The sequence below is a fragment of the Pollicipes pollicipes genome, unplaced genomic scaffold, assembly GCF_011947565.3.
Source record: "Pollicipes pollicipes isolate AB1234 unplaced genomic scaffold, Ppol_2.1 Scaffold_3087;HRSCAF=3621_pilon_pilon_pilon, whole genome shotgun sequence".
Classification (NCBI taxonomy): Eukaryota; Metazoa; Arthropoda; class Thecostraca; order Pollicipedomorpha; family Pollicipedidae; genus Pollicipes; species Pollicipes pollicipes.
The window spans coordinates 46,729,942-46,799,311 of record NW_023596225.1 but is presented as its reverse complement, the minus strand read 5'-3'; the positions used below and the strand labels follow the sequence as shown (position 1 = coordinate 46,799,311).

Sequence of the window (69,370 nt, the reverse complement as noted above, 5' to 3'; positions counted from 1 at the left end):
ATGTTCTCATCAGTTGGGATGCGGGTGCGTGGGAAAGAGGGTCGGTTTAGTTATTTCTTTCCGGTCATCACCGATAGAGGGACGATGGTAAAGTTTCAGAAAGTTCGGAGGGAGGCTCTGTTTCCCCGCTTCCCTGGTTCCCGAGCACCTGGATTGGTGGGTGCAATTAGTTATCTCTTAAAAAAGCGGTATGATTATTAGGCTGACAACGATTCATGCCCATTTCTAACTATTTTGTTACCAAAACAAGTTGTGGTTGGCAAAGCTTATGCAGAACTCCACGGAAAACAGGTATCACGTCCTTGATTTCTCAAAACTCCGTTGCCGCACGACAACCTCAGTACAACAAAGAGCAATTAAACTTAGCTCGTTTCTGGATTAACTTCATGACCGTTCCAGGCAGAGACGTGTGAGACTGGGAAAACTCTCCCAGCACTTGCCTCAACCGCGGTTGTATGGGTTGCCTGGGCCGCCACTGCACGTCACACACGTCACGGGACGCACAGCCAATGAGTCAAGTCACTGCATGCAAAGTCAACCCCAGTTTGTGGTAACAGAAAACTCGCGCGGAAAATACGCCGGGGTAGATGAGACCGGCAAAGGAGCTTCGGGACGCCAATCGTCACCGTCTAGACATCAGGTCACCGGCAGAAATCTACACCACGTGAAATGTGCTGAGAGCTATTACAAGGAATACACATGAGATCTTTTTGTGTCTATCAAATATACCTGGCAGGCGTTATGCAGCCATCGGGCTACGTGCAACAGCCCATGGCTGGGGCGCATAGCGTTATTGTGCCTGACGCATGGAACCTATCGCGACGGTAGTGGTCCAAACCTGGCCGTCCAACGCGCCCAGAGGTAGGACCAGGCACTGTGTTAGGTTCGTAAGTTGTGGTGCTGGCGGCCACTGCTGTAGGGCCGGCAATGCCGCCTCAGGACCAGCGCAGTAACGATAGTAACATTACAAGCACCGCTGATTGGGAAGCAGTTGTGCTTAAAAGCAGGATGGCAAGCATTATAATGATAAGTGCCATAATGGCGAGCTGCACTGTACAAAGGCCATGATATGACAAAATTCATAAAACTTCTTTGATAGATCTTGAAGAGCTTAAACGCCTGACAGACCTATGGCCGAAGTAACCATGCTCCCTAAACCCATTTGCATGAAGGGTTTTTGGCATAAGGTGACTACAAACATTTTATCATTGGCTGCACTGAATACATGAACCTGAAAAATCTTGCTCTCACGTCACAAAACCTGCAAAATGAATATTTGGAACTTCAGTATGACATAATTTGTTCTATTCCTGATCAAGCCTTGTAACTTATGACTTTAACTTTCATCCATTGATCTCAGAGAAGGAAAGGTATACCTAAGCAGCTGAAGTGAAATGGGCCGCTTAGACAAATTTAGAAGGTTCATCAGTATCTGAAACATATGCAGCCTTGGCTCAAGGCAATACAAAGTATCAATGGTCCTTAGATAAATAGATGAAATAGATGTAAATAGATGAACTAGTAAATAGATGAACTGGAATCAATAGACCCTGAGCTATGCCCCAGTTATGCACATTTTTATATAAATACAGCATGCTGCCCTTTTCTAAACAGTGCTGCAGATAACTCCTTTGGTGAAATGTCATATCAGGCATGTGCGCAACATTGCATCACACCAAACATTTGTGTTACATTGTAGTGCCTTTCCGTCTCAAAAACGCACGTAATGCAATCACACAGCTGTGCTGAACTGACATAATTACTGGTTGTCCCATTTCATGGGTGGTAATGCCACTGGACGAAGGTTATCAATGCTTATGTGGAATATTCAAATGTCAATCAGACAACAATCTCAATTATCATGTATTAAAAAGTAACAAGACCCTTAGCTCTGACATAAATATACCTGGGCACGCCCTGGCCAATCACTTCGCATACAGCATTCCACAAGCATTCAACAGCCGGTAGCCTAAGCCACAACATTCATAACTGGCAAGTTGTGCAGTGATGAAGCATTTACATTAAGGTTCGCATTACTTTACGTGGCTGCACTTCCGTCTCGTCGCGAGTTTGTGCAGCGCAACGTTGCAGTGCGAATTGCAGGACAAAATTGCAAAATGTCAAGTTGTATATGACTGGGTGCTGTAATTCATTGCCTCTGGCCGATTACGCCATCTCGCACCAAAATATCGACAACGATGGGTCGCGGAGACACGGGAATGGCACAAAAAGGTATACCGAGCGAAATGGTACGGTCACATGTACCACGTGCCACGAGTTCACAGATGGATTTTGCTCTCTCCACGCGTTTTGTGCCACATTTCGGCACCTGGGGTTGGCGCGCTTCGATGATGACTTGAAGGACCGAGATGATAATATGGGTGACACGTGCGACGTGTGATGGCGCCCACGTGTTCAACTATGGTTCTACGCATTTTGCTCTTTTGAGGGCTTCAAGTTTTTATTATATCTCAGAAACCAGGGAAGCATGTACTTCGGGACGGGCATGCTTCGATAGCCGATCTAACGGCCAATTAGTCAAACGTGTACGATGTCGTGCTGCATGTGTCATGTGACACGTGCACCTTAGCTGTGAAGATGCATTTTGCCGATTTCGTCCATGTGCGCGCTATACGCGGCATTGTCGCTCGTGTGGCACGTAGAAGCACGAAACTGCCATACTGCGGTACGCCATTTAACAGGAAATCCTTTGGCGTCACATGTGCGGGGTAGCATGTTGCGCGTGTCGGGCACACACGAGCCAGGAAAATGTGTTTTGCTCTTTTCCACGGGTTTACACCCTTTGTGTGTAAATATCGGCACCCAGAGCACGGAGGGACTGGGAGTGGCATGCATAACAAATCTTACAGACAAGGACGTGGCATGAATTGTAATGTCGAACGTGCCGCGTGTAACGCGTGCACGAGCCAGCAAGATAAATTTGGCCGTTTCCCGCCGTTTTTCATTCTTTGATACAATGCAATGCTGCTTAATACAACAGAAGTGCGTGCTACCATCATTCAGAAGGCTGGCAGTTGATGGAAGGGGCAAAAATCACCACCCGCACCCCACGACCATTCACTCATCCCATGGAGTATCTCATCCCATGTCACTCATCCATGTCACTCATCCCATGTCATGTCAATCACTCATCCCATGGCTGTGTTGCAGAGAACTCGGCGAAATGCGCTGCTCCTGCCGGCGGTCGTCAGAGACAGCCGGTAACGCGCGCGGCCTTCGACCGAGTCTTTTTCGCACTACGCGATATTTTGGTAACCAGGGCACCTAGAACCAGTGTACTACAATTGCCGACTTTGTGTGTAAGCAATACCTTATGAGGAGGAATTTTTCACTCCTTTTCCCCATATTTTACGTGAATTTTCACTCCTCCTTGACATTGTAATTGCGTGGTAATTCCATCTTTCACTTTCTGAGGTCTTCAGACGTCATCCAAAACCGAGCTCACTTGAAACCACCAAGCATAAACAAGACTCCACTGAACCTGGACACCTATGGCTATACCCCGCCTCACCTACATCTGAATCATGTCTATGTGTGCACAGAGCAAGGGCGCCAGGTACCTCCAGACTCAGGAACCCCAGCGACTCCAGCCGCTTGCACGCATTAAGTTTGGCTTGTTTACAAAATGCATCATAATCGGCAGCTGTGTGCCAAATGCAAGGTTTTCACGTATCCCCAAGTTTTCGGTCTCACCACCACACCGCGAAAGCAGACACCAGCAAACGTGCAAACACCAGCAAGGCTTGGTAGGAAATTTTACTCCACGTATTTCTTTTTTCCCGAGGAAACTTGACCACTAAGTTGCATCATTAGAAATGCAAGAGCGAAAAATTCAAGAAATGTCCTCTGAATTAAATTTACAAGATTAATATCACCATTTGAGCACTCACGTTAACAGTTTTTAAGTCAAATCAGCTGATTAAACATTTTGCCGAAAAGTATCAGTCTTTATAGTTATTCAACGACTTCTGTTTTTTTTAGTATCAAACAAGTGTGATGCCACTTTACTCTTCCTTCCCGATTGCCCTTATAGGCACCGTCCGTTGCTTAAAATGTTGATCACTTCCCTGCAAGATGCTCCAACTGCAAACTTGCACGTATTTCATGCATAAGTTGGATTAATACCCCAGCCGCCCAAACATGCTTGATATGCACCCAAGAGTGAATAATTCACAGCGAATGAATGGCAAACAATTTGAAGGACGGGACTTATTTTTACCATCATTTTTGCCCCTGTGAAACCCTCGGTTAACCGTTTTGTTGGTTCGTGGCGGTGCTCGATAATGATAAGTCTAAGCCGTTCAGGTGCCTAAATCACCAGGCTACCTGACAAGGCCATCCTAATGCTGTCATGCAGAGCTTTGGGACAAACCTGACGCAGCTAATACAGAAGTGTTTGATGGCGAAATTCTATCATTTGGAGATGGTTATCATGCACACCTGTTACTTGTTTCACGTTTTAATCTCGTAGGCTGGTTGGTGGCCATGTTTAATATTTATGTTTAGGGGTGAGTGGGATGACATCTGACATCTGACATCGCATGGTCTGCTGGCAGACCATGCGAAAGGTACTGACTTGTTTTGGAGGAGCAGGAAGAATTGCTGTCTTGGGTAGAACTTTATAATATTTTTATCATGAGCCTTGTGTGCACTACTGGCAGCCTCATGACTTCCTTGCATTTTGTCCATCTAAACATAACTACATGCAATTGTCATGTTTCCAGCCTTGTGCAAGGTCAGCATGTTTGCAGCGTCATTTCACCACATGTAAAATTTTCGTGTTATTTTTTTATTAAAGCAGCCTGATGGCTGCAGCATGCTGCATACTGCGGAAGTGGAAAATGTGTTTGCGTCTTTCTCACCGACGTTTTGCGGATTCCCAAAACAGGCTGAGCAAGTCATGTCACTTATTAGTTGGGTGCTTTGGTGAAAGTGATATGTATATTGCATGATGCATTTTTGGTCAGTCATATGCCAGACGCGGAGTTGATGCAAGATTGCATGCTGGACTCATCTTCTCTTGATGGAATGTATTATCATAGCAGCAGGGATTGCAATACAAAAACCAAATCATTGCTCATTATGCTATGCCACATTACAGCACTGAGGAAGTGTCACAGCTGTTTACCTACGCCATTACACGATGTACCACATTGGTTGCCTACTCTGTCAAGCCTATGAGACAGCAGTTTATAATTTATGAATGACTGGTAACTGATTACCAATGCCAAAGGACTATCAACAGCAAGAATGTCATTGCGCCAGAATGGTTATAGCAGTGTAAACTATTAATTGCATAATTAATTCCGAGCAAAAAAAAAACAACTTGGCAGCCCAACCTTACCATTTTTACCATAGCAATAGCAATGCTTTGGCAATAAATTCACAACAACGTTTCTAATTTATTTATTTTTCGCATGTCACCGCATTTCCGGGTACAAGCAATAATGAAAGTAACTACCGTGCACATCATATGGTATGAATGTCAGGACTATAGCACTGGAGGCAACGATGGGCCGACAATAAAGTATTGACAAAGTCATCAAGAGCACAGCAGCAATAGCAGCAGCACAGCATATCGCGCTTTGATGATAATAATCTGTGATAAAAGCTGGCGATCGCTACGTTGCGTATGTCAAACCCAACAAAATTTTCTTACGGTCCAGCACCAGGACAAAAAGTCCACAAACAAACCGCCCGCTAATCCGCCACTCGAAACAGTCCCGCGACGAGAATGGCCAGTCGGCGTCAGCTTTTGTGTGTTTCGAGGTATTCTTTAGGTCTGGCTGCCAGACTCTGCCAGGTATTGCTGTCGTCACAGAAGAATTATATGATGCCATCAAACAATAACGTAATGGAGTGCATTTTACAAACTTTGGTATTTTCTTCCTGAGTCGTTTTGGAACCTTGAAAGCTTACCAATAGTAATACCAAGTAAGCTTTTCTCATCGTGCCTGATACCTACCTCAAGATCTTCAAATGTGGAACATTCCCTTCAACAGTTCTTATGAACGCCCTGCCCGTCGCAGGACTTGCACGCACAGCACATACCTTCTCGATTCAGAGCGCATATGTGCAAGGCGGTGCGAACCTAACTTTTGCGGAAGTTTAGCGTTGGCCCTCTAGGCTTTGACCGGAAACAAACAACCAGAAATAGATGTCGACCCTCTAAGATTGGTCAAATGTCCGTTGTTCTGTGTGGGTATGCAAGTGAGAGGTATTTACGCACTGAGTGGTTGTGTGTGGTTGTGTTTTTATTGTTATATTTTTTGGCGGAGCGTGGCATTTGTTTACCTCAAATTTTCCTCATTAAAACCTCTGTGTGAGATTCAAGCACATCTAAAAAAACTTGTTATGCAACCATACAGGCACACGAGCTCCATGGCACCACCAGGGTGGGAGAAAGTATGGGAGACAAAGTTATGAAAATAGTTAAAGTGGACGTCTATTTCTTAACTGGAAAGGCAAAACGACTGACCGGTGTCAAGCATTGGTCACGTAAGATCGTTAATATACTTAATATATACTTAATACCTCTGTACTAAGCAAGTGCAGACCAGAACACCACCGCACAATCCTGTGTCATATTTCTTCTGTCAAAATCAAAATCTCCATGAAATAGGACAATAATAGGCTCCTTGCAAACAAATATCAGGACAGACTTCATCGAGGTGACATACACGTCAAATGTATCGAAATGTACTATCGATGCAGCAGCAGACAGCTGTCCTGTCCTTGGTCCATCCTGTCTTGGGTTTTCTCAGTGGGGGCCGGTCTGTTGCGACCCACTGCGCAAATGGGAGGCACTCTGGGCTCTGCGGGCAGTAAAACCGTCCCTGCTTGTCACGTCTGTGCCCCAGCGTCGCGGTGCGCGGCCTCTGGCAGACGGCACAGGGCACCAACACGGCCTGGCGCCTGTACGATTGCTCTTGCCGCTGTCCAGGCTGCCGGTCGTAGCCGGCCCCGGTGACCACCGGGCCGGTGGTGTTTTTAGGTAAGATGAACACCATCGTCGGTTGGGACGTCCCCGGCAGAATAATCAGAAGCGGAAGGGCTCCTGCTAGGGGCTTGGGAGACGGCGGTCTCCTGGGTGGTAGCACGACCTGCATCAGGACAATGGCAGCTTCGCACCGCTTCTCACGATCATTGTACCTGGAAGCAATGCAGCAAAACGCCCTTCAGAATTCCGATACGGGCTTATTTCTTTTGCAAACGGCATGAAAAACGCACATCGCGAATAACTTGCCTAACGCTGCAAGTGGAATTGATGCCTTTTTCTGCTTTTACGACGTCGGCAACAATTTCAAGAAAATACTGATCAATATCAATATCACCGATTAAAACCAATGATTTTTACCTTGAAGCATTCTCGCCAAATGATGTTTTTACGTTACTTGGGGTTAGCGGTGAATTTTTCAGTCAATTATTACCACAGTAAATCACAAGGCAGATGCTACAGAACGGATACAAGCTACTGCATTTATCAGCCACGATAGCAACCGTAAACGAGGTGAGAAACTTGCGCTTCAGCGCATACTTGACCACGTGGTAAAGACATCGATTATGATCTCCCAAAAACATACCAGGTGAGGAGCGTCTTATGACTGATGTCAGGCAGCGCCAGGTCGCTTCCCTCAATGAGCCGGTTGTCGAGCAGGCGCTGCCTGCAGTATCCGTTCTCTCGCATGATCGTCGCCCACCGAGATACAGACAACTGGCCGGGTCTTCGCACGCGTCCTCGGTGTGTGCTGGCCAGTTTTATTCAAGTGGTTTCGACCAGCCGGCTGCAGTCCGGCTTCTGGGCGGCACCTCCGGTGTGTCCAACAAACGACCTGTATCGTACAACACTTGTCAGCCGCGTGCATAACAGATTTCGCTCGAATGGAGCTGGACCGCATTCCGGAAAAAGCGAATACTGAGTTATCACTGCATGCAAATTAAAAATGACGTTATCTGTTACTTATGCATAGGCCATATACATCGCAATAAAAATGTCCACGTACAGCGGAGGAAGTCGTGCGCTTAGAGCACTTCCATCACACAGTGTGACCCAACATCTACGTGACTATATACACCATCTACTGAATAGTTCTGCATCATTACAGGGCATTTGTCACATCACCGCAGCCACATGCATCACTCCTTGTGAGGCGTTGGTAAGCTACAGTACTAGATGTGTCTACATTTTCTGATAGTGCATTTCTCGACATCGAGAGAATATGGAATCGCTTATCCAACCCCACATATTTTACTACACTGCAGTTTTTGGTGGCGTACCATTACACACAGACGGCGCATCCAGGTCATCAACCACTGTGCCCACATCGCGTTCTGCACCCGCAGGTCTGAGTGTCGCTCACGTTCCGGAAGCTTGTAACGGTCCGATTGCGACAAGCGAATATGTTAGCGTGACATATTTCACCGATGTTTACTGCACCTGTATGCGCCTAAACACCTGAGGATATATTTTGTTCGCTGCAGCAATGTGTCCGACCGGGACACCCGGGCCAACGCTGCCGATCTCCTGCAGCTGCCCCGCGCGTGCGAGCAGCATTGGCCGAAGGTTTTTTGGCTTCCATGCTATGACTGTATTGCACGAGACTCCCTATGTTATTAGTGGGACCAGGAGCATTACTAGCTGCAGGAGGCAACCGCATGTCCTACGTATTGCGAGTAAAACACTGTTTTTTTTAATGACTCGGGGCCAACAAAGTCTCAAAGTGGCAGTTAGATGAAATAGCGTGTATGAACAGATTCTCTTCTTATTGCATGGCATACGTGTAATACTGTTAGCCAGTTAACACGCGCTCAGGAGGGGTCTTGACCCCTTCCCGAAGGTTTTTCCACAATGGTTTGCGAACGGCGCGGAGTAGCTGTACCAAAATTTGTTTATCTGTAGAGATTTAATAGCGGATCGTTTGGTATCAAAAATTTAGGTGAGCCTTGTAAGGTCGCTGACCTATGGCGGGTCAAACCAAACTTTCGACGGCAGGTCAGATAGTCAGATCATGTTTTCAGTGAACGCGATTACTGGGGAATCGTTCAATCTGATGCAACACTGGGGTGTTTGACGAAGCCACACATCTCTGAGATACTTTCTTAGGCAACACAACTATTGAATAAGAAATTTACGTTCGCCTAAGGTCAGGTATGAAGGTCACACCAAGGCCAAAACCAAGCTCTTTTATTACTCAAGGGCTTCCTGTATGGGATAGCTCATTTCGAATTTATTGATAGCAGGAACCGCATTATATATCTTTCATTGACCTCTTAGATGCCAGAGTAGGTCATTGACTTAAAATAAGTGAGTTCCTAAGTGGACCTAAGTGAGTTCACGCACAGGTCAACACATTCTGTAAATTCCGTACCTCTAGCTTCTTAGTTCCCGGGATTTCAGGGGGTCAAATTGACCCCCATCCGAGCGAAGGGTATCTAGCCGGCCACCCGGTCGCCGTGTTGACATTAGAAATGCCGGGAGAATCATGCGCACCTCCGAGAGCTTTCAGCGCCAGGGACAACAGTGGAGCGAGGTGCCTTGAGGCACCCTCGTGTAAGACGAGCCTCAATACGTGGCACCATCTGAAGTCGCTGTATGTCGATTTCTGAGAGCTGATGTCACATTTCTCGAATGGTGGCGGCCTCTACATTACTGATATCGTGCTGGCGTGGATCTCGAAGGCACAGAGGGCGTTCGATAAATCGGTCCACGGCGCCCTGGTCGGCTATATTCCCCGGGCCGACAGTCTCCTGAAAACGTGACACAGATGCGAAATACTGCAACACAAACGCAATCCTATCAGGTATGAGTCAATCACGCCTAGCCAATTGCTTTTTGACACCATCTGAAATGAGGGCAATTTCCACAGGGTCCTAAACCATCAACTCGGAGTTTTTTGCTGAAATGAAATAAGTTCGAAGGTTTTTGTGGGAGTGGGGGAAGTCTGTCGTTCATTTTAGATCAAAATTAAAGCCAACGTCAATAGCATGATCAAATCACATTATATTGCGGCCAGTTTATTTTTCTGCTTGCAGTTCCATGCGATGTGGTTCATCCACTGTACAACGCATGGTCACTCGGCCAATTCCGCCTGCTATGCTTGATTTCACCACCGGTGCTGTGGGTGGTGGCATCACTGGGGCCGAGGTCTCAGAGGCGGCGGCCAGGACTGGCACCCCGCCTGCCATCGTCGGCTCTTTGCTATCGTCTCCGATGGTGCTTGTAGCCTGTGAAACATAGCGATCTGACTGCATTAAGAAGCGTGCCGCCGCGTTTATTGGTCTCTGGTTTAGTCATCTCTTAGACCCCTCGAAAATACCCGAGGATACAACTTTAGGGCTACCCTACCACTTAAACTACAGCGTTGTGTTCGCAGATGGTGAAGAAACCTGCACAGCTGTTGTTGCGCAGCGCAGCGAAAGCGCAAAACCACGCGCCGTTGTTGCACAGCACAGTCTGCACAGCACAGCAAAAGTGCAAGCCACGCACCGGTCTCGCGTGCGCTGTGGCTGGCACCGGTATGGGACGGCGGAGAATCTACGCCGTGGATCGTCACGAAATTTGAAACGCCGTATGTGTAAAGTTAACGGCAATTCATGCAGCAATCTTGCGATGCGCATCTGGTTCAGAAACACCCGACCTTTATGGTTGACCGGCAAGAAAATCCCAAAAGTGCCTGAGGCCTTGCTACCTCATCCAGCATGGAAGTGGTCCGAATGCTCCTGTGCAAATCCATTATAAAAGCGGTCGTCACTTAAACAACCATTACACTCCAGCGATGTCATCATAATCATGATATGATTGTCATCATCCTTGGGAACGTGCACCTATGTTGCCGCAGCCGTGTCACCGAATTTCGCACAATGGAAACGTCATAGCTTCTTGAGCTAAAATCTTATCGTCTGATCAGTATATTTTGTTTTGATAAAACAGATCAGCGCACGGGAAGTTTCAAAACACAATATTCAGTGGTTTAAACTTGCGGCTCGTTCTCAGCGTCTGACTAGCTTGCCGGACGCTTGTGTCCAAAGATTGGATGGCCTGTAAACGGGAATGAATTTAGGCCTTCAAACCGAGATATGCTTATTATTTTAAAAGCAAGAGGTTGCTGAAAGTAACAATATTTGTTCTAACAAACATAAATTTCTGTAAGACATAGAAATGAGGCGGCTCTCACTAACTAAATAATGAACCGGCGTTTTTCTGATAAAAACGCCCTGAGCTCATTTATGAAAAAAGATCTGTAACTTGTTCTATGCACCTCACTTTTCTACAATGTAGCTGGCGCATTTAGCGCAGACACAATTCGATGCAGCAAACATACTCCCCACGTTTCCCACCTCATCGCACCACCAAAGGCGTCACGACTGGGTTAAGTTCGAATTACATCACAATTTTTTGCCGCTTAAAGTTGTCACCCACGTCATTCACCCTGCCGTTAAATCCTACTCAATCGGTTCGCTGGTCACAGACGACTGTCACCAACTAGCTGATTATGATCCAAGCTTGTAAAGCCCATGATTGCATTCGACACAAAATTATGTGTTACTGGCTCGCTGGTCACATGCACATTCCGATGGCGGCTTGTTCACTATCTGTGCGAATATTTCTGGTTTCTGTTTGCCCCTCAGCATTATGTCCGGACTCCAGTGGCCCGACGTGCACTAATGTCGTGGCACCAGTGACGTCACGCTAGCTATTTTATGAGCCAATACAAGGCCGCTGTTTTCTTCCCTCGGGGGACATGGAGTGATTTAAGCACAGATGAAGTGAGAATCACCGGACTGTTCTGCTCCGCTTATACCGCCTTCGATCCGGTGTAAATATCTTAAAAAGTGCCTACATTCATTCATAATTTGTTCCCGCCCATTGCAGCGCAGGTGTTTCCATAAACACCCTTCTAAGACGTGTCCTAACCAGATTTCGTGGCCCACCTCACCAGCTATCAAACGCAGGTCATAACAGCAGTTGGTGATACCAGTTCTCAAGTACTGGGCCTTTGACATTACAATTCTACACATCCCCTATTCTGAACGAATTTTCATCCATCTATTCCAATTCCATCTATACGAAACGGTCGAAATTTGCTGACAATTTTTTCATGATGATGCGTCTATTGTGCTAAAACATTCAAGTGGCATTTTGGTTTGATTTGCGGGTTAGTCGTGGTACATGTGAAGTTCAGATTTCTCTCCGTGACCTGATGCGGTGACGGTAAACGGTGACGATTGGTGCCGCACAAATCCTTTCCCTCTCTGTTCTAGTCCGGTGTATCTTCCGCACGCGCTTTCGGTCAACTCAGACAGGGTTCGGCTTTGCACCATGAGTTTCTCAAGCTCATTGGCTGTGCGTCCCCGTGACGTGTGTGACGTACGCAGTGGCGGTCCAGACAAATCAGACAATCGCGGTGAGGCTGAGTGCTGGGAGAATTGTGTCAGTCTCACACCTTTCTGCCCGGGACGGTCTTGCCGTTATTCTAGAAACGAGCAAAGGAATCGCTCTTCATTCCAATCAGGTTGTCGCTTTGCAAAGGAGTTTCAAAAATCAAGCACTTGAAACCCGTTTTCGGAAAAATTCGGCATAGGCTTTACCAAACTTGATTTGCTTGGGTAAGAAAATAGTTATATTGGGTACGAATCCCTTGTCAGGTTAACAATCATGGCGATTTTTCTTACACATAATGAAAAGATGAATCATTGCACTTACTATTTCAGATGCTCTGAAACCAGGGGGAGCCGGAAACTGAGCCGCTCTCCCAACATTCTGAAAATTTAGCATGGTCCCCCTTCCGGTGGTGATCGAAAAGAACTAACCAAAATGGCTCTCTTTCCCACCCACCCACGCCCCAACTTAGGATGACACTGTCTGGGACTGAATCCATATGCTATGAAAAAACGAATTTTTCAACACAGCCCCATCAATGAAATTATTGCAATGGAAAACGCTTGACCCCTTCAATCGAGACCACTTGGTCTATCGTTCATAGTTTGTTAATGCAGACCGTAGTCCCTTGTATTGAAATACAACTGGTCAGAAATCATCACGACACAACATTCACGCATTTAAATAGGTCATCCTCAGTGGTTGACTAATATGCCGCGGCCTTGTACGCCGGGGTGGGGGAGCTGTAAGCAGGCTTGTAGACAGGGACAGAAGCCTTGTAGGCAGGGGCAGAAGCCTTGTAGGTAGGGGCGGGATGGTACTCGGGTACTGGGCCTCTCCCTCGTAGGTGACCTCAGCGTTGTAGCCGCCGTAGTTATCGGCGACGTACTTGACGTGCTGGACACGGCCGTCGGGCAGAGCCACCGAGTAATATCCCTGGGTGTTGTGGCCATCGCTCTTCTCGTTCTTAGCGAAGTTAGTGCCGGTGTAGTGGTCGTTAACGGCGTAGTCGTAAGCGAACGGCTTGGCCTCTTCCCTGTACTGGGGCTCCGGGTGGTAAGAGGCTGGCTTGTGGGAGGGGGCCGGAGTGGCCTTGTAGCCCGGCGTCTCCGGTGCCGGGGCGGCGGCGGCCACGGCCAGCACGGCGGCAATGAGGAGAACCTGCAATGCAGGGAGGGCATGATTGGCGAATGAAGGAGCAAGTTCAGCAGAGCTATTTTGCTACGATATATAGGCATAAACATATATGTGTATGTATACACATACCTATATGTATACACCCCAGAGTGTACTTGGCTTGAAATAAACTCTCTAGTAGCCAACAGGACACCATGTCAATGACACTATTTCAGCACATACCTGCATGGTGCGTTCCGGTGGCTGGGTATGCAGTACAAGTGGTGTCTGCTCCCTTGGTGCTTTCGCTTTTATAAGTCGGCCGCTAACCACTGATAGACGGTCACGGTCAGATTCCAGTGAACGGACGCCTCCAACGGTGTCACCGGCTGCGCTGTCGAATTCGCACGGAATTCCTGGTACACGCCCACCTCCTAGAAGTAGACCATGGTGTAACCCATGAAGCTGCACATGGACTCAGCATTAGATTTGTACGGGTGAGTCGGAAGACAAATGGCCTGGAACATATAGCTTATGACGCAGCAGGTTCGAATCGATCTTTTTTTGGCCTTACCCTGAACCCAGGATGGTCATGGCAACGATTTGGAAATTTTACCTTTACTGAAGAAATTTATGCTTCCCTCCCATCCCCATCTGGCAGCATTTTTGGTCTTTTCCTTTCCTCGCTTTTGCCTCATCACATCGCGTTCAGTTAGTTACAGTTTTGGCCGTAATTCATCCGAAAGTAATGATAACGTGGGTCGATAGGCGACGAGCGCTGACCTCCGTTGACAGCACCCCTGGCGGCAGACTTTGCCCCTATTTTTGTGTGTTCGGGGTGTTAATTTTTATTCTTTGGTTGAACAACAGCGTTGTCGTGCACGAAGAACTGTGAAAATACCTTGTACATGTCTCCATCAAATGCAGTACGGAAAATATATTTTTCATGCATACTTTGCTTTACGTTGCCGACATATATCGTCAACTTATTCCGCAAACTAGGTGTTGCGTCTTTTTGTTGCCTGTAAGGTGCTAGATTGATTGGAATTGCAAAGTGTCTACCCTGTGCAGTTAAGATAACATACGGGAGAAGATTTTCCTTCAACCAGAATGGAATTAAGAGCAAAGCTCGGTTCGGCCTCAGATTATTAGAAATTGTACACACATCTTCCTAATGAGGCAAACCGTCAATTTTTTTTACTTTTATCACAAAATGCAGTAGATGAGAGAGTTTGTCTATCTTGGGCCAAATGCCTTGATTCGTTGTAAATGTAGGAGTACACTTAACGCATTTGCTTTCAAGAAATTCGGTTTCGCCTACTTTACGTAAGAAGTGCCTGGTCCTGGCAAGCGGACGAACATCATCGAGGAACCCTCTCATTTATTTTGTCCTGTAGCCTTACGCACTTAAGCCACCCAACTCCGCTCTGTCCTTGAACTTTGACCATATTACAGCTTTACAGGGAAAGCTTTGGAACATTGTGATCCTTGACTACAGCTCATTGCAACATATGTATTATTAATATTCGATCGTCATGAGAAAAATATGCCCATCTTTCTACGGAGCATGGCGATAAAGCAACATTGTGCAGCACTGTCAAGTTCTGACTAGCCTTAAAGTTGCCCATTCGACCCCTTGCGTGAAAATTCCGACCCCTGTAGGAGGGGTCGCCACCCCAGATCGGACAATGCAGCCCATGCATTAAAGTGTCGACCTCATGTCGCGCTTAGGAGAGACATGTTTGCGTCGAGGAGGAGCGTAAAAGATCAATTTAATATGTTGCGACAAAGAAATAGATTATCTGACGCATTTTGATAAAACGGTAGATACTGACCTGACGGCAGGTCACCTTCTACGTCACCTTTTATTTCGGCTAATTTGTACTTATTTTTTTCCCTATTGTGTCTTAGGTTTTTCTATAAGCATGGCCAATGGCCCATCTGGAAATCTCACCCTAAAGGGAGATGACAACAAAAAGCATGCTTGACCCTGGTTAGATCATGCCCCCCAGAAACAGTCGATAATAGGTAATGTATGACGTGTAACCGGCAGGTGCCAACGACCGCGGGGTTCGACCAATTCGTGCCGACGGCGACGGGCGCGACTGACTCATGCCAGCGGTGGCGCGCAACTAGCTGATGCCGACGGTGGCGCACAACCGGCTGGTGCCGACGGCGGCGGACGCAACCGGCTGGTGTCGACGGCGGCTGGACGCAACCGGCTGGTGCCGACGGCGGCGGGACGCAACCGGCTGGTGTCGACGGCGGCGGGGCGCAACCGGCTGGTGCCGACGGCAGTGGGACGCAAACCGGCTGGTGCCGAAGGTGGCGGGGTGCAACCGACCGGTGCCGGCGGTGGCGCGCGGCCGGCCGGTGCCCTCGGCGGCGGAGCATGGCCGAATGATACCGGCGGTGGCGCGCGGTCAGTGCCATCAAACCGCATCAAACTTAAGCGGAGCAGCAATCGTGATCAAAACGTCGTGCACAAACGAATGACGCCGCTCTGGATTTAACAACTGGCAATTGTTGATGGCATATGATGGTTGATGGCATGATGGCTTATGATGCGTTGATATGAGGGGTGCGACAAAATGTCAGAAACGCTGAGTGTATGCTTGAATTTGTGCGTTTTGAACAGTCGAATGAAGCATAATATTTTTCATGCGTGCTTACCTGAAAATTGCCACAAACCACACTTTATACTTACTCATAAAGAATAATAGATCATTGATGAGACTGCATCATATCAAAAATGATCACGAACCAACACGGATATACACTGCAAGGTAGTTATACGCCAAAATTGTTGCTAGAAAAAAGAGTTAGGATATAAAGATAATCTGGTTTATAAGTTAACCATTTTGGTAAAAGCCAATAAATAAATCAAAAAAGCCGCAATGATATGCATGTGACTGAATAATAATCAAGCCAGGTAAGAAGTTAACAGTAATTTGTCAACAACAAGAAAACATCTTAGAAAACTTCACAACAAACTATACGTGATATACATCATCACAGATCACCATGTAAGCTATGGAGAATGACAAAATGATGTGGGCACACATACTGGGGCCCAAATTAAAGACTAAGTTGCATTATTTGCTCCATTTGAGATAGCTTGAACATACTTGTCTCGCATATTGCTAAAACATGAATCTGAACTCAATGGGCACAACGGTTTCGTATTACATCAAAGGATAATCTTAGGCCAGTTAAGGACCACAATCAAACAGACAACCACGGCACTGATCAAACCACAGATGCATCATATCGCGTCTTGATATTCATTGCTGATGGATACAGCAAAACTATCGAAAACAACACCAATCAATCCCACAATATTTGCTAAAATCTGTTATTTCACACAGCAAACCACATCCATAACTTTCATTTCAATGCAGAGTCGTACACGACAATTGCGCAACACAAAAATATGGTCGAAAACCTATCTTTAAATAATATGTTTTAATTTATTTAAATGGTTGTTTTTGTTATGCTCCAGTGCCAACGTGCTCCAATTGTATTCCATGAGTTTGAAGAAGACAGACACTCCACACTAGAAAAGTCATTGTCAGTTTTGTTATCTTCTTCTCTCAACGCTTTTCCATGGGTTACATTGCTGCTTGATAATATTCAACAATGATATAATGCATATAAAAAACATTTATAATTTGTGTGCATGAAACAATTAGACATAATGAAGGCTAGATAAGATTTCCAAACAAGTAATCATCATCACCTTCCCATCCATAACGAACCAAAATCTCATTTGACATGATAAACTAGCACTGAACTTGATGCATGAGAAGAAGACCCATCACGTATCTCCTTAGCATATCATGCTCCTGAGAACTATGCTCAGAAGAACAAGGAACCGTCTGCGTGAGTGTTTAACTTGTAGTGTTAACGTGAGTGTTAACTCACGTAACACCGTCTGCGTGAGTGTTAACTTCACCTCAACGTAGCATTGAATGGTGAAAAGTTCCAATTTTCATATGTTGCATGGCCATAGACTTGGACAGCAAAAGAAGCAGAACTTGATACGTCAAGAAAATGCAGAAATGGGGATGTCCGGCTGCCAATGACGCTCGTTCCCTGACAACAGGTCACTGACGTAAAGTTATTCATGTCAACATTTGGTTTTTAGGAACATACCACCTCGCGTAATTTTTGACACGTTTTCAAATACAAAACGCAAAGCAGTTTTGTGTGACTTTGATTGCCATGACCTGCAAAGTGTCAGATAGTTCACTGACCTCAAATGAGCACCAGTGAAATTCTATTGACAACAGGCATCTAGGATCTGGGGCTTTTGAACACTAATGTAGATTTTAACCTTGTGTAACGTTATTTGCCCCGAAGGCCATGAGCTGGGAACCTCAGATTTTGTCAAAAGTGAGTTTACCCCCCGGCTAAGAAACCCCACTGAATTTGATACTTCCAGCTCTCGTAGTTAATGAGATCTTAGAGAACAAAATAGATCCCGCCCACCTGAGCAAATGGTATTCAGCCGGTCACCCGGGCGCTTGTTAATCCTTGTAGGTTAATGGCGGTTCGGCATTGTAGCATGGCGAGCTTTTTCGGGCTGGATCACTATCTACACGGAGTGGGCTGGGCTGCCGACTGATATTTGGAGAAAGCTGCGTCTCTAGTCCATGTCTTTTCCAGAGGAGGTGGTATTCCACAGCAATGACATCCCGGCGCCAGAACCTGAACTCAGCTGGGTTCAGTATGCCTCCGTTGGTTTAACACAGTCGTGCAGGTGTTTGAATGAAGGGGACAAGGTCTGATTGACATTGGGAGTCGTACAGCGGCGTTTCGTCAGCATATTTGTACATCATCTCAGCGCCAGCAGTGACGTCACCACGCTCGGTAGCGGAACTCTGCCTGACCGTATGGCACATGTGAGGTTTATATTTCTGTCGGTGACCTGATGGCTAAACGGTGACGACTTGGGCCTCAAAAGTCCTTTCCCACTCTCTTCTAGTCCGGTGTATATATCTAGTCCGGTGCACGCGTTTTCTGTCAACTCAAACTGGGGTCGGCTTTGCGCTATAAGCGACTGGAGCTCATTGGCTGTGCATCCCCGTAACGTCTGTGATGTACGCAGTCACGGCCCAGACAAGCCAGACAATTGCTGTGAGGCTGAGTGCTGGGAGATTTGTGCCAGTCTCACGCGTTCTGTCTGGAACGGTCTTGGAGTCACTCCATAAATAAGCAGAGGAATTGCTCTTCATTGTTATCCGGTTGTCGGGTGGTAGAAATGCTTTAGAAACTCAGCACTCGATTCCGTTTTCCTGTGAATGCCGGCATCAGTTTTACACAACTTGTTTTGGAAAGACAATAGTTATCAGTGGGTGCGAACCGCTTGTCAGTCTAACAGTCATAAGATGACTCGCACACTCGACAAGTCGGCACCCGCATGAGCTCGAAGTGCATTGGTAAATGCTTACCGCGTAAGGCTGTCACTTCAGCAAAGTTGTCGTTAACTTATACGCTATCGGCTGCTGATCACATACGCCTGCCACTAAACTTATACGGTAGGAGCCCGAAGTAGCTCGTTGTTTCTGCCGCCCTTTTTCGGATAGGACTTGTGTATGAGTATTCACTTCCCGTGACAATGCATAGTAAATGATTACAGCCTAGGTTTGTAAGCCCATCATTGTATTCGCCACAAAATTATACGTTACTGGCTCGCTGGTCTCATGCACATCCCTTTAACGGCGTGTTCACTATCTGCACGAATATTTCTGGTTTCTGTTTGCCCCTCAGCATTATGTTCGGACTTCAGCGGTACGACGTGCATTGAAGTCTTGGCACCAGTGACGTCACGCTAGCTTTTTATCAGCCAATACAGGGTCGATACGACAGAGTCGTATCTGTAAAAGTCTGCTGATAGTTTATTACCTTAAAAATATCTTGAAACAACGAATACGCATGCATGCATCTGCCTGGCCGTCCAGTGTCTGTTTCCGCCCATTTATTTCTAAAGAATGCCGTGTGTGTGTGTGTGTGTGTGTGTGTGTGTGTGTGTGTGTGTGTGTGTGTGTGTGTGTGTGTGTGTGTGGTGTGTGTGTGTGTGTGTGTGTGTGTGTGTGTGTGTGTGTGTGTGTGTGTGTGGTGTGTGTGTATGTGTGTGTGTGTGTGTGTGTGTGTGTGTGTGTGTAGGGGAGGGGGGCGGGAGGATATCCTCATGACAAAAGCGATCTCAAACATTCAGCCCCATACCTCCATACCATACCTATTTCTGTTTCATACCATACCTGTACCTATTTCTGCTTCCATATTCCGGTTTCTCCTCGCACTTAATCCACGTTGGCATTACTTTCGGGTGAAATACGGCCAAAACTGTAGCGAACTGAATGCGATATGATGGGGTCAAACGAGGCAAGGAAAAGACCAGAACTGCTATCAGCTGGAGATGACAGGGAAGTATAAATTGCTCCAATAAATGATCCCAAATCGTTGGCATGATCATCTTGGGGTTCAGGGCGTGGCCAAAAAAGATCGATACGAACATGCTGTGTCATAAGCTCTCTGTGCTTGGCAATTTATGTTCCGACTCACCTGCACAAATGTAATGGCATGTGCATGTGCAACTTCATGGGTCGCATCATGGTCTACTTCTAGGAGGTGGGCGTATACCAGGAATTCCGTGCGAATTCGACAGCGCAGCCGGCGACACCGTTAGGGCCGTCCATTCACTGGAACTCTGACCGTGACCGGCGATAAGTGGTTAGCGGCCGACCTATAAAAGCGAAAGCACCAAGGGAGCGGACACCACTTTTACTGCACACCCAGCCATCAGAGCATACCATGCAGGTATGTATTGTAAGAATACTATTGATATGATACCCTGTTGGCCACTAGGGAGTTCATTTCAAGCCAAAAGCACTGGGTTTATCGACGTGACATGCATTGCACGGATAATGGTGTTAATGGATAATGGATAATGGGATATATATATATATATATATATATATATATATATATATATATATACAAATACATATATACCTATATACCCATATATCGTAGCAAAACAGCTCTGTTGAACTGGCTGCTTCATCCGTCAATCATCCTTTCACTGCATTGCAGGGTCTCGTCATTGCCGCCGTGCTGGCTGTGGCCGCCGCCGCCCCGGCACCGGAGACGCCGGGCTACAAGCCCTCTCCGGCCTCCTACCACCCGGCCACCTCCTACAAGCCGGCCTCTTACCACCCGGAGCCCCAGTACAAGGAGGAGGCCAAGCCGTTCGCTTACGACTACGCCGTCAACGACCACTACACCGGAACCAACTTCGCCAAGAAGGAGGAGAGCGATGGCCATAACACCCAGGGGTATTACTCGGTGGCTCTGCCCGACGGCCGTGTCCAGCACGTCAAGTACGTCGCCGACAACTACGGCGGCTACAACGCTGAGGTCACCTACGAGGGAGAGGCCCAGTACCCCGAGTACCATCCCGCCCCTGCCTACAAGGCCGCTGCCCATGCTTACAAGGCTGCCGCCCCTGCCCACAATGCTGCCGCCCCGGCCTACAGGGCTGCCGCTCCGGCCTACAAGGCTTCTGCCCCTGCCTACAAGGCTGTCGTTCCTGCCTATAGGGCTGCCGGCCCAGCCTACAAGGCTGCCGCTCCGGCCTACAAGGCTGCCGGCCCTGCCTACAAGGCTGCCGGCCCTGCCTACAAGGCTGCCGCTCCGGCCTACAAGGCTGCCGGCCCTGCCTACAGGGCTGCCGGCCCTGCCTACAAGGCTGCCGGCCCTGCCTACAGGGCTTCCGGCCCTGCCTACAAGGCTGCCGGCCCTGCCTACAAGGCTGCCGCTCCGGCCTACAAGGCTGCTGGCCCTGCCTACAGGGCCGCCGGCCCTGTCTACAAGGCTGTCGCCCCTGCCTACAAGGCTGCCGCCCCTGCCTACAAGGCTGCCGGCCCTGTCTACAAGGCTGCCGCTCCAGCCTACAAGGCTGCTGCCCCAGTCAACAAGTCCGTCTACAAGCCTGCTTACAGCTCTCCTACCCCGGCATACAAGCCTGCGTCATACTGGTAAACCACTGAGGATGACCTATTTAAATGCATGAATGCTGTGTTGTGATGGTTTCTGACCTGCGGTATTTCAATACAAGGATCTACGGTCTGAACTAACGACCTATGAAATATGGACCATGTGGTCTTGATTGTGGGTGTCATGTATTTTCCAGTGGGATAGTTTCATTGATGCGGCTGTGTTAGGGAAGTAAGATTTTATGACGTATTGATGCAGTCCCTGGGGATATCCTGCTAAGTTGGCGCGTGGGTGCATTGGAGAAAGTCAGTTGTTTCTGGTCATCACCGATTGAGGGACGACGCTAAATTGTCATATATTTGGGGAGGGGCTCTGTTTCCCGTTCTTCTGGTCTCCGGCCACCTGGTTTGGTGGGTGCGAGATCCATCTTTTCATCGTTTGTAAGAAAAAATCGTCATGACTGTTAGGGTGACCAGTGATTCACACCCAGTTATAAATTTTTTCTCGCTGTAGCAAGTTGTGTGTGGTAAAGCTTATGGCGAAATTCCCTGGCAAACGGATAAGAGGTGCTTGATTTTTTTAAGCTCCTCTGCCACGCGACAACCTCATTAGAATGAAGAGCCATTCCTTTGCTAGTCTCTGTAATAAATCCATGACCGTTCCAGGCAGAAATTGGTGAGACTGACACAACTCTTTCAGCACTCAGCCTCACCACAAAAAATTGTCTGGGTTGTCTGGGCCGCGACTCTGCCCGTCACGCACGTCACGGCGATGCACAGCCAACGCGTTAGCTCGACAAACTCATGGTGCAAAGCCGACTCCTGTTTGAAGTGACAGAAAATGCGTACGGAAAATACACCGGATTAAAAGAGGGTGGGAAAGGACTTTTAGGGCACCAATCGGCACCGTTTAAGCATCAGGTCACCGACAGAAATATAAACGTCACGTGTACCATAAGGTCAGGCAGAGTTGCGAAAAGCGTGATAACGTCACTGCTGGCGCTGAGATGATGTACAAATATGCCGACGAAACGCTGCTGTACGACTTAATATCAAGCAGGCCTTCTCCCTTTCATTCGAAAACCTGCACGCCTGTGTGAAACCAACGGAGTCACGCTGACCCCAGCTGAGTTCTGCCGCCGGAAAGTCAAGGTTGTGGATACCACCTCTCTGAGAAAGATGCAGATTATAGACGGAAGTTTCTCCAATTTGTCAACCCGCAGCCCAGCCCGCCCTGCCTATCTATTGATCCAGCTCGAAAAAGGTTGCCATGCTACAATGCTGAACAGCCATTAACCTGCGAGCATTAACAAGCGCCAGGGTGAACGTTTGAATACCACTTGTTTAGGTGGGTGGGGCCAATTTTATTCTCTAAGATCTCAGACACTAAGACATCTATTTTTACCAAATTCAAAGGCTTTCTTAGACTGTTAGTTAACTGACTTTTGACAAAATCTGAGGTTCCTAGCTCATGACCTTCGGATCAAATAACGTTACGCAAGGCTAAAATCCAGATTGGTGTCCAAAGTGCACCAGAACGTAGATACCTCTAGTGAGCAGAATTTCACTGGTGCTCATTTAAGGCCACTGAACTTATTGGACCCTTTGCGGGTCATGGCGACCGAAGTCACACAAAACTGCTTTGCGTTTTGTACTTGAATAAGCGTCAAAAATTACGCGAGGTACTATGTTTCTAAAAATAAAATGTTGACTTGGATCCCTTGATGTCAATGACCTGTCGTTACGGGACGAGCCTTATTAATAGCCGGAAATCGCTAGTTTTTCCATTTTATTGACGTATTAAGTTCTGCTTCTTTTGCTGCCCAAGTCTACGCCCATGCGACAAATGAAAAATTGGCGCTTTTCCAACATTGAATGTTCTGTTCGGGTGAAGCTTACACTCACGGAGATGGTTCGTTGTTTTTTTGAGCAAAGTTCTTAGTAGCATGATATGCTACGGAGATACGTGCTAAGTTTCCTTCTCATGCATCAAGTTCAATGTTGGTTTGGAATGTCAAATGAGATTTTGGTTAGCTACGGATTGGAAGGGGATGATGATCACTTGTTTGGAAAGCCTACCTAGGGTAAATTATGTCTACCTGTTTATGCACTGAAGTTGTATTTGTATTTTAATTTGCATTACATCATAAATGAACATTGTGGAACAGCAGCATAACTCATGGAAAAGAGTTGAGAGAAGAAGATAGTAAAGCTGACAATGGCTTTTTAATGTGGTGTGTCTGTTTTCCTAAACTTATGGAATATCAAAGGTTGCAACTTATGGAAAACAATTGGAGCAAACTCTGGACCTTGAGCGCATTCTGGAACTGAAGCACACTTGCACACCTAAACGAACCATTTCTCTTATAACATATTTGATGGATAGGTATACCGTCATATTTTGGTGGTGTGCACATCACTCCAATTGTGTAGAATTCTGCATTAGCATGAAGGCTATGGATGTGATTTGCTCTGTGAAATAGCAGTTTTTAACGAATATGGTGCGATTGATTGGTGTTGTTTTCGATCGTTTTGCTGCATCCATCAGTATTTAATATCAAGATGTGATATGATGCATCTGCGGTTTGATCGGTGCAATGATTGTCTCTTTGATTGTGGTCCTTAGTGGCCTGATAAGTTTAAACTTTGACGCAATATCATTTAAAGTGATACAAAACTATTGTGCCCATTTAGCTGCAACTCATGTTTTGGCAATGTACAAAACAAGCACGTACAAGCTTTCTCAAATGGGGCAAATAGTGCAACTTAGTCTTTAATTTGGACCACATTATGTCTGCCCACATCATTTTGTCACTCTCCATAGCTTCAATGGTGATCTGTGGTGGTATATATCATGCATGGTTTGATGTGAAGTGATCTAACATATTTTCTTGTTATTGACATATTACTGTTAACTTCTTACCTGGCTTAATTTTTATTCAGTCACATGCATGCCATTGTGCCTTTACCAGGTTTGACTTTATATCCTAACTCTTTTTTCTAGCACCAATCTCGGTGTACAACTACCTTGCGGTGCATATCTGTGTTAGTTGGGATCATTTTTATATGATGCAGTCTTATTTAAGACCTATCATTCTTTAAAAGTAGCATAAAGTGTGGTCGGTGGCAATTTCGAAATAAGCAGGCATGCTTTATTGCGCTTCATTCGATTGTTCAAAATGCACAAAATCCAAGCATGCACTCCAGCGTCTCTGATATTTTGCCCCACATCTCATATCAACGCGTCATTGTATGCCATCAACAATTGCCAGTTGTTTAATCCAGAGCGACGTTGTTCGTTTGTGCAAGACGCTTCGATCGCGATTGCCGCTCGGCTTAACTTTGGTGCGGCCGGTTTGCTGGCACCGACCGCGCGCCACCGTTGGCATCAATCGGCCAGGCCCCGCCGCCGTCGGCACCGACCGGCCGCGCGCCGCCGCCGTCGGCACCTGCCGGTTACGTGCCATACCTTATCTATTTTCGACTATTTCTTGGTCACGGAGTATTTTGGGGGTCATGACCTAACCAGGGCCAAACGTGTTTTTGTGGTTATCTGCTTTCATGGTGATATTTCCAGATGGGCCATTAACCATAATGATAGACAAATCTAAGACAAAATAAGCAAAGAATAGATACAAATCAGCAGAAATATAATAAGACCTAAAAGGTGACCTGTCGTCAGGCCAGTCACTGCCGGTATATTAAAATATGTTAGATAATCTATTTCTGTGTCGCAACATATCAGGTTGATCTTTTACGCTCATCCTCGACACAAACATGTCTCTCATAAACGTGACACCAGGTCAACATTTTAATGCCTGACTTGCATGGTCTTGTCTGGGTTGGTGACACCACCTACGTGGGTGAAATAGTTTCCGCAAGGGGTCAAACAAGCAACTTTAAGGCTAAAGATCGCCAGATTTTTTGTCATGGCGATTAAATATTAATGCTGCATATGTTGCAAGGAGTTTTGGTCAAGGTTCCAAATATTTCAGACATTTCCCTGTAAAGTTGTAATATGGGCCAAAGTTCAAGGACAAAGCGGAGCTGGGTGGCTTAAGTGTGTAATACTAGAGGACAAAAGGTATGAGAGGGTTACTCGTTGATGTTCGTCCGCTTGCAAGAACCACCTACTTTTAAAGTAAAGCAGGCCAAACCGAATTTCTTGAAAACAAATACGTTATGTATACTCCTATACTCACAACGTTTCAAGGTATATGATCCAAGGTGGACAAACGCTCTGATCTACTGTATTATGTCATATATGTCAAAAATTTGACGGTTTGCCTGATTGGGAAAATGCGTGTATAATTTCTAATAATTTAAGGCCGAACCGAGTTTTGCTCTTAATTCCATTCTGGTTGAAGGAAAAACTTATTCTGTATGTTAACTTAACCATATAGGGCGAACACTTCGCGATTTCAATCGATCTAGCACGTTACAGGCCACAAAAAGACGCAACGTCTGGCTTGCGGAACAACTTAATATATGTCGGCAACGTAAAGCAACGTGCGCATGAAAATGCATATTTCTCTTTTGCAATTGATAGAGACGTGTACAAGGTATTTTTACAGTTCTTTGTGTATGCCAACGCTGTTTTTAACCCAAAGAATAAGAATCAACACTTTGAACACACAAACACACAGGCAAAGTCCGCCGCCAAAACACACCATGCAGGTACCTACTGGAATGATACTATTGTGTATTGCACGGGTAGTGAGATTGATATATATATATATATATATATGCCTATATATCGTAGCAAAACAGCTCTGCTAAACTGGCACCTTCATCCGTCAATTATTATCTCACTGCATTGCAGGGCCTCGTCATTGCCGCCGTGCTGGCTGTTGTCGCCGCCGCCCCGGCACCGGAGACGCCGGGCTATAAGCCCGCTCCGGCCCCCTCATGCAAGCCAGCCTCTTACCACCCGAAGCCCCAGCACAGGGAGGAGGCCAAGCCGTTCGCCTACGACCTACGCCGTCAACGACCACTACACCGGCACCAACTTCGCGAAGAAGGAGGAGAGCGATGGCCACAACACCCAGGGATATTACTCGGTGGCTCTGCCCGACGGCCGTGTCCGGCACGTCAAGTATGTCGGCGACGACTACGGCGGCTACAACGCTGACGTCACCTACGAGGGAGAGGCAAAGTACCCCGAGTACCACTCCGCACCTGCCTACAAGGCCGCCACCCGTGCTTGCAAGGCTGCCGCCCGGCCTACAGGGGCTGCCGTCCCTGCCTACAAAACTTCTTGCCCCAGTCTACAAGCCCGTTTACAAGTCTGCTTACAGCTCTCCCACGCCGGCGTACAAGCCTGCGACATACTAGTCAACCACTGAGGATGACCTATTTAAATGCATAAATGCTGTATCGTGACGATTTCCGACCAGCTGTATTTCAATACAAGGATCTACGGTCTGAACTAGCAACTTATGAACTATGAACCATGCGGTCTTGATTGTAGGTGTCACACGTTTTCCAGTGGGAAAGTTTCATTGATGCGGATGTGTTGGGAAAGTAACTTTTTATGGCATATTGATGCAGTCCGAGGGGATGTCCTCCTAAGTTGGGGCGTGGGTGCGTAGGAGAAAGAGACATTTTAGTCAGTTGTTTCCGATCATCACCGATTGAGGGGTGACGCTAAATTTTCATATATTTGGGAGAGGGGCTCTGTTGCCCGCTCCCGTGGTGTCCGGGTACCTGGATTGATGGGTGCGATAATTCATCTTTTCATCATTTGTAAGAAAAAGTCGTCATCACTGTTAGGCTGACAAGCGATTCGCTCCAGTTATGTAGCTACTATTTTCTTACCTAAGCAAGTTGTGTGTTGCAAAGGTCAAGCCGAAATTCCCCGGAAAAGGGGGGTAACAGGTGCTCGATTTTTAAAGCTCCTCTGCCACGCGACAGTCTGATTAGAATGGAGAGCAGTCTCTTTGCTCGTTACTGCAATAACTCCATGACCGTTTCAGGCAGAAACGCGTCAGACTGACACAACGCTCCCAGCACTCAGCCTCACCGCAATCGTCTCGGTTGTCTGGGCCGCGACTCTGCGCGTCACACACGTCACGGCGATGCACAGCCAATGCGCTCGAGAAACTCGTAGCGCAAAGCCGATTCCTGTTTGAGGTGACAGAAAACGCGTGCGGAGAATGCACCGGACTAGAAGAGAGTGAGAAAGGACTTTTGGGACACCATCGTCACCGTTTAGGCATGAGATCACGGAATAAATATAAACCTCACATGCGCTATACGGTCAGGCAGTGCCAACGAGCGTAGTGACGTCACTGTTGGTGCTGAGATGACGTCACTGCTGGCGATGAGATGATGTACAAATGTGCTGAGGAAACGCTGCTGTACGACTCCCAATATCAAACAGACATTCTCCCTTTCATTGGACCCACCTGCACGCCTGTGTGACACCACCGGAGTCGCGCTGAACCCAGCTGGGTTCACGTTCTGTCGCCGGAAGATCACGGTTGGGAGCACAGCCCCCTCTGGGAAGGATACAGACTAGAGACGCAACCTTATCCAGTATATCAGCCCGCAGGCAGGCCCGCCCCGCCCAGCTAGTGATCCAGCCCGACAAAGCCCGCCATGCTACAATGCCGATGCGCCATTAACCTACAAGCATTGACAGGCGACGGGGTGGCCGGTTGAATACCACTTGTTCAGGTGGGCGGGGTCAATTCGGCCCCGTAAGATCTCAGAAACTAGGAGAGCTAGAACCATCAAATTAAGAGGGGTTTCAAGCACTCCCAACAAGTTCCATGTTGGGAGTGCATGGGAGTGTCAAATTTGGGATACCAAACAATCTGCTATTCAATTACTACACCAATGCAAATTTGGCGTCGGTTACCCACGCCGCTTGGAAACCATGCCGGAAAAACCTTTGAAGGTTAAATGACCTCTACCCGAGCGCGTGTTAAGCTATCGCATATGCATGTATTATTTCGCGCTCATTTTGGGTGTACACATTCACACGTATTTGGCTGGAGGACAAGTTGACCCACACCCCGAAGTTTTTTTCTGGAGTGGAGAATAAACGGAAAGAAAAAAGCACCATGACGTCATACGTGCCCGGGTCGTACTGAAATAGTCTCCAAAATAATGTGCACGTCGTCGCCGGCGTGTAGCTCAGAAACTAGAATGGTTAAGGTGTTAAGAAAGACAAGGATGCAGTCCAGTTGAGAGTTTATTTAGCTTAAGGATACTTGGAAACAAGGAATACGCATGCATGTATGAGGATGGTCAGCCAGTTTCCGCTTCCTCCTGTGCTTTTCTAAGAAATGCCGCATGTGAGTGGGGGGACATGCTAATGATATAAGCTATCTCAAGCATTCAGCTTCATTCCTTCATTACGATATTTATGTTCCAATATTCTGGTTTCTCTTCGGACTTAACCCACTTTATAGTTACTGGCGGATGAAACGCGACCAAAATTGTAGCAAATTGGATACGATGTGATGGGGCCAAAGGGGACTAGGACGAGGCCAGATCAGCTGTCAGCTGAGGATGGAGAGGAAGTCTAAATTGCTCAAATAAATGATTTCAAATAGTTGGCATGACCGCCTGGGTTCAGAGTTGGCTAAAAAGAGATTGATACGAGCATGCTGCGTCGTAAGCTGCATGTTCTTGGCCGTACATCTTCCAACTCAGACTCAACAGACAGACAATCAATTCAATCAACAATCCCGATAGACAATCAAACAAACGATCCCGGGATTCCGGGATTTGGTGACCGGGGAAACTATTTTGGTGTTATATGTCAGACATTGCCAACTTCCAACTTCCTGCAGAAATTGAGTGGCGTGTCCATACACAACTTCATGGGTCACATCATGGTCTACTTCTAGAAGATGGGCGTGTACCAGGAATTCCGTGCGAATTCGTCAGCACAACCGGTGACACCGTTGGAGGCGTCCGTTCACTGGGAATCTGACCGTGACCGTGTATCAGTGGTTAGCGGCCGACCTATAAAAGCGAAAGCACCAGGAAGCAGACACCACTTGCACTGCACACCCGGCCATCAGAACAAACCATGCAGGTCTGTGCTGGAATAATACCGTTGATATGGGTGCCCTATTGGCTACTGGAGTTTATTTCAAGCCACGCACACTGTAGGTTTAGCGATGTGACATGCATTGCTTTGATGGCGATGTTATACATATCCACAGCAAACCTGCTCTGCTAAATTGGCTGCTTCATCCCTCAAATATCCTCTTAACTGTTATAGCAGGGGCTCACATCCATTGTGGCATTCCAGGGTTTCGTCATTACCGCCGTGCTGGCTGTCGCCGCGCCGCCCCCGGCGCCGGAGACCTCCGGGCTACAAGTCCTCCGCTTGCGGCTCCCTACCACCCGGCCCCCTCCTTACAAGCCGGCCTCTTACCACCCGGAGCCCAAGTACAAGGAGGAGGCCAAGCCGTTCGCTTACGACTACTGCTGTCAACGACCACTACACCGGCACCAGCTCGCCAAAGAAGGAGGAGAGCGATGGCCACAACACCCAGGGATATTATTCGCTGGTCTTTGCCCGACGGCCGTGTCCAGCCACCGTCAAGTACGTCGCCGATAACTACGGCGGCTACAACGCTGAGGTCACCTACGAGGGAGAGGCCCAGTACCCCGAGTACCATCCTGCTCCGGCCTACAAGCCTGCAGCTCCGCTCTACAAGTCTGCCCACAAGCCTGCGTACAGCTCTCCCGCCCCTGCCTACAAACCTGCAGCATACTAGCCACAGGGTGAGAGCGATTGTCTATCTAAATCTATTCATGTTTGTGTTATAATGTTTCATTTGTTTGCTCTCCGTTACTACAATAAAAAGGTCTCGCCGAGTCTTGGTGTTTGAGTAGGTAATCCTACGTTTTCCACCGTTCAAATGTTCCTCGCCCAGCTGTGAGAAACGACATCCGCATAACCCGAAGGCAACGACCACGAATGTTTTTTATAATGACTTTTGAGTAATGTCTTGTCAGGGATTGTAGGTACGTACAAACATTTCATCTTTACATGCTTCTGATTTTTCGCTTGAATTGTAGATGAATTCAAGACATTTCATTTTCCGGAAGCAGTGTTTCCGTTTTCAACACAAGTGGTATCATGTGAGGCACCACGCTGAAGCTGTCGACGGGTGGCTATCAGCGCATTGTCTCATTAAGCACATCTGGCCCGCGCATTCTGAGGAATGAGAACGTCTCTTCTCTTCTAAATTGGAGCGACCCCAAACCGTGCTAATTAACTACACTATGTTTACGAAGTCGCCAGGTGATAAAGCTGTCACGTTATGTGAATAACGGGCTCTCGATGTTTAACTGGGTCACAGGGTTATGACGTCAGTAGTGAAGGCTCGTAAGAAATTACACCTTTGCAAGGCTCGTAAGAATTACACCTCGGTCTGCACACCTTTGCAGGCGAGCAGCTGAAAAACTGGAAGAGTTTATGTCTTAAGAAACACAAGGCTGTGAACTGCACCGAATGATCTTCAACATGGCTATATGAGTTTAAAGATCCATACATCTGTGAAACACTCCCTTTCATGTACAATAATTCTGAGAATCAGATAAAGATGACCATTGTAGATATCAACAGCCACGAGAGGTCATTACTTAATGCTCATTACAAGAATATTGTGGTTATTAGCTTCAGTTCATGCCGATGTCATTTTACTGAATCAGGACCAAAGACATTTGCACCCTTGCACCGTTAGCACCCAAACGCAAGGAGAGCTCCTTCTGAACTCCGTGGCTAAAACAAATCCTTTATTGAAAGACAGGTCAGGAAAAGACAAGGGTCATAACAGAAACATTAATGAATATAAACAGAAACCCGTCCTCAACCCGTGACTAGTACGCCGCAGGGTTGTATGCCTGGGTGGGATGGCTGTAAGTAGGCTTATCGGCAGCCTTGTAGGCAGGGGCAGCAGCCTTGTAGGCGGGGGCAGCAGCCTTGTAGGCAGGGGCGGGGTGGTACTCGGGGTACTGGGCCTCTCCTTCGTAAGTGACATCAGCGTTGTAGCCGCCGTAGCTGTCGACGACGTACTTCACGTGCTGGATGCGGCCGTCGGGCAGAGCGACCGAGTAATATCCCTGGGTGTTGTGACCATCGCTCTCCTCGTTCTTGGCGAAGTTGGTACCGGTGTAGTGGTCGTTGACGGCGTAGTTGTAGGCAAACGGCTCGGCCTCCTCATTGTACTGCGGCTCCGGATGTGTAAGAGGCCGGTTGTGGGATGGGGGCCGGGGAGGACTTGTACACCAGCGTTTCCGGAGCTGGGGTGGCGGCGGCGATAGCCAGCACGGCGGGCAACAACGAGACCCTGGAATACCATAGAGAATATGATATTGAAGAGTTGGCCATTTGAAAAGCGCTGCTTTGCTACGATATTCTTTATATGCTCGCTCTTCCGTAGACAAGTTGTCAAACGCTTAACCTGTATTTAACTGTCCTGAAATAAGCTCTGGCAGTCAAAAGAGTAACATTTCAGTAGTATAGTTCCAGCCCTCACCTGCATGGTGTGTTCTGATGGCCTCGTCTGCAGCGCAAGTGATGCCTGTTTCCATTTTGCTTTCGCTTTTATAGGTCGGCCGCTAACCGCCACACACGGTCACGGTCGGCACCCTAGTGAACGGGCGGCTCCGACGGTGTCACCGGCTGCGGTGACGAATTAGCACGGTTGTGCAATGTCGTCTACCCCCCCCCCCTCCCCTCTCCCCCACACACATACACATAGTCGACATCGCATAGAAAAGTTATTGACTCGATCGGAATGGGCCATCTCGGCACATCCATGTTTGTGTATGCCTTTTCCGCGTGTTGTTAAGCTAAGGGCTTAATTGACCTTTAGTTTTGGATACACCTACTCAGTGCAGGAGCATCGAGTGGCCAAACATTGATATGCGTCAGTGTGTTCAAAGGTGGGGATGATGCCAGGTAAGCAGGCCTAAAATACATAATTTGGTCCTAACCAAGACTTGTAGGTTTGAATATTGACTGAGGCTGAATCAGGCATACCTTAGCGCTTAAGATTTCGGCAGCCTGCCAGAGCACGTTTCCGATGGAGTAAGCAAAACTAAAATACGACTAAAGCAGTATGAGGTGATGTACATGTTATGAGGAAGTTTTACAAGACAGGACAGCTTTTTCTTGGATGATTATAGCTCGCTATTTGCTTAGCGTCCGTCCGTGCGTCCTGCGTGCCTGCCTGCTGGCTGGTTGACTGACTGGCTGGCTAGTGGCAGAACTAAGGGAGGAGGGGGAAGGGGGCTCGTGGATCTTTAGCCCCCCTCCCGTCACGTTCTGGTGCAGTTCCTCACAACGATACGACTGATTCCGGAATTTGTTGACCGGGGATACTATTTTAGTTTTACATGTCAGACATTGCTACGCAGACATTGATGTGCAGAGCCCAGCAGTCGCAATTTAATTTAGAATAGTAATTCTGCTGGCGGAAAACCGAGTAAACAAGCACGGTACACGGCTGAATTAATTGGTTAAAACACCATGGCACACCAACATCGATAGGTCATTGATACGCTAGGTGCTGTGCCTATTGGCGTTTGTGGGGTCCGTCAGTCTGTTCGCAGTGCGTAGGTATTGACGATGGGGCTGGGACTCGCTCGAAAAAATGACCTCATCCCGTCGCAAGTCATGGTAGCCCCTCGCCACAGATTCTGGCTGCGCTCCTGTGTCAGTCAGCCTGTCTGTGTGACTGTCTGTCCCATTTTGTGTCGCGTCGTGTCCGGGCCGAACGGTGGATCGCCGGATGGGTGAAATCTGGACACGACGCGCGGGCGCACGAGTTGTTTTACACAGGTAATTCGCGAGCCGCTGCGGTCTGGGGCTTGGGCGTGGCACGCGGCGGAAGGGTCATTTCAGGCGCGTTAGTTTTGCACGGGCGGCCGAGAGACGTGACCGACAGCGAAGTTGACAAGCAGCCGTTCAAAGGCGTGGCCACGACTCGGTAAACAGGCGTCGGAGCAACAATGCATTGGCACGTTTTGGTAAGGAAAAGAATGGATGAACCACGTGCGGTGCCAGATGTGCGGCCGCACGTGCCACGTGTCATGTGCACAGACACGGGCAAGATGGAATTCCCCGCTTTTGGAGGTTGTTTGTTTATGGTATTTTGTACCATATTTCAGCAGCAAGCGCGGGTGGAAGCGCAAATCCCATTTCAAGGCGTCAATAAATGTACCGTATGCGATTCACGTGGGAAAACCCAGTTTGTGCGGACCGTGGTTGCGTCAGTAATCGTGGGGATGTCGGAATGTCGGCATTTTTAAAAACAGCAGCCACTGACACACGTCGTCGTTACCGCAGCCGGCATCGTGGTGAAATTTTCGTCACCGCATGCACCGATTCAGTGTCTGTATTCACCACCTATTGATTCGTCATTTTGTGCAATGTCCCGTCCAAACACCAACTTTCCTAAATACATACTGTCCGCGTCGTCTTAATGTCACCGAATGATTCGGGGCCTTCATTTCGGGTAATTCTACCATGACGTCATTGTGGGGCTTCTTGACAAATTTAAGCATTGTAGGCCCGTAGGAAAGAGTCTTTGGAGACAGTTTGTGGCAAATTGAGATGGTGCAGACTGCTAAAACACCGCCCTTATCAGATAAAACGTGTTTTTTCTAACACGCAAGGTATGCTTTCAGCGACTCATGTCTTTGCTTCAAACTGCAAGTCATTTTCCAGTCTAGTCAGTTTTCTAGTTAAGTGTCGTGTACGTCTAGTACATCTGATTGCGTCTAGTCTAACCTTTCTAGACTAAATTTTCCAGAAAGCGCTGTAACTGTATTGTTCATTTAATGTGTGTGCTTGCTGTACTTAACGTCTATTTTTAGAGTAACGCACATAGTTCTTGTCTCAATTAAGTCTTTTAACTCCCCATATATACAAAACGCGTTATTTCGCAAGGTTTTTGCAACGCCTTTTCATTCAAAAGGCATCTTAAATGTTTTTTGTTCATTTCAAGTAATGATCGTGTCAATTTCTATGCTCGTGAAGGATCATTTCTTATTTTTCCTCGCGACATATTTCAAACTGAATTGCCTTTAATCTGCGCAGGTGTGAAGACATGCGGCAAGAACAGAACAAGTGCTGTTTTCTCGTGATTAGACAACATGGCCGACTAGCTTCAAAATAACGTGAGACGAATTGTTGAGACGAATAACGTGAGATTAAAAGTACAATGCACTAAATGGTACAAATTTGGAAATCGTTATGGCAGTGTTTATTTCAAGTTTTGAGTTACACTGGTCCCCCGGTTTTGCGATTACCTATGAAACAAATGTAATGAAGTTCCTAGTTATATGCAAGAGCTATCTCTAAGCACGCGCACGCGTATTGAGGGAGGTGGAAGTGGCGAATGGTGGCCGACTGGTTTCCGTTAAGGATGTAAGCGATTCGCACTATGTTACTACACGAATAACCGAGTATGAAGCTTGCATCCCATTAAGCACATACGCATCTGGCAGTCATCCACCATACATACCCGTTTCCCGTTAAATATCCCGCTAAGCCATAGGCTGGATCAGCCGGGAATTTTTGCTAGCGATTTTACAGGCATCCATGAACACCGCAAGACCAGTTAAAAATGTTTATAAAAGGCTGCATCGCCTTTCCTGCGTTTTCAAGGAGATAGCTCAATCGGTTAGCGATTGCAAGCCCGCCGCGCGCTGGTTTGCCGTGGCAAGCATGTTTTTGAAAGAATTTGCATGACCATCGATGGCCATCTAACCAACTAAGATCATCAAATACGTTTGAAAACATGATGAAGTGAACCTTGGAAATTGGTTCAGCAACCATCCCGGGTCAGAGATAGTTATGATGGGCCTGACACTGACATCGAATAACTGAACAATGACGCCGAAATCGAGAGTGCAAATGTACGTGACACAAACATTACTTCGCAGAAAAGGATTCCATAGCAACGCAAGTAAAGCCAAAATGCACACAATTAATGCTTGTAGCAATAATTTGCTCACATAAACAAACAACGGCAACTTGCGGCGCGTAGAAGTACCACAAGTGAGTCAGCTGTTGCTTACAGCGGCACTTCTGACGCGGCGACTCTGCCTCTGGCTCTGACATAAAACTTTCCATGACGCAACAGAACGATCACGTATTAGGGACAATGTGTACAGTTGCATTGTGTATTTGCATTGTGTGTGTGACCAATGTGTACCAATTGTGTACCAATTCCTTATCCAGAGAAACCTTTTGCTGTTAAACACATAACAATACTTTACAATTGAGCTTTTTATCTCAGTTCGTGCCTACTTCAATATCTTCAGGCGCCCAACATCAACATCAACAGCCAAACATCATGGTGCCCAACATCATGGTGCCCAGGTGCCCAACATCACAGCCCTTTATCGGCGCAAAAAAGATCAGAAGGCAAGAGTTTGGCGTGGGGTTAAGGAGTGGCTTCGTGTCCGCACCAATGCATGGTGACACCATTCCAGCCGATATGAAAGCGCAGGGGGCAGTCTGTTCAGCGAGACAATGACCGTGGCCTTTCATCAGTGGTTGGCGGCCGGCCTATAAAAGCGAAGGCACAGTGGAAGCAGGCATCAGTTTCACTGCACGCTCGGAAAACAAACACAGCATGCAGGCATGTGCTTGATGAAAATTGGGAGGGGGGGGGGGGCGGAGCTTGGTGTGAAGCTGGGGACTTTTTTCATGAGAGGCATCCTGATCGAAAAAAACAAAGATGCCGAGCAAAGGGTGGTTTATTAATAACATACTTTCTATGGTATTGCAGGTCCTTGTCGTTGCCGCTGTGCTGGCTGTCGCCGCCGCCGCCCCAGCTCCGGAGGGCACCGGACTACAAGCCCGCTCCGGCCCCCTACCACCCGGCCCCGTCTTACAAGTCAGCTCCTTACCACCCCGGAGCCCCAGTACAAGGAGGAGGCAAGCCGTTCGCCTACGACTACGCAGTCAACGACCACTACTCTGGAGCCAACTTCGCCAAGAAGGAGGAGAGTGATGGCCACAACACTCAGGGATATTACTCGGTGGCTCTGCCCGACGGCCGTGTTCAGCACGTCAAGTACGTCGCTGACAACTACGGAGGCTACAACGCTGACGTCACCTACGAGGGAGAGGCCCAGTACCCCGAGTACCACCCTGCTCCTGCCTACAAGGCTGCTGCCCCAGTTGGCAAGCCCGTGTACAAGTCTGCGGCATACTAATATTATGCTGATAACGACCACCTATTTACACGCATGCATGTTTTGTTATGATGTTTCCTGATCGGTTGTATTTCAATATAAGGTACTGCTCAGATTTCCTTGGTGTTACTGAAGGCAAGCAGTTCTCGTCGTTGGGGCAAATGTACGTGTTTTTGATAGTGGCGCAAGCTTCGCACGTTCCTCAGTGTTCCACAATTACTTTATTAAAGCAAGTGGTGATCTACTGCTTCGCCACGAAAACACATCGCTCTGAGCACCACCCCCCCCCCTCCCCCACCCCAACCCCCCCCCCCCCGCCACCGCTTGCAAGGCTGCAGTCCCCACACCACAAGATTGTCTAGAAGTCTGCAGGACAGCTCTCTCATTCTGGCATAAAAGCCTGCTGCATACTAGTCAGATACTGCAAATGACCTGCTCTTTGAGCGCAAGAATGTTGACATGAATGTTGAATGTGTGATACTGTTGTGATCCGAGCTGTTATATATTAAATCAATAAGTTCCTATCCATGAGGTTTTTACACAAGCAGTCATAATTTTTCTGTTGTGTGAATTTCAGCGATACGGGTGCGACAACCATAGGCAGATCCTGGGGGGGGGGGGGGGCACGGGGCCATTGCCCCCAAAAAACTCTGAGAGTATGTCTTGGCCCCCCAAAACATTGCCAGAACTTCATAAAAGTTTCGTCTACTTACCGTCTGTTATCACCATTTGCAATAAACCCCATCTGACCAGTTGACTCTTGGAAGTAACATTTATGTTACGAGCTTTGTAAACATGAATACTATATATAGAAGATTTAAAGCATTTCGGTGCTTGAATGGTGTCCCTACTAGGTACTCGCGAGAGGCGCCATGTACCGGACCTCGCTTCCCACAACCAGCCAGCTGGCCGACAAACGCCCCCCCCCCCCCGCCCCACAAAAAACTCTAGGTTAGATCCGCCCCCTGGCGACAACCTACTTGAGCGTTCTACAAAGCTAATGACGATCACAAGGCGTAAAATCCTGTTTTAAGAGAATGTTCTACAGTTGAAGTTGTTGAAGCAGGGCCTCGGGTATGATGAAATAAGCTCACTTATAGCTACTGGCATGCTTTAAGTTGAAAAAGGTTGCTCCAGACTACACAATTTCTCTGCTTAGTAAATATGCTCCTGCATACGTCATTGTTTGATTGCGTCATCGTACCTTGCACGACATTGATTGAAAGCCCATTGGCGCCCGTTATTTGTGGAAATGATGTTCGCCAACGCCAGATATGAATGACTCAACAATTATATATTTGTTGGCGTTGGCGGCCCATCGCTAATAGAATGGCAAAAACTTTAATGTCATTGTTATGACGCTACGAATGCCGGGGTGACCTTGAAGTGATCTTCCAGAAAAACCTGCACATCTTCGGGGGTGTATGGCTAAGAAACTAGACAGGTTTAGGTCTTAAGAAGGGCATGGCAGTGAACTGTACCGAATGATCTCCGCGTTAGCTATTTCGGTTCCAAGTCACATACAAATGTCGAACATTCCCTTCAAACAACGACGGTTTTCATGAAACAAGTGTGGAGGGGTGAAAACAAAACTTCTGTGTGACAACTCGTCAGTCAGATAAACGTGTTGATCACAAGCAGATCTCGTTAGTCCAAACATCTGGTAGGTGTGACACCCTCTCAGCCTCATCAGCGGTATGGACCGGCAACGGCTAGTCCACGACGGCGAATATCGGGCAGCCACCTTCCTTCGGGATAACTCAGCCACGGGGACGAAGACTGGCTTGGCGACCACAACTGGGACGGCTCGGCGATACGACGAAGTCCGGGAATATCCGGCCGTCAAGATGAGCGGCAAGACGTTCGGCAGTGAGGACGGAAACAGAGGCGTCACACAGCGTTACGGACTTAATGGCATGTATAAGTTACGAAATGTGGCATTTTTAAGGAAATAATTTCGGCAGATATAATTATAACCATCGAATGCATCCAATGTTTTTATAACAGGTAAGGAATTGCGGCTGCTGCGGCACGCTTAACTAAGTTTTAAGTGAGGCTTTGTGAGTTGCGTTCGGCCCCAACCATCGCCCAACGCTCACCACAACCTCCATGTTAAAACACCCGCATGCTGCTGGGATACGTGGGACCGCATAATACAACATATATACGGGAAGAAAGGCAGCATGCTGTCCGATATGTTGTCGAGCTTTTTAAGGGGAAATACATGTCATGAACGTCATTACGAGTTTTGAACGGGTTTGGTTTGGGTTGGGTGTCCCTCTAACAAGAGACGAGATGCTCTCAGCTCTCAGACGGTCGCGGGTCAGAGGTGTTTAGTAAGACCATATGCTGATGACCATCTGTCAGGCAGTTTCAAAGTAATACTTTCACAGAACACCATTTGTATTGGTAACAGATACTTTGTTTCCGGAAAAATATTTGAATTTCTTTGCAATCAACCGAAAAATTCAGAACCATGTTATGACGAAACATTAAAAGCCCTAACAATCCATGCCACGACATCACTAGCTATCAACATAAATGCTCTTGTAGTCTTAAGTTTCGGTTTATGTGAACGTCGTTTGTCACGGCCGGATCAGACATATGGGCGGTTGGAAACGTACAGTCGCCTCCGTCAAAACAGCACAACTCGACTGAATCCTGTTATTGGAGTGACACAGTGAACGAAATTAAAAACACCACGCTACACGTAAGAATATATTTAAATGGGCAACCTTCCAAACCCGTGACTAATATGTCGCAGGCTTATATGCCGGGGCGGCATTGCTGTAAGCAGACTTGTGGACGGACTTGTAGGCCGTCCCAGCAACCTTATAGGCAGGGGCGGGGTAGTACTCGGGGAACTGGGCCTCTCCCTCGTAGGTGACATCAGCGTTGTAGCCCCTGTGGTTGTCAGCGACGTATTTCACGTGCTGAACACGGCCGTCGGGCAGAGCGACCGAGTAATATCCCTGGGTGTTGTGGCCATCGCTCTCCTCCTTCTTGGCGAAGTCGGTGCCGGTGTAGTGGTCGTTGACGGCGTAGTCGTATGCGAACGGCTTGGCCTCCTCCTCGTAGTTGGGCCCAGGATGGTAAGAGGCCGGCTTGTAGGAGGGGGCCGGGTGGTAAAGGGCCGGAGCGGGCTTGTAGCCCGGCGTCTCCGGAGCCGGGGCGGCGGCGGCAACAGCCAGGACGGCGGGCAATGACGAGGACCTGCCATGCCGTAGAGATTATTAGACGGTTCAGGCAGTCATTTAATCAGAGCAGTTTTGCTGCCACACATCTGTGCAATTTCAGTCACATCGCGAATCCCAGAGTGCGCTTGTCTTGATGTAAGCTCTCTAGTAGCCAACAGGGCACCATGCCAATGGTATCATTCCAGCACATACCTGCATGGTGTGTTCTGATGGCCGGGTGTGCGGTACAAGTGGTGTCTGCTCCCTTAGTATTTTCGCTTTTATAGGTTGGCTGCTAACCACTGACAGACGGTCACGGTCAGATTCCAGTGAACGGACGCCTCGGTATCACAGGCTGTGCTGACGAATTCGCACGGAATTCCTGGTACACGCCCGCCTCCTAGAAGTTGACTATAATGCGATCCATGACGTTGTATATGGACAGATCATCTAATTTTTACAGGTGAGTTGGGAGATGAATACTAAAGAACATGTGGTTTATGGCGCAGCAGGTTTGTATCAATCTTTTGAAGCAATACCCTGAACGCAAAGCAATCATGCCAACAATTCGTAGCTCTTTGTTAGATCAATACACGCCATATTCCCATCCTCAACTGATAGGTGCTCTGACCGCGACATGTCACGTTTAAGGCCCATCAGATCGCATCTAATTTGCTTCATTTTTGGCTGTTTTTCATCCAAAAGTGCTGATAAAGTGGGTCATATCCGACAAGAGTTCAAAATCGGGGCAATAGGTATGACATAAATGCATAAGAATGAAAATTGAGGTCGGTCATGTCATTAAGATGTCCCACACAACATTTCTCAAGAAAGCACAGGCGGGAACGGAAGCTGTCCTTCGGAGCAAAGGCATTTGCATGTACTCTTTTTGAAGTGTTTTGAAGCTAATTGACCTCTCATTTGACTTTTCCAGGTATGAATCGTGCCCGGCTCAAACGTACGGACGTCACACACATTGGCATGCGTCGTATCAATTGCGGATTGTGTTGCCACTCACATGATTAGGCTTAAAATGACCATGTCCGGATTGGAGGTAAGCAAAATTTCGGTCCTACGCATGAATCTTAGCTTCAAGTCTTATCATCCCAGACTTATGATTTTGTTATTATGCACACATTTATTTACTGTAATAATTTTATGGCTCAAAGCCTCCTTAACCACGGTGTCCATGCTTTTGGCATGTTGAGCAGCTATGCCGGCAATGAAGGGTGAATAAAAATTACATGTAACATAAATGTTTTAAGGTCATATACACATTTTCATCAAAACGTTGACAGCGAATTCCAGCCGTTTCTCACATTACTTCAGGCTACGACATGCGATTAAATGTGACGTTACGAAACCAATTCTTAAGAAACTATATCACCAACTGATGTCATGAAATGATTTTGAAAATTCGTGAAGAGGGACACGTAATTTCGTTAGGGAGCGTTTTAAGAGAGTGTTAAGGGGAATGTTCCACATCTGTATGGCGTTTTGAACTGAAATAGCCATCTTGAGAACTTTTTGATGCAGTTCACGGTAGTGTCCTTTTTAAGACCCAAAACGATCTGGTTCCTGAGTTACACGCCCGCGAAGTACGAAAAGTCTTATTTAGAACCTATTTCAAGATGTCCTTCTGTTTAATGACGCCATAGAAACGTCATTAGATGCCCGTAATATTACAGGCTGTTTTCTGCTTATGGTCAAAACAGCATGGCCGCTGGCACATTCGCAAAAGCGATGATGCGGCATGCATGATACAATGCGTGGAAGATGCTTGGCTGTTAGCAAGATTCCGCTGTTGAAAAGCGTGTCGCGAACGTAAGCGTGAGCACTTTCGGGTTGAGCGGCACTCGTCGTGAAGGGGTCATTTTTTCTTGTTCCTAGGCCACAGGTCAATGTTATGAAAAAAACACCACTGTCTGCAAAAAAGTATGGCACCCAAAAAAAACGGGCACTCTCCCGAAAGTTGTAAAAGGGAAGACGCGACGGCAAATCTGTCTTTTTTCCCCTGCCGGCGTTTTTTTCTTCCACTGACCTATCTCTTACAGAGAGCTCGGTTGACGCCTTGTGAACCGGAACACAGAACCTTGCACGGGTTTATGGGTATGACATTAGAAAATTATTAGGGAAACATTACAGTAATTATATATATATATATATATATATATATATATATATATATATATACATATATATATATATATATATATATATATATATATGTGTGTGTGTGTGTGTGTGTGTGTATATACATATTTCACTAAATGTTTCACACATATTTTACCACAAATTTAAAGTTTTAACAAAAATTGTGTACAAAAGAACAAAAAAACAATGTACAACGTCTTGAACCGCATTACCATGAACCTTCCTTGGGATTTGTTTTGAAAGGAGGGCCCCGGTGAAATCCGGTGTTATGACTGAGAATCTGTGTGGAAATTGCGAGAAAACCTGCAATTTGATAGTTCCGTGAGCTGTGCAGGTGTGAGATCACACTTATTTTACAAAATAGTGTGCATCGGTGCTTGAAATGTGTGTGATCACTGTTGGTGTGTGCCAGTGGCTTGTATTGATCTTGATGTGATAGGGAGTGTACGTGCGAGGTACTTCTGAGAGAGAGCATTATTTTGGTATTCTTTAAGCCTACTGACACCCAGTTAAATGCGATACATTGATGCCTGCCTCTAGCTTTATGTATGTGTTTGTACATGACAAAAGAACGCTGGCATACTAATAGAAGCACTAGCACTTATGTTGCAGGGGTGTACAAAGGCAAGCTGGTATTTCATAATGCACATGCTCAGTGTATGCTCACATTACAGGGCTTTGCACAATTGCCTTCCCTAAAGAATTCTGAAAACACAGTACTGTATAATTACTAATGCACATTGTACTGTCTTCACAAATTTTGTATGCAGGCGAGCATTGCTTGCGACTCATCAATGTCATAGTCACTGCAACTTGTGTAAGATGCTTGGTGCTGAGAAAGGTGAAAAAGTATTGCTGTTGGTGTCTTGGATGAGACTTAATAAAATTTTATCATCAGCCTTGTGTGCAGTGGCAGCTTTTTCCCCTCCTTGCGATTTGCTCACGCAACCACGACTACATTCACTTGCCATGTTTCAAGCCTTGTGCAAGGTCGGCATGTTTGCAGTGTCATTTCACCACATGTAAAATTGTCCTGTTATTGTTTTTAGTAAAGCATCCTGATGACTGCAGCATGTTGCATGACCATAGAAGTGGAAGGTGTGTTTGCATCTTTCTGACCTACCTTTTGTGGATTCCCAAAGCAGGCCGAGCAAGTGATGCCGTTTATTGGTTGTCTGCTTTGCTAAAATAGTTTGTATATTGTACCGTGTGTTTTTGATCAGTCACGAGTCAGATGGAGAATCAGTACAAGAGAGGACACGTGACTCATCTTTTCATGATGGAATTTATTATGAAAGCAGCATGGATTGCAACTACCTATCTATCAACAGCAAGAATGTCATTGCATCGCAATGATTATATCAGGGTTCGTTATTAATTGCATAAATAATTCTAAGCAAAACAAAACAAATTTTTGGTAGCCCAAACCTACCATCTTTACCATAGCGATAGCAATGCTTTGGCAATCAATTTATAGCAACGTTACAAATTTATTAATTTTCGCATGGCACCGCATTTCCAGGCACAAACAATAAAGAAACTAAGTACTGTGCACATCACATGATATCAATGTCAGGACTACAGCACTGCAGGCAACGATGGGTCAGCAATAGAGTATTGACAAAATTATCAAGAGCATAACAGCAACAGCAGCAGCACAACATATCGTGCATTCACATGAATAATCTGCCATAAAAGCTGGAGATCGCTTCGTTGCGAATGTCCAACAGCCTACCAAAGCTTTTCTTACGGCCAGCACCGAGACAAAAAATACATAAACGAACCACCCACTAATCCATCACTCGACCCAGCCCCCGCGACGAGAACGGCCAGCTGGCGTAAGCTTTCGTGTGTTTCGAGGTATTCTTTAGGTCTGGCTGCCAGATGGTGTCAGGTATTGCTGTCGTCACAAAAGCATTCCATGACGCCTTCAAACAATGACGTAATGAGGAGTATTTTTTAAAACTTTGAAATTGTGCTACGTGGCGTTGTTTTTAAACCTTGGAAGCTTACCAATAGTTACAAGTAAGCTTTTTCCATCATATCTGATGCCTACCTCAATATCTTCAAGTGTGGAACATTCCCTTTAATGGAAATGTCTGCAGTGGAAAAGTTTGCAACAAGTTGGGAATAAATGTTACCTGCTTATAGCATATTTCTACGGAAACTATGGCGGCATAAGACAGGTAAAACTGCTTCATCGCTATCGATTCATCCTCGCTAGACGTTAGCGTGACGTCACTGGTGCCAAGACTTCAATGTGCGGTGATTCGGTAGTCTCCGGACGTAATGCTGAGAGGCGAACGGAAACTAGGTATATTCTTGTAGATAGTGAACAAGCCGTTAGAGGAAGGTGCATATAGCCAGCGAGCCAGTACCATATAATTTTGCAGCGATTATGATAATAAACTTACCAGGCAACCGCAAAAACGTCGCAGACAGCAATGGCAGGCAAAGCATATTCACACATCGGTGTTATACGCAAAGGGTCAGAGAGCATGGGGCTGCATGATGACCTGCCAATATGATTGACTGAACACCTGCCAGCGTGATTGACTGAAGACCTGCCAGCGTGATGGACTGATGACCTGCTAGTGTAAATGACTGATGACCTGCTGGTGTCACTGACTGGTGTCTTGCTAAGGTGACTGGGTGATGACCTCCCAGTGTGCCTGAATGAGGATCTGTCAGTGTCACTGACTGATGACCTGCCAGGGTGACTGATAGATGACGTTTTAGTGTGACTGACTGATGACCTAACAGTGTGACTAACTGATGATCTGCCAGTGTTGTCAAATCGCATCCAAATATTTTAGAGGAGCACCGACGCTCGCACGGAACACCTTTCTCAAATGGCTGTCGACGATGTGGACATGATTATCAGATGTGAAAAACCGTCTGAACCTAGTCTTCAAATCATGTAGCCTTTGTCTCGTGAATAATCAGCCATCTGATCAAACCAGGCCGAATATGTATTTTTGGAGCGAGTGTGACTCAAACACTGCCCCTTCGTTTCAGGTCAACCGAAGCTTAATGTGTGAGGATTTTCTCAAAGGTCTGCCAATATGTAGCATTACTGCTGCGGACGAATTAATCCAAGCATTGTTTACGTTCTGCGACGTATACCGCAGCACTTCTGGAACACGACACCGCCAGTATCATCAGATACCTTAGACCACAGCTGTGTCATCTTCCCAGCATACATTGCTTGTTGATGTGTGTATGGCAACAGAAAGGACTAGCTCACGGAAAAACCGTCTTATCAAAACGTTCCTTGTATATACATCGCATAACGGCACATCACAACGCACAGTTTCAAAACGCCAACACGACATGCTCGCTTCTAATACGTCACATCCGTCTTGAAGCTCGGGGCAGCCGTCTTGTGGGAGGACTTATAGGCAGAGGTGGAGGACTTGTATCGAATGGCCTCTGGTTTGTCTGTCTGGGTAGCAGATGTGTAGTCCGGGGCAGCAGATGTGTAGGTCAGGGCATCAGATGTGTAGGCCGGTGCATCGGTTGTGTAGGCCGGTGCAGCAGATGTGTGGGCCGGGGCAGCAGATGTGTGGGCCGGGTCAGCAGGGGTATAGGAAAGAGGAAGAGCATTGTACGCAGGGACAGCAGACTTGAAGTCAGGTTGATGGGCCTGGGCAGTGGACTGGTAGGCAGGTACAGTTGCGTGATAAGCAGAGACAGCTGTCCCGTAGGCTGGAGCAGCAGGCTTAAAGGTGTGCTTGTAGGCCGGAGTGGTAGCCTTGTAGGACGGGAAAGTAGGCTGATATGCAGTGGTGACGGTTGGCTGATGGACGAGAGTAGCGGCCCTGTACGCGGGCTTGTAAACATTGGCAGCAGTCTTGTACGCCGTAGCAGCAGTCTTGTAGGCAGGAGCGGGGTGATACTCGGGGTACTGAGCCTCTCCCTCGTAGGTGACTTCAGCGTTGTAGCCGCCGTAGTTGTCGGCGACGTACTTGACGTGCTGGACACGGCCGTCGGGCAGAGCCACCGAGTAATATCCCTGGGTGTTGTGGCCATCGCTTTCTTCCTTCTTGACGAAGTTGGTGCCGGTATAGTGGTCGCTGACAGCGTAGTCGTAGGCGAACGGCTTGGCCTCCTCCTTGTAATGGGGCTCCGGATGGTACGACGGGGAGTCGGGAGCCGGGGCAGCGGCGGCGGCGGCGGCCAGGGCGGCGACGGCGACCAATACCTGGGAACGAAAATCTGGTCCGCTACACATACTGAAAAGCATTGCTGATCGGAACTGATATCAGGTCTTTAACTGTTTTCGACAAGTTTCTCTTAGCTATGTAGCTCCTAGAATTATGATTCATAAACTGAATCTGACATCGCATTAATCTTTTATGCACACAAATGCACATGAGATGACCACCATAGCGACCAATATCGTAGTTTTAGCTGAATCACTTGTACGGACCTTCATGCCACACATTTTGATGGCAGGGAATGCAGTGCAACTGATGCCTTCTCCACAATGCCTTCGCTTTTAAGCGCCAGCTCCAAATCGCTGATGGCCTTAGGTCACGGTCCGATCCCTCCACATACGACCGTTTGGCGATGGACCCCCAGCTGGGCTCTCACGGCCACTCCCTGTTGGTCACGTCCGTCTCCACACGCGGCGACCCTGCGGCCGCTGACCCGTCTCAGTTGCAGCAACCTCGGGCGCCTACCGCTCTCCCCAGATCCGTGACACCGAGCTAGAACGTCGCGCCCTGAGGTTTGAGAATGAATGTTGAAGATCGAAACGGCAGCTTACCGTAGAGATAATGACGGGGCTAGATTGACTGCAATGCAGAGTACGTCACATGTAATATCCGCAAGAAACGAAACTGAGTATCCGGGCGGTTCGTAATGTGCAAAAGGCAAGCTGCCAGGCACAACTGATGGTGCAAGATAGAAAGAGCATGTAAAAGCATGAGCAACGCACGTCAGGCACGATAGCGTATAGAAACACCAGTTCATTGACACAAACCTTCACTTCCTTAACAGTGGATGCCGAAGTACATGAAGAACCATCGAGCCGCAGACCAGCCATGGTGCGTATCGCAATTCCACCTTCCATGCAATTATCATAGCCATCGTCTGCTGTTGTTTCGATAAAGGCATGCTGCCGAAATATCAATCCATGCTTATCTCAATTCTCCTGTTCTTGTTTTCTTCGAGGAATAGGGCTATTACTACTGTCTTGTCTAGGTGGATTTTTTGCCTATGATATTTACAACAAAGAGTTTATAGCCGCATGACGGCATGCATTCCTATCTATGGCATCGTACTACTGTTACAGTGGTTTGCTCTTACTAGGAAAACTAAGCCTTTTTGTGTCAAATCCAAGTAGGAGACCACATCACAAAAATATACACGAGAAGACGAATGCTATGCTCTCCGATGCATTGAGAAGTTCATTTTTTTCCGGGTGAGAAAGATCATAAACATTATCACGAAATTTGAGCTTGAGCGGCTGGTATGATACGAGTCAGGAATTAGCAAAGCTTATGGAAATACGACGTAATGAAACGATTCATATTCAACCCGCAGCAACGGCGCTAATTCAGCAAGGGATAGTGGTTGTCGCTTCTACAGACAGATCTTAAGATCGCAACTTTCAGTATTATAATAGTTTCGCTTTTCGCGTCCCGGTGACATGAAAAAAACACTTGAGCCATGCCTTATGTCTTTCTGTAATGAATCTATGATTTGGACGTACGGTCGTCATTTTTCTTTCTGCTCCTTGTGTTCGCATCGCATCCATGGTAGACATTGATTTGGACATGGACTTAGACCGCATTGTTTACTGTAGATCGACAGCAAACTGTTCTTCGTGCGCCACATCTCTAGTCACCTACAAGGCTGTGTTGGCGATCTGCACGACTTGGCAAGATTAACCCTGGCTGTCCAGGCGCCATGTCAGGGATGAGTTGATTTAAGACGCGTCCGGATGGCCGTTTGGATATCCTTGCTTGGGTAGGGGTCAATTTGACCCCCTGAGATCTCAGGAACTGAGAGTGCTAGAGTCATCAACTTGACATGATGTGTTGGCCTGAGCGCGAGCTCACTTATGTTAAAGCTTGATGCTCCTGTGTCGTGACCCTCGTGACAAATAACGTTCAACAAAGTCAAACTCCAGGCTGGTTTCTCAAGTGCCCCAGAACCTAAGTACCTATTCTAGAAGAAAAGTCACATGCCTACTGAATGCCCGTGACTTTGTTTGACATTTTGAAGATCATGCTGACCAAACTGACCAAACCATGGAAGACTGCTTTGAATTTTACATTTGATTAAACGACAAAGATTACGCAATGCAGTATGCTCTGTAACAAAGATGTGGACTTGGGTTATTTTGGGTCAGTGACCTATTCTGACCTTTAAGAAGTGTATTGAATATTTCCAATGTCGTTTCTATTGTCAATCGATTCAAAATGAGCACTGGGAACTACATAACTCCCGTACAGCAAGCCCATGATGCTAAAACAGCTTGGTTTTGACCTTGGTTTGGACTTCACGCATGACCCTAGGTCGATTAATTTGCTCAATTTGGTCAATTTTTGTGTCGACTAAGAACAATTTCAGAGATTTATGCCTTCGTTTAACACTCCGTTGTTGCATCAGATTGAACGATTCCCCAGAAACTGACTTCGCTGAATCCAATTTGACCTGCCCTAGGTCAGCGGCCTTACAAGGTACATCTAAAGTTGTGATACGATGGCAAACGATCCGTTATTCAGTTGCCTGCAGCAATTCAAAATTTGGAACGGCCACGCCTCGCTTTTGGAAAGCATTCCGAGAACCCTTCGCGGAGTTAAGTGATGCCCACCCGAGCGCGCGTTAAACACTTCAAGACAACGAAGAAAATTGGGAGTTGTAGCGACTAGAAACGGAAACATCACACGAGTCTTCACGGGAGATGCCATTACTCCGTGACCATATTGAACATCGAGAGCCCATTTTCCACATAACTGGCAGCTTGATCACCTGGCAACACTGTAAACATACGGTACTTACTGAACACGGTCCGGAGGTTGCTCCAACAACAGACAAGTTCTCAGCCCTCAGACGGTTGTCGGCCAGAGGTGTTTGGTGAGACCATGTACTGCTGGCCACCTGTCAGGCAGTTTCAGCGTAATGACTTTACAAGGCACTTGTATTGATAACACAAACTTTCCTATCGGGACATGAAATGTTTTGAATTGCTCTACAATCAAACGGAGGCTTTAGGGAAGCGTGCAAAGATGAGACGCTCTAATCACCAGCAATCCATGACAGGTCGTTGCTAAAGGTCATTATAAAGCAGCATGTGGTCCTTGTCTTCAGTTTATGCGCACGCTTCTCATTATCAGATCAGAGACAATTCCTGGTCGAAGGCGTAGAATTGCCTCCGTTAAGTCGGCACGACACGAAAGAATGTTGTTTATTGAGGTAACGCAGGACAAAAAACGAAAAGCATCATAACGCGAGCACGCATAAGTTTGAATAACCAGCCGTTCTCACCCTGCGACTAGTATGCCACAGGCTTGTGTGCCGGTGCGGGTTGGCTGTAGGTAGGCTTGTTGATAGGCTTATAAGCCGGAGCGGCAGCCTTGTAGGCAGGGGCGGGATGGTACTCGGGGTACTGGGCCTCTCCCTCGTAGGTGACCTCAGCGTTGTAGCCGCCGTAGTTGTCGGCGACGTACTTGACGTGCTGGACACGGCCGTCGGGCAGAGCCACCGAGTAATATCCTTGGGTGCTGTAGCCATCGCTCTTATCCTTCTTGGCGAAGTTGGCTCCGGAGTAGTGGTCGTTGACGGCGTAGTCGTAAGCGAAAGGTTTGGCCTCCCCATTGTACTGGGGCTCCGGGTGGTAAGGGGCCGGCTTGTAGACCGGGGCGGGCCTGTACTCCGGTGTATCCTGGGCTGGGGCGGCAGCTGCAACAGCCAGCACGGCGGCAACGACGAGGACCTGCAATGCCATAGAGGATATGTTATTAACGACTCGCTCATTCCAACATCTTTGTTATTTTTCCGACCACCATGGATTTGCCGGAAAATCTCTTCCATCCGACAGATTGCTACATCAACAATATAGTTCAACCACATACCTGCATGTTGTGTTTTGGCGGCCGAGTGTGCAATGAAACTGGTGCCTGCTTCTGCAGTACTTTCGCTTTTATATGTCGGCTGCCAACCACCGACGAAGGCCACGGTCACCTCACTGAACAGACTGCCCCCCCAGCACGATATCATCCGCTGGACTGGTGTCAACGTGGATTGGCACAGATCCGTAGCCACTCTTTAATGCACGCTCCACTCCTTTCATGCGTTGCGAAGTACAAGGGACTGCTGTTAATAGCACAATTGCATTACTTAGTAAAGGTGCCCTTCTATACGTCATCGTTTGATTGCGTCATTGACCGTTCTTAAGTTATCAGAGTGTCGACCAGAGTGGCTACGTTAGAGTTGCCACTGAAGTGGAGAGTGACTCACCTGTCTGCTTCGACGCACTGTAAAGTTGGCGTCGTTGTGTGTGTATTAGCCTTTTTTTCGCGTTGTTCTTGCATTTTCTTAAGTGATTGATAATCTTACCATATATAAATGCCTTTGGAATTTACCACCAAACACGGCTCGTGATCGAGGCATGCAATCTGCGGCGCAATCTGGCTGTTTGCCAACTGTCTTATGACGTGATACGTTCATCACAAAAGTCGGATTCCGCCGAATGGTGCACCACCACCTGTGACTCAATGAACGTTATGGGGCTAGGTAGGTGGAAAGGCACCCTACAAATTGAAAATGTTATCCGCCTTATCCAGGTACGTGGGAGGCAAATTTTTTTTCCGCGCAGAGCACTGTTTATCTGGTAACAAATGTTATGAGCCTATGCATGCAAAAAGCATACGCACCTTCTTCCACTATGTACTTACCTTGCCGACAATGTATCTGACACACCTAGCGCAGACAATATTAGATGCAGCAGATAACAGACTAGCCACGCCCCCACTCCCTCGCACCACCGGCGGCGTCACGACCACGGGACACCAGGCCGTGTAAGTTCGAAGTGCATTGTCAAAGCTTCCTGCTTGAGGTTGTCACGCACTTCATCAAGGTTTTCGTTGAATTCTTCACTATCGGCTCACTGGTTAGACATGTCTGCCACTAAGTATATTTCTTATTGGTATGAAGGCTCAGTTGGTTAGTACGCCACATTCCGATTCACCCACCTGTCGCAGGGTGGGATGGAGTCGCTTTAGGCGCTCGCCATCTGCCCTCAACAGGTAGAGCCTGCGGCCGGTGGCAGCGGTCGCGCTTAAGGTCAGTTGTCGTCAGAGGGCAGGCCGGACCATGCCGACCATTGCGGCGCGTTAAACTCTCGCCACCTAATTCTGCCGTTGCCGGGAATTGCGCAATCGTATGGTAGGGGGTCAGGGCTCACACAACAAGTGCTACATAGCGCGGGCTCTGATGCCAGATATCTATCAACTCAGAGAGTTCGGATCAAGTTTTAAACAGGCAGCTCCATGTTCGTGCCGTCTCCTTGCGTATTAGGCTCGTCTGTTAGTCTTCAATTTCCATGGTATTGCATTTTAATTGCTTGCCGTCTATGCTTGCAAAGCCCGTTGTCATGTTTTCCAAAAAAATTATACGTTACTGGCATACTGGTCATACGCACCTTCTTAAAAATGGCTTGTTGACTATCTGCATGACTGTTCTAAAAATGGCTTGGTGACTATCCGCACGACTGATTCTAGTTTCCGTTTGCCTCTCATCATTACCTCCGGGGCCTGGCGGCCAGTCGCGCATGCGCAACAGAGTCCTAGCATCAGTGATCTCACGCCAACATCAAGCGAAAATCAGGCGAGAATCACCAGGCGATTTCACCTTGTTCTTGTTCCGCCATTGTTCCGGTGCAAATATGTCATAAGTTGGTTGTCATATTTGTTTCCATCTTCTTCTTATCTTTTCCAGCAGAGGCATTTCCATTAACACCCTTTTAAAACGCTCCCTTGCCTGATATCGCGGCTCACTTACGAACTTTTCAAAAGAAGATCATGATACCAGTTAGCGTACCAGCTCCGAGGAATTCGTTTTGTTACGTCACATGTCAATAGGGCCATGGCATGTCATAGCCTGAACTAATCTAGAACCCGCTCAGAATTTGTTATCAACTTCTTCATGATCATGTTGTTTTCATGCCAACACATTCTAGCTGCATTTCATACTGATTTACTCATGAGACAGTAGTAATAGCCGTATCGCTCGTAGAAAAATCAGGAAAATAGGGAGGTTGGTGAGTTGACATTCGTTATTCGTCTATTTTTTAAACGCAGGCATGTTTCCGAAACACCAGCGCATCTATCTCTCCAGCCTCCTGTTTTCTTTTCTACGAGGAATAAAATGTCGTCTTATTTATACGCACCATGTACGCTCCAATTGCACTTAACAATCTACGTCATTTTGATTTCACTTTATTGGAAACATGTTTCACCTAAGGGCCAAAAACTTCGACACCATGGAATCCTTGGGCTTCGAAGGCTTTGAGATAAAGTCATTAAAAAAAAAACATTTCGTGAACACCACAACCGGATATTGCCGTGTAAAACCTTATTATGTGTCCGGCAACATCGTCGCATTTGAACATGGCGTATGCCGATATGCGTGGCGTCGATACGTTTAAGAAGGCCACGATTCATGGCTGTGAAAGTAAATTGAGAGCTGATTTACCTAACAAACACTTTTTTCGCTATGTTCGCTGATTCGCTATGAAGCGAATTAGATATCGTATGATGGGGCCCAAATGTGACTTGGGGGCGGCCAGAGCAGCTGTTAGTTGGGGATTTTAAAGGAAGTATAAATTGCTTCAACGCATCGTTCCGAATTGCTGACATGATTGTTCTGCGCTCAGCGCGTTGTGAAGAAAAATCGATACGAACCTTCTGCGTCATAAGCTAAATGTTCATTGCCATTTATCGTCCAGCTCACTCCCATAAGCCAGCCTCTTACCGGCCAGGGCCCCAGTACACGAAGGCCAAGCTGTTCGCTTACGACTACGCCGTCAACAACCATTACACCGGCACCAACTTCGCCAAGAAGGAGGAGAGCGATGGTCACAACACCCAGGGATATTACTCGGTGTCTCTGCCCGACGGCCGTGTCCAGCATGTCAAGTACGTCGCCGACAACTACGGTGGCTACAACGCTGAGGTCAGCTACGAGGGAGAGGCCCAGTACCCCGAGTATCACCCCGCTCCTGCCTACGAGGCTGCTGCCCCGACCTACAAGCCTGTCCACAAGCCTGTTTACGGCCATTCCACCCCAGCGCACAAGTCTGCGACGTACTAGTTACCGGGTTGGAGCGGGTGCCTATTTAAATATATCCGTATGTGTGTCATGATGCTTTTCGTTTCTTTCCACGCGTTACTTCAATCAAAAATGCGTGTTAAATGTGCGGGATGGACGGAGATAATTCTGGGCTTTTCACCTCCGGAGTATCTCTCATCTGGCTGTAATTAGCGACGTCTTCATAAACCGAAGCTATATACCACAATAATATCTATTATGACCAGCTAATGATGTCCTTGCAGGGATTCGTGGTGCTTACAGCGTTGCATCTTTGGAAGCTGTTTAAATTTTCTGGATGATTGCAATGGATTCAACATGTTTTTTCAGAAAACAATTTTGCTGTATTTATTACAAGGGGTGACCTGTGGAAGTATCACGCTGAAACTGCCTGACAGATGGTCTTACAGGTGGTCTTACAGGTGGACAGGTGGTCTCAGCACATGGTCTTTTTACACACCTCTGACCGGCGACCGTCTAAGGGCTGAGCAGATTTCCTCCCTGGTCGTTGGACGACGCCCAAAACGTGACAAGCGTGTACACTACGTATACAGAAGGGTGTTTTCATCGAGGGGGTGAATCGCTTGGAATCAGCTGAGGCAAAGTTTTTCTTTGGCACACGTATTAATGATAAGCTTCCAGGTCTGTCGCACCGCACCAATGTTGATATTCGTGAGGCGAGAGCAGTTTTTCTTTGATAAGCCAAGAAAACCGTGTTCCATACTAGCGCCACCTATTTTACGCACCGGGATCATCTTCCAACAATCCTCAAAGCTTTCACTTTCCACACTACTGGTAGTTGGTGGGTTCAGTATGAAATAGATGTCATGAAGAGCACCAGCAAAACATTGCTACACAGCTTTTAAACTGACTTTTAGAAAAGAACATTATTTTTGGTAAAACCCAAAGCTGTGCAGTTATGAGAATTCTCAAGTAGACCGGGTTATGTTCCAGTTTGTTTTCACTAGCGCATCATTGTTATGTCGATTCGCAGTTTATGTGCTTTTTGTGTGGGAGATATGGGTTTATTGGTTTAGTTTTGCTGGTACCGAAGTATTTCTTTCGAACAATTACTTGCATTAGCATGCCGAAGGCTACATGGTCACGCACAAAACATTTTGTGATAGGCCACCCAGCTCTAAAGTCTCACCACCAACTGCCGACTACAGGAAAGCATTGAGCTACCTCAGGTAGCTGAACGAATCGAAGAAGAATCTCAAGACCGCAACGGTGGACATCGGGGTACTGTGGACTAACGAAGCGATCCCTGTCCATTATCTTAAATATGTGACAACATTAATCGAAAGGGACTTATATCATCCCAACAGAACTATCACCAAGAAATCAAAGAAAGAAAGGGGGTGACACAGCAACGCCGCCACCGCGAAATTCAGCAAGCTTCTTGATGTCGCGGAATGCAAGTGCAAGCCTCAGTGCAGCTTTCCATGCCCAGTTGCCTGCACAGTGCAATCTCCTCCTGCAACTTCCTCCTGTATCAGGAGGAGGTTGCCATGAAGGACCAGTGCAGTCACCAGAAGCTTACCCCGGGGTCATATGACCGGGATGCGATTGTGGCTAGGGAGGCTCGCGAGGTGCGTAGGATGGTCATACAACTTCAGGGGCGTCGTGGCTCGGCCGCCAGTGAGGCGGTGTCTGCTGCTGAACCTGAGTCGCCTTCCCCGCCGACTGCTGAGCCCGCGCCACCTGCTGAGCCAGCGCTTGCTGCTAGTGCTGACCCCGAGCCTGCTCCCGGACTAAGCGGTCTCAGCGCTGGCGGTTCAGCCGAGAGCACGCATTCGTACACGGTTCCGTACATGGTAGAAGGCGGGGGCGACGCCGATTGTTCGTTCCGGCTGGGACCACTGCCACTGTAGAATATAACGTCAACGATCTGACTGACACCGCTCTGGCGGATGGCAGCTACGATGGCTCGAACCGGGGCGCTGCTGCTACCATCAACGCCTTTCAACAAGACAGTAGAGACGGACTGGTTACTTGAAATCAAATCTCGTAGATCCTAAGAAGATCTGCTGCGCAAGAGACAGAGAAAGGAGACAGCCCGTTAAAATTTTGTAGCACTCCACGAGTCAGGTTTCACCATTCTCCGCTTCGACGGCCTCAAAGGCAGGGGCTACATGAGCCACACGGAGCCAGACGAATGCCGTCGAGAATCACGTGGTTGCCATCACTGGGCAAGCAGCCACTACGTGACTCATTTTACGTCCGAGTTCGGCCGCGCTCTGCACTTGTTCAACGAGCTACACTCCGTGAGCTCGCAGTGCGACGGTCACATCAATGTGTTCGGCTGCGATGGCACGTCCGTCAACACCGAAACGATAGGCGACGTGATCCGGCTGTTTGAGCCGGCCACTATGTCACCCGTACACTGGTTCATCTGCCAGCTGCACGGCAACGAGCAGAACCTCCTCCATCTGCTGCTGAGCTTGAACGGTACGACCACGGGATGAAAATTTCTCTAGACCCATCAGCAAGACCCGTGCCGGAGAGGTCTGGGAGCGGGGCGTTGTGGCATTCAAGCCTAGGTCGGGGTACGTGCCAAACCTGCTGGTCGACCTGATTCCGCAGCTGAGCACCAGCCAGCAGCTGCTGTACCTTCTGGCCTCCGGCATTCAAAACGGCTCTTTCCGAAACGTGGCAGTCCAGCGGCGAAGTGGACCATTGAACCATGACAGGTAAACATGAAAACACATTATGATGGATTTTATAGCAATGAGCGTTAAATTACCATCAATTATCAGTTGATATCGTATGCGCTCACTGTTAAGCATCTACTTATTATCGTACTTTGTGCCGTGGCATGTCGCATCATTGCTGGTTAGTTCACGCTTACAAGCATATTTGTTGATATGTGTTCCATCACATTTAAGGACTATGGACATCAGCATAATTGCATGCACTAAGGAGCCACAATTATTTTGTATAATCGAATGCTCAGTTCGTAGCGAATTGTTCCAATGTATTCGCTTTTGTTTTCAGATGGTTGACCCTGGCCGCTCGTCTGCTGCTAGTTCACATCTCTACCGAGACCTCCAGCAGGGCTCACAAGGACCTCGTCCAGTGCGTGTCGGCCACTATGCGTCGGTATGGTCCGCCATCCGGCAAAACAGCGGCTGCGACTTTGGCTTACGCAACTTGTTCCAGAGCATCGCGCTACTCCGCGACTTGCCGCAGCACGAATAGGCCACGGTGCACCCAGCAAACCCCCCAGACCAGCGTAACGGGTACTGGGTCCGTCCGGAGCAGCTGCTGCTTGACATGGTGTAGGATGAGGGCCGCATGGTCCGCGAACAGGCGGTTCTGATCGTCGCGCCGCATTTCTGCTACCGTGGGATATCTGCCGACACGCGTTTTGGGTCTCCTATCTGTAAGCAGTTGCTGTTTGGGCCAGTGTATCAAATACACAGGCTCGGCAAGGAGTAAGATTGTCATATTTTTCAAGTGCCATTCATTCATTTCAAGAGTCATTTATTCATTTCAAGAGTCATTTATTCATTTCAAGAGTCATTTATTCATTTCAAGAGCCATTCATTCATTTCAAGAGTCATATGCTATGCATAGTTTTCTTTGCATCACATGAGTTGTCTTAGAGAAGTGAAAGTCTAAAGCATTACTAACCACCATACTCGTGCAACGAGCTTATACTCAGCAGCACATAAAGCTTCCGCCAGATGATAATCAATCGGGCAATGTCTAATCCACATATTTGACCATTAGACCTTAGAACGAGACACTCTCCTACGACGGCTGGAGGAGCGCTCGGTAGCATCGTTTCTATACGCAAAGGTACTTTGTGTCGCTTGCCGCCCACGGCTTGGTGTTACCTGCGGCGGCGGACGCCGCCCGGCTAGGGGTGACTGCAACGCTGGAGGTCGGCTTACGGCGATATTTCGATCGACTCGCGCCTCACGAATTTAAGTTTTTGGAAACAACTTTCGCTTTACCGTGTACTTTTGGACTCCTGCGCCATATAATTTGTTTGTCTCACTTGATTTTGTTACTGATGACGTACGCTAGCATATAGTGCCACGAGGAAATTAAGTTGTCATTTTATGGGACTATGTGACTCTCGATGTCTGTGTGGGTCATTAAGTCATGGCGCCTGCCGTGAAGGTTCGCAAGATGTCTTCCCTTTCACTCGCCAAAATTGTGGTCCTTTTCCATGTCCTGACGTATTCTAGAGCAATTTATTCCCTGGCATGACGGCTGGACAGCTAACCCAGACATGCTGTGCGAAGTTGCACCAGATCATCAGCAGACATTTTGTGCTGCCAATTTAGATGTGCCACATCGTCAGATGCTATTGTCAATTTAGAGCCGCTGCTCTGTCGCGGTCGACGATTCGCATTCAACCATCTCCCTGGTGCTTCTGTTTAGGAGGTGCGCTGCGCCGGCACTGTGACGGCTCTGTCCGGGCTCCGCCGCTCGAGCCTCCTCGGGTGGGCCGGCGGCCTCTGGCGCGCCTCCCCGGCGCCAGCTCGCCACGGACGTTCGGTGGATGTCGAGGAGGTCTGTCGGCACGCGTCACTGCCATCGCCCCTGCGGCTCATGGTGCGCCGGCTGACCACCTCGATGCCGAGCTGAGCTGAGATGGTGGTCGCACGCGACAAATATACCGAACACTGCCTGCTTGTATGCGAGGGATGTGACCCTCGCGTCGCCCGCGCTGGTCTGTAAAGACCTTCAGTGCTGCTAGTCTATACCTTTCGCTGGTTACCGTGACGGAAAACGTTGGCGTACATGTCGTTAATACATTGCATACATACAGCTTTTTGCGCCTTGGTATTCATGAGAATGGTCGTCAAAATGCGGCGTACCGCGTTACCGAGTCGAATAGTAACTTTTCCTCTACGTCATCTTGCGGCGATAACAGAGATCTCAGGATCTTCAGATTCCTGGGTCTGATGACCTGCCGGTGTGAGTGACCAGTGACGTGTTAGTGTGACTGGCTAGTGACCTGCTTGTGCGACTGACTGATGACCTGGTAGTGTGACTGACTGACTGACTGACTGACTGACTGACTGACTGACTGACCTGCTAGTGTGACTGACCAGTGACCTTTTCGTGTGACTAACTGGTGACCTGCTGGTGTGAGTGACCAGTGACCTGTTAGTGTGACTAACTGGTGACCTGCTAGTGTAACCGACCAGCGACCTGTTAGCGTGACTGACTGATGACCTGCTAGTGTGACTAACCAGCGACCTGTTAGTGTGACTGACTGATGACCTGCTAGTGTGACTGGCTAGTGACCTGTTAGTGCGACGGACTGCTGACCTGCTAGTGTGACTGACTAGTGACCTGCCAGTGTGACTGACTGATGACCTGCTAATGGACTAAGTGATGACCTGCCAGTGTAACTGTCTGATGACCCGCCGGTGTGACGGACTGATCACCTGCTAATGTTTCCAAATCCCATCCAAGTATATGTGTATATGCGTCCAAGTATCATGTTTAATGTATAAGGACGAGTTATGCAAATATTGCTTATGTCCTGCAACGTGCACTACAGTACTTCTGGAATACGACACCGCCAGTATTATCACGTATCATAGATCACAGCCGTGTCATCTTCCCAGAATACATTGCTTGTTGATATGTGTATGCCTACAGAAAAGACCAGCATAAAAAACACTGTTTTATCCAAACATTCGTCGTGTGCACAACGCATAATGTCACATAACAACGCACGGTTTCAAACTCCGGGTTGGTTTCTCAAGTGCCCCAGAACCTAAATACCTATTCTAGAAGAAAGGTTACATGCCTACTGAATGCCCGTGACTTTGTTTGACATTTTGAAGATCATGTTGACCACACTCATGGAAGACTGCCTTGAATTTTGCATTTGATTAAACGACAAAGATTACGCAATGCAGTATGCTCTGTAACAAAGATGTGGACTTGGGTTATTTTGGGTCAGTGACCGATTCTGACCTTTAAGAAGTGTATTGAATATTTCCAATACGGTTTCTATTGTCAATCGATTCAAAATGAGCACTGGGAACTACATAACTCCGTACAGCAAACCCTGTGGTACTAAAACAGGTTGGTTTTGACCTTGGTTTGAACTTCATACATGACCCTAGGTCGATTAATTTGCTCAATTTGGTCAATTTTTGTGTCGACTAAGAACAATTTCAGAGATTTATGGCTTCTTTTAACACTTCGTTGTTACATCAGATTGAACGATTCCCTAGAACTTGACATCGCTGAATCAAATTTGACCTGCCCTAGGTCAGCGGCCTTACAAGGTACATCTAAAGTTGTGATACGATGCCAAACGATCCGTTGTTCAGTTGTCTGCAGCAATTTAAAATTTGGAACGGCCACGCCTCTCTTTTGGAAAGCATTCCGAGAAACCCTTCGCGGAGTTAAGTGATGCCCACCCGAGCGCGCGTTAAACACATCAAGACAACGAAGAAAATTGGGAGTTGTAGCGACTAGAAACGGGAACATCATACGAGTCTTCACGGGAGATGCCATGACTCCGTGACCACACTGAACATTGAGAGCCCATTTTCCACATAACTGACACTTTGATCACCTGGCGACACTGTAAACGTATTGTACTTATTAGCACGGTCCGGAGGTCGCTCCAACAACAGACAAGTTCTCAGCCCTCAGACGGTTGTGGGCCAGAGGTGTTTGGTGAGACCATGTACTGCTGGCCGCCTGTCAGGCAGTTTCAGCGTAATGACTTTACAAGGCACTTGTATTGATAACACAAACTTTCCTACCGGGACAAGAAATGTTTTGAATTCCTCTACAATCGAACCGAGGATTTAGGGAAGCGTGCAAATATGAGACGCTCCAATCACCAGCAATCCACGACAGGTCGTTGTTAAAGGTCATCATAAAGCAGCATGTGGTCGCTGTCTTCAGTTTATGCGTTATGCGGACGTCGCTTCTCGCTATCAGATCAGAGACAATTCCTGGTCGAAGGCGTACAATTACCTCCGTTAAGTCGGCACGACACGAAATAATGTTGTTTATTGAGGTAACGCAGGACAAAAAACGAAAAGCATCATAACGCGAGTACGCATAAGTTTGAATAAGCAGCCGTTCTCACCCTGTGACTAGTATGTCACAGGCTTGTATGCCGCTGCAGGATGGCTATAGGTAGGCTTGTTGACAGGCTTATAAGACGGAGCGGCAGCCTTGTAGGCAGGGGCGGGGTGGTACTCGGGGTACTGGGCCTCTCCCTCGTAGGTGACTTCAGCGTTGTAGCCGCCGTAGTTGTCGGCGACGTACTTGACGTGCTGGATACGGCCATCGGGCAGAGCCACCGAGTAATATCCCTGGGTGTTGTGACCATCGCTCTCCTCCTTCTTGGCGAAGTTAGCTCCGGAGTGGTGGTCGTTGACGGCGTAGTCGTAAGCGAAAGGTTTGGCCTCCTCATTGTACTGGGGCTCCGGGTGGTAAGGGGCCGGCTTGTGGGTCGGGGCGGGCTTGTACACCGGTGTATCCGGGGCTGGGGCGGCAGCTGCAACAGCCAGCACGGCGGCAACGACGAGGACCTGCAATGCCAGAGAGGATATGTTATTAATGACTCGCTCATTCCAACATCTTTGTTATTTTTCCGACCACGATGCATTTGCCGAAAAAATCTCTTCCATCCGACAGATTGCTACATCAACAATATAGTTCAAGCACATACCTGCATGTTGTGTTTTGGTGGCCGAGTGTGCAATGAAACTGGTGCCTGCTTCTACAGTACTTTCGCTTTTATAGGTCGGCTGCCAACCACCGACGAAGGCCACGGTCACCTCACTGAACAGACTGTCCCCCGGCGTGTTATCATCCGCTGGGCGGGTGTCAACGTGGATTGGCACAGATCCGTAGCCACTCCTTAATGCACGCTCCACTCCTTCCATGCGTTGCGAAGTATAGAGGACTGCTGTTAATAGCACAATGCATTACTTAGTAAAGATGCCCTTCTACACGTCATCGTTTCATTATGCCAAAGATCGTTTTTACGTTATCAGAGTATCCACCAGAGTTGCTATGTTTGAGTTTCCTCTGAACTGGAGAGCGACTCACCTGTCGGCTTCGCCGCACAGTAAAGTTGGTGTCGTCTATTTATGCGAAGAATTTGCGCTGCAAGCCTTCGTTGTGCGTGCGTTAACCCTTTTGCGTTGCTCTTATATTTTCTTTAGAGATTCATAATATTAAGATGCATAAATTCCTACGAAATTTATCACAAAACACGGTTGGTGATCGAGGCACGCAAACGGCAGCGCAATCTGGTTGTTTGCCAATAGCCTTATGACGCCATACGTTCATCATAAAAGCCAGATCTAGCCAGATGGTGCATCACCACCTGTGAATCAATGAACATTATGGGGCTAGGTAGGTATGAAGGCACCTTACACGTACAAAATGTTATCCGCCCTATCTAGATACGTGCGAGGCAAAACTATTCCCGCACAGACCTCCGCTTATCTGGTAAAAAATGCTGTGAGCCTAGGCATACAAAAAGCATACGCGCCGTATTCCTCTATGTAAGTCCCTTGACGACAATGTAACTGACATACTCACCGCAAACAACGTTAAATGCAGCAGACAACAGACACCCCACGCCCGCCACTCCTTCGCACCACCGGCGGTGTCCGGACCACGGGGCGCGAGGCCGTGTAGGTTCGAAGTGCACTGCAATGGCTTGTCGCTTGAGGTTGTCACGCACTTTGTCAAGCTTGTCGTTGAATTCTACACTATCGGTTCCCTGGTCGAATAAGTCCACCACTAAGTCGGTTTCTTATTGGTATGAAGGCTCAGTTGGTTAGAGCGCCTGCGTTTCGATTCACTCACCTGTGGCGGGGTGGGTTCGAGTCGCTTTAGACGCTCGCCATTTGGCCTTGACAGGTGTAGCCTGCGGCCGGTGGCAGCGGTCGCCCTAAGGGTCAGTTGACGTCAGAGGGCAAGACGGACCGTTCCGACCATTGCAGCACGTTAAACTCTCGCCACTAAATTCTGCCGTTGCCTGGAAAAGCGCGATCGGATGGTAGGGGTCAGGGCTCATTCGATAAGCGATGAATAGCGTGGGATCTGATGCCAGAAATCCATACATTGAGAGAGTTGGGATCAAATCTATAAAAAAGGCAGCTCGATGTTCGTGCCGTCTCATTGCCTAAAAGGTTCGTATGTTAGCCTTTAATTTGCATAGTACTGCATTTTGATAGCTTGCCGCGCAGGCTTGCAAGGCCCATCATCATGTTTGCCAAAAATTATACGCAACTGACTCCCTGGTCATGTGCACCTTCCTAAAAACGACGCGTTGACTATCCACACGACTGATCCTAGTTTCCGTTTGCCTCTCATCACTACGCCCGGGGTCTGACGGCAAGTCGCGCATGCGTATTGAGGTATGTGCATTGAGGTCATGCGCACCAGTGACGTCACGCTAACGTTAAGCGAAGGTATAGTGAGAATCACCGGGAAGTCTTATCTCTCTTATTCCTCCATTGTTTCGGTGTAAATATGAATGGAGAATCTCTCCATTCTCCTGTCTTTTTTACGGGGAATAAAACTGGTCCTGCCGTCTTATTTATACGCCTAATGTTCCTCTCAAATGCACTCAACCTACGTACTTTTGATGTCTCCTTTATTGACAACACGGTTTACCTACGTGCCAAAAACTTGGGCACCATGGAATGCATAGCCTCGGAAGGCTTTGAGCTAAAGTTATTGGAACAAACAAGATTTCGCACACACCACAACCGGATATTGCCGTGTAGATAAAGCCTTATTATCTGTGCGGTAACATCGTCGCTTTTGAACATGACGTATGCCGATATGCGTAGCGTCGATACGTTTAAGGACACAATTCATAACTGTGAAAGTCAATTGAGAGCTTACTTACCTACCAAACACTTCGAAACAAAACATGCATGTACAAGCATCTGCTTGAGCGCCCAGTTTCTGCACACGCCTGAGTTTATTTGAGAAATGCTGTGTGGGATGGCATGTTCATGACATAAACTCTCACAAATTTCCATTATTTTACGCTTATACCATACTTATGCTCCCAAGTTTTGAATTCTCGTCGCGTTTAACCCACATCACATTACTATCGGATGGACAACGACCAAAAGCGAAGCGAATCGGATGTGATATGATGGGGCCAAAGCGTTACTTGGTCGCGGCCAGAGCAGCTGTCAGTTGGGGATTTAAGCGAAGTATTAACTGCTTCAACACGTCGCTCCGAATTGCTGGCATGATTGCTCTGAGTTCAGCGCATTGCCAAGAAAGATCGATACTAACCTGCTGCGTCATAAGCTACATGTTCTTTGCCATTTATCGTCCAGCTTTCCTGTACAAATTAAACGACCTTTCCATATACAAAGTCATGGGTCACATTCTCGTCAACATCCAAAAGGTGGGCGTGTACCAGGAATTCCGTGCGAATTCGTCAGCGCAGCCGGTGACACCGCTGGAGGCGTCCGTTCACTGGAATCTGACCGTGACAGTCTATCGGTGGTTAGCGGCCGACCTATAAAAGCGAAAGCACCAAGAGAGCAGACACCACTTGCACTGCACACCCAGCAATCAGAACACACCATGCAGGTATGCTTTGAAATAATACTATTTATATCGTGCCCGGTTGGCTGCGAGACAGTCTATTTAAAACCCTGTACACTCCGGGATAAGCGATGTGACTTGAAATGTACAGATGTATGGTAGCAAACCTGCGGTGTTTAAATGACTGCTTGATCCGTCTAATATCCTCTACGGCATTGCAGTTCCTCGTCGTTGCCGCCGTGCTGGCTGTCGCCGCCGCCACCCCGGCTCCGGAGACGCTGGGCTACAAGCCCGCTCCGGCCCCATACCACCCGGCTTCCTCCCATAAGCCGGCCTCTTACCACCCGGAGCCCCAGTACAAGGAGGCCAAGCCGTTCGCCTACGACTACGCCGTTAACGATCACTACACCGGCACCAACTTCGCCAAGAAGGAGGAGAGCGATGGCCACAACACCCAGGGATATTACTCGGTGGCTCTCCCCGATGGCCGCGTCCAGCACGTCAAGTACGTCGCCGACAACTACGGTGGCTACAACGCCGAGGTCACCTACGAGGGAGAGGCCCAGTACCCCGAGTACCACCCTGCTCCTGCCTACAAGGCTGCTGCCCCCGGCCTACAAGCCTGTCCACAAGCCTGCTTACGGCCATTCCACCCCGGCATACAACCCTGCGGCGTACTAGTTACAGTGTTAGAACGGATGCCTATTGAAATATATCCGTAGGCGTGTCATGATGCTTTTTGTATCTTTCCACGCGTTACTTCAATGAAAAATGCGTGTTAAATGTGCGTGATGGAGGGAGATAATTCTGGGCCTTTCACCGCCAAAGTATCTCTCATCCGGCTGTGATAAGCGACGTCCTCATAAACCGAGGCTATATACCACAATAATATCTATTATGACCAGCTAATGATGTCCGGTCATGGATACAGCGCTATGTCTCTGGATGCTCTTTAAATTTTCTAGATGATTGCGAAGGAATTCAACATGTTTTTTAGGAAACAAAATTTCTGTATTTATTACAAGATCCGTGACACCAAGCCAGAATGTCGCGCCCCGAGCTTTGAGAATGAATGTTGAAGATCGAAACGGTAGCTTACCGTGGAGATAACGGCGGGGCTAGATTGGCTGCGGTGCGGAATACATTACGTGTAATATGTGCAAGAAACGTTTCTGAATATCGGGGCGGCCCGTAATGTGCAAAAAGCAAGCTGCCATGCACAACTGATGGTGCAAGATAGGAAAAACATCCGAAATCATGTGCAACGCACCTCGAGTATGATAGTGGATGGAAACACCAGTTCATTGGCACAAACCTTCACTTCCTTAACAGTGGAAGCGGAAAGTGGTTGTGGTCTACAGAAACAGATATTAATATTGCAAATCTGAGTATAAAAACGGTTTTTCTTTTCGCGTCCCAGTGACATGAAAACAAAGAAAAACTGTCGCCATGCGTTACGTCTTTTCTGTCATGAATCTATGACTCGGACTTACGGTCGTCACTTTTCTGTTCCTTGTGTTCGCAACGGGCCCATGCTAGACATTGGTTTGGACATGGACTTATGCCGCATTGTTTATTGTAGATGGACGGCAAACTTTTCTTCGTGCACCACCATCCGCCAATCTCAATTCACCTACATGGCTGTGTTGGCGATGTACACGACTTGGCAAGATTAGCCCTGGCTGTCCAGGCGCCATGTCAGGGGATAAATTGCTTTAACACGCGCCCGGATGGCCGTTTGGATACCCTTCGCTTGGCTTGGGAGTCAATCCTACCCCTCTGAGATCTCAGGAGCCGAGAGTGCTGGAGTCACCACCAACTTGACATGATGTGCTAGCCTGAACGTTAGCTCGCTTATGTTTAAGCTTGATGCTCCTGGGTCGTGACCTTCGTGGCAAATAAAGTTCAACAAAGTCAAACTCCGGGTTGGTTTCCTTCTAGAAGAGAGGTCACATACCCATTGATTGTCCGTGACCCTGTTTGGCATTTTGAAGGTCATGCTGACCAAAATCATGGAAGACTGCTTTGATTTTTGCATTTGAATAAGCGACAAAGAGTACGCAATGCAGTATGTTTCACAACAACAATGTTGACTAGGTTATTTTAGGTTCGTTACCTATTTTGACCTGTAAGAAATGTATTGAAGACATGCAATGCGGTTTCTGTTATCAATCAATTCGAAATGAGCACCGGAAACTAAACAACTCTCGTACAGCAAGCCCTATGGTCATAAACACGTTGGTTTTGACCTTGGTCTGACATTCCTATCTATTCCTAGGTCGATTTAATTTGCTCATTCAATTTTGGTGTCGACTAAGAATATTCTCAGAGATTGATGGTTTCGTCTAAAACTCCGTTATTGCATCAGATCGAACATTCTCTACGAATTGACTTCGCTGAATCCAATTTGACCCGCCGTAGGTGAGCGACCATTCAAGCTACATTTAGAGTTATGATACGATGTCAAGCGATCCGCTATTCAGTTATTTACAGCTATGCAAAATTTGGAGCGACTACGCCTCGCTTTCGGAAAACATTCCGGAAAAAACCTTCGCGGGTCAAGTGGTACCCACCCGAGTGCACATTAAACACTTCAAGGCAACATAGAAAATTGGGAGTTGTAGCGACTAGAAACGAGAGCATCTTAAGAGTCCTCACGGGAGATGCCATGACTCCGTGGCCCAACTGAACATCGAGAGCCCATTTCCACATAAGTGACACATTGATCACCTGGCGACACTGTAGACATACTGTACTTACTTGGCACAGTCCGGGGGTCGCTCCAACAACAACAGACAGCAAGATCTCAGCCCTCAGACGGTCATAGGCCAGAGGTGTTTGGTAAGACCATGCACTGATAGCCACCTGTCACGTAGTTTCAGCGTGATACCTTCATATCTACCTTATACCTTCATCACTACCTTCATCACTTGTATTGATACAGAAACTTTGCTTCCGGGAGATGAAATTTATAGAATTCCTCTACAATCAAACCGAGGATTTAAGGAACCTTGCAAAGATGACGCGCTCTAAGCACCAGCAATCCATGACAGGTCGTTGCTAAAAGTCATCACAAAACAGCATGTGGTCCTTGTCTTCAATTTATGCAGACGTCGCTTCTCACTATCAGATCAGAGACATTTCCTGGTGGAAGGCGTAGAATTACCTCCGTCAAAACGGCACGATTCAAAAGAGTGTTGTTTATTGAAGTAACGCAGGACAAAAAACGAAAAGCAACCATAACGCAAGCATGAACAAGTTTGAATAACCAGCCGTTCTCACCCTGCGACTAGTATGTCACAGGCTTGTATGCCGAGGCGGGATGGCTGTAGGTAGGCTTGTTGACAGGCTTATAAGCCTGAGCGGCAGCCTTGTAGGCAGGGGCGGGGTGGTACTCGGGGGTACTGGGCTTCTCCCTCGTAGGTGACCTCAGCGTTGTAGGCCGCCGTAGTTGTCGGCGACGTACTTGACATGCTGGACACGGCCGTCGGGGCAGAGCGACCGACGTAATATCCCTGGGTGTTGGGGCCATCGCTCTCCTCCTTCTTGGCGAAGTTGGCTCCGGAAGTAGTGGTCGTTGACGGCCGTAGTTGTAAGCGAAAGGCTTGGCGTCCTCATTGTACTGGGGGCTGCGGATGGTAAGAGGCTGGCTTGAAGACCGGGGCAGGCCTGTACACCGGTGTATCTGGAGTTTGGGGCGGCAGCTGCAACAGCCAGCACGGCGGCAACGGACGAGAGCCTGCAATGTCATAGAAGATAAGTTATCAATGACTCGTTCATTTCAGCATCGTAGTTATTTTTTCGACCACGAATGCATTTGCCCAGGAAAATCTGTAACACTCGACATATTGCTACATCAACAATATAGTTCAAGCACATACCTGCATGTTGTGTTTTGGTGGACGAGTATGCAAGTGAAATTGATGCCTGCTTCTGCAGTACTTTCGCTTTTATAGGTCGGCCGCCAACCACCGACGAAGGCACGGTCTTACTTCACTGAACAGACTGCCCCCGGCGCGTTGTCATTTGCTGGGCTGGTGTCAACATGGATTGCCACGGATCCGTAGCCCACTCCTTAATACACGGTCCATTTCTGCCATGCGATTGCAAGTACAAAAGACTGCTGTTGATAGCGCAATTTCATTACTTAGTAAAGATGCCATTCTATACGGCATTCTTTGATTACTACATTGACCGTTTTTACGTTTTCAGAGTCTCCATCAGAGTGGCTATCTTAGACTTGCCGCTGAAGTGGAGAGTGAGTCACCTGTCTGTTTCGACACACCGTAAAGTTGGCGTCGTTTATTTGAGCGAAGCGTTTGCTGCTGCAAGCGTTCGTTGTGCGTGCATTAGCCCTTTCGCGTTGTTCTTGCATTCGCATTAGTGAATGATGATCCTAAAATAGATAAATGCCTGCGTAATAATCGCAAAATACAGTTCGTGATCGAACCAGGCAATCGGCAGTCCAATCTGACTGTTTGCCAATTACATATGGACGTCATACTTTCGTTAGATAAGACAGATCCAGTCATACGGTGCATCACCACCTGTCACTTAATGAACGCCATGGGTCGAGGTAGGTAGGAAGGTTACCTGCAATACAAAAGATGATCCGCCTTATCAAGGTACGTGCGAGGCAAAGCCCTTCCAGCCCACAGGCCGGCGTTTATCTCGTAAAAAAATGTTAGAGCCTACGCGTACAAAAAGCATACGCACCCTCTTCCACTATGTACCTCTCTTTTAAATAATGTATTGGCGCATTTAGCGCAAAATTGAAGCAGCAGTCAACAAACATACCACGCCCGCACTCCCTCGTACCCCCTGCGGCGTCCACGAAACGAGGAGTGCGAGGCCGTGTAAGTTCGAAGTGCATGCAGTGGCTTGCCGCTTGTGGTGTCACGCACTTCATCAAGCTTTTCGTTGAATTTACACTATCGGCTCCCTGGTCAGCTACGCCTGTCGCTTTTGTAGTGATGAAGACGCCTGATGTGCTTGCGTCTCATTGCGGTCAAGGCTCTGTTGTTAATCTTCAAGTTCCATGGTATTACACTTTGATAGCATGCCTGCTAGGCTTGCAAAGCCCATTACCATATTGCCAAAACATTCTGCGTTAACTGGCTCACTGGTCATATGCACTTCCTTAAAAGCGGCTCTTGTTGACTATCCGCACGACTGATTCTAGTTTCCATTGTCTCTCATCATTACGGCCGGGGGCCGGCGGCCGCCCGCCAATCGTATCTGATCTCAGTTCTCCTGTTGCTTTTTTTTCTACGAGGAATAAAATTAGTACTATCATCGTATTAATATGCATAATGTTCCTCGCCATACACATAACAATCTACGTAATTTTGATTTCCCCATTGCTGGGATATGGCTTAAAACGTGTCAAAAACTTGCACCACCATGGAATGCTTGGGCGTAGAAGGCTTTGAGCTAAAGTATTGGAAAGAACAAGATTTCGCCTTTTCGCATAGGCACATTGCCGT

General features: G+C 47.6%; 2 protein-coding genes across 2 annotated transcripts; one reads left to right on the top strand and one right to left on the bottom strand.

Annotated features, from left to right (window-relative positions):
- Positions 1 to 20,332: 20,332 nt before the first annotated feature.
- Positions 20,333 to 21,265, top strand: LOC119090279 (cuticle protein 16.5-like; the record flags this gene model as incomplete). Its single annotated transcript, XM_037213061.1, has 2 exons — positions 20,333 to 20,338; positions 20,825 to 21,265. Coding segments are annotated over exons 1-2 (447 nt in total), but the record flags the coding sequence as incomplete, so codon positions are not given.
- An 18,184-nt stretch (positions 21,266 to 39,449) lies between these two features.
- Positions 39,450 to 49,626, bottom strand: LOC119090278 (adhesive plaque matrix protein-like; the record flags this gene model as incomplete). Its single annotated transcript, XM_037213060.1, has 4 exons — positions 39,450 to 39,603; positions 45,857 to 45,959; positions 46,065 to 46,155; positions 49,549 to 49,626. Coding segments are annotated over 4 exons (426 nt in total), but the record flags the coding sequence as incomplete, so codon positions are not given.
- Positions 49,627 to 69,370: the final 19,744 nt, after the last annotated feature.